The sequence below is a fragment of the Chiloscyllium plagiosum genome, unplaced genomic scaffold (genome assembly GCF_037043375.1).
Source record: "Chiloscyllium plagiosum isolate Xiang-an unplaced genomic scaffold, Cpla_swu_hap1 HiC_scaffold_37, whole genome shotgun sequence".
In the NCBI taxonomy this organism is placed as follows: domain Eukaryota; kingdom Metazoa; phylum Chordata; class Chondrichthyes; order Orectolobiformes; family Hemiscylliidae; genus Chiloscyllium; species Chiloscyllium plagiosum.
The window spans coordinates 81,797,801-81,869,889 of NW_028270175.1; the positions used below are offsets into that span (position 1 = coordinate 81,797,801).

A 72,089-nucleotide genomic window follows, 5' to 3' on the forward strand; every position below is an offset into this window, starting at 1 on the left:
GATTTGAAGGACCCAATCACAAGAATGAAAACTCAAAATAAATGTATTGTCAGATGTTTAGCACTCTCACATTTGCAATCCAACTCACATAACCAGCCCATCCATCACATATTCAGAATGGAGCACAGTGTAGATCTGGCTCGTGTACAGCTGTATGCAACCCAGCAATGTCCAGAGTAAAACTCTGTGCAACCCACACTAATGCTTGATCTATAATCCTGGGCTAAATGTCCAGCGTGGGGAGCTGTGCAGTCCGCACTTGTTCATTCATATACAAACCCAGGCTGTTGCATTGTTTGGTAACACTGTGTTAGATCACTGCCCAGTGTGGAGAAACATGTAACCAATGCTGAAAGTGACTGGATGTGCAGTTCCTATATCTCCATAAGGTACAGCTCCATATCTCCACTGTACCTTGACAAGGGGTGCTTCGAATGTTAAAATCAATGCGAGGAAGAGATGTAAATGGAAACAATTTAAATACCAATAGTTCTGACTAAGGTTTGACGCATATTACTCTAGTATTTAACGGTGAAATAACTGAGATAATATCCAATGAGTTTTTGTGAACGGTGCAAAGAAGTAAGAGGGGGATGCTGATGTTATAATGGTTGCACCATAAGCCTCCAAAGCGTCAAAGGGAATTAGAGGAACAAATATGCAGGGAGACTGGCGAGACTTGCAGGAGCAATAGGGTTGTCATAATAGGTGATTTTAATTTTCCTAACAAAGATTGGGACATCCAGATGGTGAAGAACTTAGATGGAACGTAATTTGTTGAGTGTGTTCAGGAAAGTTTCCACAAGCAATATATAGAGGGTCCTACTCGGGAAGGGACAAACTCGACCAACCTTTGGGAAAGAGGGTAGGATAGGTGACGGAGGTAAAGTGGGGGAGCATTTTGGAAAAAGTGACTACAGCTGTATTAATTTTAAAATAGTTATGGTAGAGACAAAATTGGTCCACAGATTCAAGTTCTAAATCGGGTCAAGGCGTATTTTGTTTGTATTAGACAGGGGATTACAGGGGTTGATTGGAGTAGTTTGTTTCCAGGTAAAAGGATCACGGGCAACTGGGAGGGCTTCAAAAGTGAGATAGCTCGAGTTCAAGGTTTATATGTTCCTGTGAGGGTGAACGGAAAGTGAGGCTGGAAGAGACAACCCTGGATGACAAGAGATATTGAGGCTCTGACCAGCAAATAAAAGGTGGCGCGGCTCAAGTACAACCAGTTGGGACCAAGGGAATACCTAGAGGTAAACAGGGGACACAGGAGGTAACTGAAGAAGGAAATCAGCAAGACAAAAAGGGGGTATGAGATATTATTGGTTGAGCGGATTAGTGTGAATCCAAATTCAGTATAGGAAAGAAAAAGAACAACCAGAGAGAGAATAGGACGCCTTAAAATTTAAAATGGACACACATGTATAAAACCGCAAGAGATGGGTGAAGTCCTCAATTTCCCCTCTGTGTTTGCCATGAAGAAAGACATGAATACCTCTGACCTTTACGAGGTTAGTTGTCATATCTTGGTATAGTCTATATCACAGTTGAGGTGTTTCTGGACATATTAGAATGCATAAAGTCAGATAAATCTCTTGGTCCTGACCAGATATATCGAAGAGCACTGCAAGAGGCGAGAGATGACAGTTCAAGGGCCAAGGACCCGGAAGACTGGGCAATCAAGAAGGGCTGCAAAGAAAAGCCTGGGAAATATAGACCAGTAAGTTTCACATCTGTTTTCGGTAAACCGCTTGAGAAGGTTCTGAGATATAAGATGTGCATGCATTTGGAAAGTCAGAGTTTGACTTGGAGCAGTCAGCATAGCTTTGTGCGTGGCAGATCATGTATTACAAATTTTGTTAGAGTTTTTGAGGAAGTGACTAGGAAATTAGAAAAGGTCAGGGTGGTGGACATAGTCTATATGGATTTCAGTAAGGCCTTTGATAAGGTTCCACATGGTAGGCCGCTCTAGAAGGTTAGATTGAATGAACTCCAATGTAAACTGGCAAATTGGCGACACAATTGGCTTAACATTATGAAGCAAATGGCTATGGCGGAGGTATGCTTGTCGGACTGGGGTCCTGTGACTAGTGGAGTGCCTCAGGGGTCGGTCCTGTGCCCATTGCTGTTTGTTATCTATATCAATGATTTGGGCCAGAGTGCATAACGCAAGATTAGTAAGTTTGCAGATGACACTAAATTAGGAAGCATCATTTACAGTGAGGAACATTATCAGAAATTGTAGCAGTATCTTGACCAGCTGAGGAAGTGGGCTGAGAAATAGCAAATGGAGGTTTATGTAGATAAGTGTGACGTCTTGCATTTTGGAAAGTCCAATCCAGGTAGGAGTTTAATGATGAATGAGAGGGTCTTAAGGTGTGTCGTGGAACAAAAGGACGTTGGAGATCAGGTGCACGGTTACCTGAAATTTGAGTCACAGATACACAGGACAGCGAAGAAGGCTGTTGGCACACTGGCCTTCATCAGCGCATTGAGTATAGAAGTTGGGACGTTATGTCGCAGTTGTACAGGATGTTGGTAAGGCTGCAGTTGGAGTATTATGTTTAATTTTGTTCACCCTGCTCTAGAAAGGATATTATTGAACGAGAAAGAGTGTAGAAGAAATTTACAAAGATGTTTCCTGGGCTAAAGGCTCTAAGTTATAAGTTGGACTGTCGAAGTTGGACAGGTTAGAACTTATTTCTTTACAGCGTAGGAAACTGAGAGGGTTCTTATCGAAGTGTAACTCTTATAAAATCATGAGCGGCGTGCATGGGCTGAATACTTCAATTTTTTTCCCAAGGTTGGGGAATCGAGGATTGCAGGACATCCATTAATGTTTTGAAAGATATATATATATATATATATATATATATATATATATATATATGTATATATATATATATATATATATATATACATATATATACAAAGGAACCTGAGGGGCAACTTTATTACACAGAGTGTGGTACGCATATGGACTGAGCTGCCAGTGGAAGTGATTGAGGTGGGTACAAGAACAACATTGAAAAGGCATTTGGACAAATACACAGATAGGAAAGGATTAGAGGGATATAGAGCAAGGGCAGGGAAATGGGGTGAGTGTGGATGAACATTTTAGTTGGCATGGACCAGATGGGCCAAATGGCCAGTCATACTGGCAGTCTCGTGCAGTATGACTGTGAACGAGTTTGTTTTGGAGTGGAGGCAGAGTGGGGGAGACTGAGTAAAAATGTCATGGAAGGATATGTTGACAGGCTTCAGAATGCTGGAATGAAGACTTTTCGTTAGTATCATGCTCGGGGTAAACTGTGCAGGGCAGCTCCAAACTGAGAAATCTCAACCGTGTGCCCATTGGCCTTTTAAAGATGGCCCAATGTCAGGTATCACGGAATATCCAGAGGCATCCGGGCGATAGTGAGTACCTTCAGTCATAATGAGTGCGAGAATCGGGCTGGCATTGCATGAGAGGGATATCATGGAGTGGGTCAGTATTATGAAGAAGTATGAGTGAAAGTGATGTTGCTGTGAGTTTAGTCGATGGAGAGTTTTGGTTGAGCATTTGTTCTGCAACTTTCTAACTGGAAGTGAGGACAGCAGAGTCTACTCCTCACTGGGCCGAATCTAACAAATAAACTGTCTCAGTGACATTTTCATTAAGTGTGACAGAGGGGTTGTCTGCATGAGGCCGACCTAGTTTCGTGGAGCTATCTTACCAAACTCATCTCATTAACTACCCACCCCATCCCATGGTGTCCCTCTCAAACAATGCCAGCCCGATTCTCCCACCCATCATGACTGGAGGTACTCACCATCACCCGGATGCCCTGGATATTCCGTGACCCCTGACACTGGGGCCATCTTTAAAAGGCCAATGGGCACATGGTTGAGATTTCTCAATTTAGAGCTGCCCTGCACAGTTTATCCCGAGCATGGTAGCTAAGGGGAAATTACACCACGGTTTGTCGACAGGGGCACGGAGGTGCTGGTGGATGGGCTAGTACAGAGGGGGACCATTCTCTTCCTAGAGGGATAACACCACCACACCCACAGAACCGGGTCTGAGCTCACCACCCACCTCAGTGCAGTATCTGCGGTCTGAAGAAATGTCCAACAAAACAGGACAAGCATCAATAAGCTTCCCCACTCTTTCAAGATAAGGGTCACCATATTCTCTCTGCTCCCTCACACTCACTGTATATCTGTTATGGCACCGGCTCCCGAACAAGGCTCGTGCTCTACCACTCTCATACAGCACCTTCCCTCTGTTTCTCTCTTGCATTTCTAATGCAGGCTTATCTGCCACTCTAAAAAGGGCTTTTATATAGCCATGACGGTATTGTCTAATGAATCAAATATGTAGAATTGTCGACATATGAATGTGTATCAGTTACTGCTCTCGAAGAACAAGAGCTATCGTTTTGTTATTCTGAGCCGTATTATTTATTTACTATTTTTTGTTTATTTTTGTTTTTCTTCTGTCCGTTTAGAGACTTTAACTGGTTTTGTATGTACATGCACATGGATGTAATTTTGTTCAGTTGTTTGAGTTGTTTTGTTATTGGTTTAATATAATAATAAAAATCTAATTTTCAATAAAAAAACTTTGTTGAAAAAATTAAAATGCTTACATTGATAGAATAGAATCCCAATGTGGTCCATAGATATACCGCTTAAGGTGGTTTACGCTGAAGGTAATCCAAAAAAGGTTGCCTTTTCTCATACAAATCTCTGCTTTTTGGTGCACCATACTGGTGAGAAAGTCCAAAGGGATATTCTCCATGACGAGCTTACGACAACTTAACAGACCCGGGGGGTTTTCAGACATCCAACACAACAGAATATTTTTCCTGGCACAGGAAATATGTGGGAGATACTAAACGAGTATTTTGCATCAGTATTTACTGTGGAAAAGGATATGGAAGATATAACATGTAGGGAAATAGATGGTGACACCTTGTAAAATGTCGAAATTACAGAGGAGGTAGTGCTGGATGTCTTAAAACTGGTAAAGTTGGATAAATCCCCAGCACATGATCAGGTATACCCGAGAACTCTGTGGGAAGTTAGAGAAGTGATTGCTGGGCCTCTTGCTGAGATATTTGTAATATGGATGGTCACAGGTGAAGTGCCGGAAGACTGGAGGTTGGCTAACGTGGTGCCACTGTTTAAGAAGGGTGGTAAGGACAAACCAGGGAACTATAGACCAGTGAGCCTGATGTTGGTGGTGGGCAAGTTGTTGGAGGGAATCCTGAGGGACAGGATCTGCATGTATTTAGAAAGGCAAGGACTGATTAGCGATAGTCAACATGGCTTTGTGCGTGGGAAATCTTGTCTCACAAACTTGATTGAGATTTTTGAGGGAGTAACAAAGAGGAATGATGAGGGCAGAGAGGTAGATGTGATCTATATGGACTTCAGTAAGGCGTTCGACAAGGTTCCCCATGGAAGACTGATTAGCAAGTTTAGATCTCTTGGAATACATGGAGAACTGGCCATTTGGATACAGAACTGGCTGAAAGGTAGAAGACAGAGGGTGGTGGTGGAGTGTTGCTTTTAAGACTGGAGGCCTGTGACCAGTGGAGTGCCACAAGGATCGGTGCTGGGTCCCCTACTTTTTGTCATTGACATAAATGATTTGGATGCGAGCAGTTAGTAAGTTTGCAGATGACACCAAAATTGGAGGTGTAGTGAACAGCGAAGAGGGTTACCTCAGATTACAACAGGATCTTAACCAGATGGGCCAATGGACTGAGTAGTGACAATGGAGTTTAATTCAGATAAATGCGAGGTGCTGCATTTTGGGAAACCAAATCTTAGCAGGACTTATACACTTAATGGTAAGGCCCTAGGGAGTGCTGCTGAACAAAGAGACATTGCAGTGCAGGTTCATAGCTCCTTGAAAGTGGAGTCGCAGGTAGATAGGTTAGTGAAGAAGGCGTTTGGTATGCTTTCCTTTATTAGTCAGAGTATTGAGTACAGGGGTTGAGAGGTCACGTTGCGGCTGTACAGTAAATTGGTTAGGCTACTGTTGGAATATTGCGTGCAGTTCTGGTCTCCTTCCTATCGGAAATATGTTGTGAAACCTGAAAGGGTTCAAAAAAGATTTACAAGGATGTTGCCAGGGTTGATGGATTTGAGCTAGAGAGAGAGGCTGAATAGGCTGGGGCTGTTTTACCTGAAGCATCGGAGGTTGTGGGGTGACATGATAGAGGTTTACAAAATTATGTCGGGCATTGATAAGGTAAATAGATAAAGTCTTTTCCCTGGGGTCGGGGAGTCCAGAACGAGGCGGCATAGGTTCAGAGTGAGAGGGGAAAGATATAAAAGAGACCCATGAGGCAACTATTTCACACAGAGTGTGGTACGCGTAAAGAATGAGCGCCTGGTGAAGTGGGGGAGGCTGGTATAAATGCAACATTTAAGTGGCATTTGGACGGTTATATGAATAGGAAGAGTTTGGAGGGTTATGGTTCGGGTGCTGGCAGGTGGGACTAGATTGGTTTGGGATAAGTGGTAGGCATGGATGGGTTGGACCGAAGGGTCTGTTTCCATGCTGTACATCTCTATGACTCTATGACTTATATTAATCTTTGTTTTTTGGTTTACCATACTGGTGAGAAAGTTCAAAGGGATATTCTCCATGTTGAGCTTACAAAGACCCAACAGACCCGGGGAGTTTTCAGACATCCAACACAACAGAATACTTTTCCTCGCCCAAAAAGTAAGGATATTTTTTTCCCATGTGCATCTGCATAAGATACTCTGGGTAGGGCCAGGAAAGAGGGTCCATCTCCAATTCGGTCTCCAAGACTCACTCTACCACACCTAACACAGTGCTCCAATATATACGAAACCTGCAGCAGGACCACATGCAATGAGTAAGAGTGCCTGCAATCATTATGCATTTAGGACATGCTGAAGATAATCCCACTTTGCATTTTGAGAGAAAATCTGGTGTCAGGTAGACCCTGTGAATAATTTTCAACTGCATGGAATGGGTCCTATTACAGATCAAAATCATTCGAGCATTTTCGCAAATATCCTCCCATGTCTCCGAAGAGATCTAAACCCCCCAACTCTCTCGCACAGACGTCACGAAGCTGCACAGTCTTGTATGAGGGTCACTCTCCTATAAATGTTAAAGGGTACTGACAGAGAGGGTATTCTCAACAATAAGCATCCGCTTCTCTCTATCGGTTATGTAAAAGTCTGTTGAAGGTTTTTTTTTAAATCAAATCTCTAATCTGCAAAGAGAAAAACAGAAGAAGTCTCTACTAGGTAGTCCATACTTACGAGTTATTTGATCAAATGATATAATTGTTTCTCCCTCAAGTAACACATGGTGGCTCAGTGGTTTGCACTGCTGACTCGCAGCACCAGGGTTACGGGTTTGCTTCCAGCCTTGGGTGACTGGCTGTGCGGAGTTAGTATATTCTCAACTGAGTCTGCGAAGGTTTCCTCCCACAGTCACAATGATGTGCAGGTTAGATGAATTGGCCATTGCTAAATGGCTCATGGTGTTCCAGGATCTGTAAGTTGGAGCATTAGTCAGGATAAATATAGAATGGTAGGGGAATGGGTCCGGGTGGGTTACTCTTCAGAGTATCGAAGTGGACTTGCTGGGCCCAAGGACCTGTTTCCACACTGTAGAGATTCTACTAATTCTAAATCACCCTAGCAAGGTACCCCATCTCGCTGCCCACAGTTTAAACCTGGACTCCATTATCCTCGGTTGACAACCCGGTATACCAATTATAGCGGTAATAAACATGGTTTTGGCTGTATTGCCCTTGATCTGATGCATTGTCCTTCAAGTTTTAACAGTATTGATAATCATTAGTTTATGACAATACTCCATCAACGTTGTCAATTTATCTAAGAACAACAGACTTATAAGGGTTCACTTTGTCTGAGATGGCTCAATGTCTTATTGATGCCGAGACCTCAGCGGCTCAGGCACGAATGTACGATGAAAAAAAAACTTAATTGATTGCTTTTAACCGGGGAGATCAACTCCCCACAATCTGTGGGGCAGTTGCAATTTTGTTAGCTTGATAAGGAATCGCTTATTGTGCCAAATAAAAGAGCTAAACCAGCCATTATGTTTCCGAAATATCTGTCTGGGAAACATCATAGAAAGCATTTGAACTGGATGTAGGAAATGAGGAAGGACATTCATTTTAATAACAGCTATCCGACCTAGCCAGGATATTGGAAATGCCTCCCATCTTTGTAGGTAGGTCTTGTTTAATTTTGTCAAACAAAATTTAGTGGGCAGCACGGTGGCACAGTGGCACAGTGGTTAGCACTGCTGCCTCACAGCGCCTGAGACCCGCATTCAATTCCCGCCTCAGGCGACTGACTGTGTGGAGTTTGCACGTTCTCCCCGTGTCTGCGTGGGTTTCCTCCGGGTGCTCCGGTTTCCTCCCACAGTCCAAACCTGTGCAGGTCAGGTGAATTGGCCATGCTAAATTGCCTGTAGTGTTAGGTAAGGGGTAAATGTAGGGGCATGGGTGGGTTTCGCTTCGGTGGGTCGGTGTGGACTTGTTGGGCCGAAGGGCCTGTTTCCACACTGTAATCTAATCTAATCTAGTCTAATTCAGTAAATGGACATAGTTCACGTTAAATAAATGATCGAAGACAGATGATAATGAATATCCTGAAATAGGGAAATCACCCCAGTGACCATTTAAAAGGAAATAAGGATTAGGCCTCAGTATCAGGTATTTCCCTATGACCTCCCATAGGCATGGCCTCCAACTATGTAAAATTGCATCACATGAACTACCGAAATTGCGGGATTTGCAAAAAACATAAGGCCCTCATCTGCATACAATGTATTCTTTCGTGATTTCTATCCCACTTCTGGGGCAGATATGTTGGCATCCCGACAGATGGCCTCGCCAATGGCTCAATCATCAACGTAACCAACAATGGCGAAAGGTGTCAACTTTGACGGCTGCCTGGAGAAATATTAATATTACTGATTGGCACACCATTAATTAGAACCGCAGCCAGAGGATCACGGTAAAGGACCCTCATCCACTTGATAAAAACTTTGCATAGACCAAACTGTTCTAATGTACAGAAGAGATTCGGCCACTCAACCCAATCAAATGCCTTATCTCATCTAAAGAGATAAATAATCCCTGGACAGATTGTTGTTGACACTCTTGGATCATATTGAGTAACCTCTTAATATTGTAGGAAGATATGTGGCCCTTTATAAAACATGTTTGGTCCTCTTTGGCAACGGAAGGCAGCAAAGTTTCCAGCCTTAATGCACGGATCTCAGACAGGAGTTTGGGACCAACATTTAGAAGTGAGATTGGCGTGCAAGAAGCACCATCCTCCAGGGTCTTCCTTTCTTCAGCATCAGAGACATATGAGCCTCTATTAAGGATGGAGGGAGGGGTTCATGACTGTATGACTAACGGAAGTGTTAAACATCAGCCCTGACAATAGGTTTATAAATATTTATAAAATTCACGCGGATATCCGTCAGGAAGGTGCGCCTTTACATTCTGAAGCTGCTTCACACCCTCCTGTGCTGACAATGATGAATTAAGACACAACACTTCTTCAGGGGTTGCTCCTGGAAGACCCGGGTTCTTGAAAAATGACTCCATCTTAATCCATCTATCCTCACGATGTTCAGGCTGACATAATTCAGAGAAAAATCTCGGACAGGAGGCATTAATCTTTTTGGAATCAAAGGTAAGGATCCCAGTACCTTCCCTAATTGAGGTAATGGCTTTAGAGGGGCGTTCGTTTTCCCTGCAAGATAGACGAAATACTTGCCTGTCTTATCACCATGTTCAAACAGCCTTTGTTTTGCAAAATTAAGTTCCTTCTTTGTTGTCTGTGTGAACGTGGAATTCACTGTAGACCGAAGCGTTGTGATCCTCTGCAGCTCAGCCACTGAGGGTCTATCACAGTATGCCCTCTCGTCTGCCGTCATCTGTGCCTCAAGCCAGCGTTCCTTCTCCCCCTTCTGCTGCATCCTAAGGAATAATTATTCCCTTGGCATAAGCCTTAGCAATTTCCCATAGAATGGATAGTTTACTGGTTGAATCTGACTTAATGGCTAAGGAAGATCTGAATTTATTACAGAAATACTCAATGAACTAACTAGCATTAAGAATAAAGGGATACATTCGTCAGTGTCTCGAATCTGTCACATTCCCCTTAATCTTAATCAATAAGTATACTGCTTCATGGTCAGAAATGGTAATATTCCCAATTGTGCAGGATGCCACCGAATCTAAGATTGTTGCTGGGATGGGGAAGAGAGCAACCCTCGTGTGGCATTTCTGCAGGTTAAAGGAGAAAATAAAATCTCTACTTGTGAGGTAGATCTGCCTTCAGACATCCACAAGCTCGAGTTCTGCACACAAATTCACTAATTGGTTTTATTATAACGAGGGTACTGGGGGACCTTTGGACATTCTGTCCACTGTGGGGTCCATAAGACAGTGGAAATCTCCTTCTACGATATGTGCCATGATGCAAGATAACTGAATTTGGAAAATGCATCGACCAGTGTTTTAAGAGTGTGCGCCGGGAGTGGGAGGCGTCGCAATTACCTTTCAAAATATTGGGTTATTTACCATAGTTCAATGCTTTGGAGATTATGATCCTCCCGTGAGTGTGAAATGCAATCTATTAATGTAAATGAAAGGTTCTTCATAACCAGTATGGCTTCTCCCCTACTCCCATTCTTAAGTGACGAGAAATAAACCCGATCAAACCAGCCCTGCTGTAACGTCAAATGTTCCTTGTCATCAAGTTGCATTTCCTGCTATAAGACAAGATCCACCCTCTCTTTTTTAAGACTAGAAACTAATTTTTTCCTCGTGACTGGTCAATGGCTCCCATTAATGTTCCGGGTACACCATTTAAGCATATCATTATCCAGAACACACTGTAGCAACATTTGAACTCGAGAGAAGAAGAACTTGAATTACTGATCATTAATAGAAAAAGTCTTGTAGAGCTTAAAAACTACACAAACTAAAACTGCTATAATGGACAAGCGCTCAAAACTTCCCAGAACTAAACATATAAAAATAAAAAAAACGAAACAAAATCGATAGGGGAATTTAAAATGTCCACAAAGTTTTCGCTTTTTCTGCAGAGTCAGACGAGTTCATGGATCATCTCGAGTTCCCTTACTCTTCTCTTCATAGGTATTAGACTTGGAAGTAGGTGAGCACTTTGGTGATAGCGCTCACAATTCTGTTATGATTACTTTATTGATAGAAAGGGATAGGTGAATACCACCTGGCAAGAGTTACAGCTGGGGGAAAAGCAATTACGACGCGATTAGGCAAGATTTAGGAAGCATAGGATGGAGAAGGAAACTGCAGGGGATAGGTACATTAGAAATGTGGAGCTTATTGAAGGAAAAGCTACTGTGTGTCCTAGATAAGTGTGTACCTGTCAGGCAGGGAGGAAGCTGTATAGCGCGGGAGCCGTGGTTTACGAAGGAAGTGGAATCTCTGGTCACGAGGAAGAAGAAGGCTTATGTTGGGATGAGACGTGAAGTCTCAGTTAGAGCGCTTGAAGTTTACAACGTAGCCAGGAAAGATCTAAAGAGAGAGCTCAGAAGAACCAGGAGGAGACATGAGAAATTATTAGCGGATAGGATCAGGGTAAACACTAAGGCTTTCTGTAGGTATTTAAGGAATAAAAGAATGACGAGAGTAAGATTAGGGCCAATCAACGGTGGTAGTGGAAAGTTGTGTGTGGAGTCAGAGGAAATAGGGGAAGAACTAAATGAATATTTTTCAACAGTATTCACTCTAGAAAACGACAATGTTGTCGAGGAGATTACTGAGATACAGGCTACTAGACTAGGTGTGATTGAGGTTCACAAGGAGGAGGTATTAGAATTCCTGCAGAGTGTTAAAATAGATAAGTTCCCTGGGCTGGATAGGATTTATCCTAGGATCCTCTTGCAAGCCAGGGAGGAGATTGCCTGTCCTTTGGCGTTGATCTATAAATCGTCATTGTCTACAGGAATAGTGCCAGAAGACTGGAGGATAGTAAATGTGGTTCTCCTGGTCAAGAAGGGGAGTAGATACAATCCTGGTAATTGTTGACCAGTAGGCCTTACTCCGGTTGTTGGTAAAGTGTTGGAAAAGGTTATAAGAGATAGGATTTATAATCATCTAGAAAATAATAATTTGATTAGTGATAGTCAACACGGTTTTGTGAAGGGTAGGTGATGCCTCACAAACCTTATTGAGTTCTTTGGGAAGGTGACCAAACGGGTAGATGAGAGTATACCGTTTGATGTGGTGTATATGGATTTCAGCAAGGTGTTTGATAAGGTTCCCTACAGTAGGCTATAGTGCAAAATGCGGAGGAATGGGATTGTGGGAGATATAGCAGTTTGGATCAGTAATTAACTTGCTGAAAGAAGACAGAGGGTGGTGGTTGATGGGAAATGTTCATCCTGGAGTCCAGTTACCAGTGGTGTACCGCAAGGGTCAATGTTGGGTCCACTGCTGTTCGTCATTTTTACAACCGACCTGGATAAGTGCATAGAAGGGTGTGATAGTAAATTTGCAGACAACGCTAAGGTCGGTGGAGTTGTGGATAGTGACAAAGGATGTTATAGGTTACAGAGAGACTTTGATAAGCTGCAGAGCTAGGCTGAGAGGTGTCAAATGGAATTTGAAGCGGACAAGTTTGAGAAGATTCACTTTGGTCGGAGTAAATGGAATGCAAAGCACTGGGCTAATGGTAAGATTCTTGGTAGTGTTGATGAGCAGGGAGATCTCGGTGTCCAGTACACAGATCCTTGAAAGTTGCCACCCAGGTTAACAGCGTTGTTAAGAATGCATACAGTATCTTAGCTTTTATTAAAAGAGGGATCGAGTTCTGGAACCGTGAGGTTGTGCTATAGCTGTACAAAACTGTACAGCGGCCGCACTTGGATTATTGTGTACAGTTCTGGTCACCGCATTATAAGAAGGATGTGGAAGCATTGGAAATGATGCAGAGGTGATGTACTCGGATGTTGCCTGGTATGGAGGGAAGGTCTTACGAGGAAAGGCTGAGGAATTTGAGGCTGTTTTCGTTAGAGAGAAGAAGGTTGAGAGGTGACTTAACAGAGACATATAAGATAATGAGAGTGTTAGATCGAGTGGACAGGAAGTCCCCTTTTCCAATAATGGTGACGGCGACCACGAGGGGGCATAAGCTTTAAATTGAGGGGTGATAGATATCGGACAGATGTCAGAGGTAGTTTCTTTACTCAGAGAGTAGTAAGAGTATGGAATGCTTTGCCTGTAATGGGAGTAGATTCGCCAACTTTAAGTACATTTAAGTCATCATTGGGCAGGCATATGGACGTAAATGGAATAGTATAGGTTAGATGGGCTTCAGATTGGTATGACAAGTCGGCGCATCATCAAGGGCCGAAGGGCCTGTACTGCGCTGTAATGTTCTATGTTCTGTATCATCAAACGATTTTTTTTATCTGAATCACCGCCGCTGAAAAGTCCCGAAAGGACTTAATCCTGGAACCCTTGAATTAAAGCCATTGGATCTTTCCCCTGGGTTCTGGAAGCTTCCATTAGTCTATGTTTATCCCATAACTATGTAACCGCACAAGGACAAGGAGAGAACGCTGGTCTGAGCCTGACCTGTGCACCGAAACCCGATGAACTGTCTCAGTCTTCACCCGTACCTCTTCAGTTTCGAAGTGAAGGAATCGCTGCAGCCAGATCTCAAAAAATACTCATTGGTCGGTCTGGGCCAGCAGACCGACCATGTGAACATTCTTCATCCTGCCCCTATTCTTGAGGTCGTCATCATGTTCACTTAAGGTACGGACTTGTTTTTCAAGAGCTTGGATCCTTTCCCGAGAGGAATCGATCACAATCTCTGCCACTGAAGTTTGGCGCTTGAAGTCGTCTGTTCTGTTTCCAAGGCTGTCAAGTTGCTGCTCATGTTTTTGGAGCCCGTCTGAGAGTGGTAGAGGTTCTAGGCACGGCTGAACTTTTCTTAAATCATGGCTTCAATCATTTCACGTAACTTGGTGAACTCAGTGACCAAGGCCTGGTGAGTAACTGGGTCCATGGAACGAGCAGAGGTGGTTGCAGCTACAGCCTCAGGCAGGCTCGATGCTTCTGACGGGTGCACCGCTTGTTGGGACTGATTCGATCCTTTTCCCGTATTTTGTCATTTCCACTTGATAAACCGGGATCAGTAAAGATTCTATTACTCTTTTAGGGTTCAATTTTAAGTAAATTGGTGGGATGGAGTGGCTTAGGGAACCACTTTTCCCGTGCTGTGATTCAGAGCCCAACAAAGCAGACCTTCTAGGTCACCATTATCTTGGATTTCCCCTTAACATTTTATCGATATTGTCATTTTATTTTTCATTATATTCCTGGATGATCTGGAGCAGTGTGATTTTATACCACTGTCAGCATTTCCCCAACACTGCAGAGTCCTGCATTTCCCGATAATCCTTGACTCCGTTGTTATTTATGAACCTTCTGTCTGTGCCTCAAAAATATTCAATACCTGCCTCCAATGCTATGCAGGGAAGAGAATTCCAAATATTCTCACCACTGAGCAAAGACAAATTAACCTCATCTGTGTGTGAGATTATTTTTGCCTCCTTATCTGAGAAAGGATACAATTAAATTGCAAGCAGTTCGGAGATGTTTCACTTCATGTATTCCAGGAATGAGGGACTTACATTATGAAGGTTTCAACAGGTTACTCTTGGAATCAGAGGTGATGTCATTGAAACATATAAAACGTAGAGGAGAGTGGATCAGATAGATGTCCACTGGGTGTTTGTATAGAGCAAACTTCTTGTCACTTTTATCGATACAGTGCAGAAGCAGGACATTCCGTCCATCATGTCCACATTGACCCTCAGAACAGTTTCCCCCCCGGACCTGCCCCCCTACTCTATCCATGTAACCCTGCATTTCCCATCACTAACCTATCTATCCTACACATCACTGGACACTACGGGCAATTTAGCATGGCTAATCCACTCTAAGCTGCATATCTTTGGACTGTGGGAGGATACCCACACAGACATGGGGAGAATGTTCAACATTCACATCGAGGGTTGCCCGAGGTTGGAATTGAACGCAGCTCCTTGGTGATGGGAGGTAGCAGCGCTAACCACAGATCCACCGTGCGCATCCGTTAGTTCTATCAGTTATTTGTGGCTGATTAAATAAATCTGTCTGACTTTTTCCTGTCAGTGAACCTGACCCAGTCTGAGACCTTTATCATCGGCCACATCACCAACCTGGTTACACTTAAAATTTGTTGTGAGCAGTGGAGGAGTAGGAATAGAAAAGGAAACAGTGACACCCTCCAACCTGAGGAATTAGGAGAAATTCACAAAGTGGGATTTCATTCAAGTGGGAATTCTCTTTCCCAAAAGTTTGGGATGGCCAGATATTTATATTATAACTTTGTCTAATTTTCGATAGACAGGTGAATCATGGATAATGGTGCTTGGAGAGAAAAGTGCAGCTGGTACCACAATGAGATGAGCCATGACCTCATTTACTGGTGGAGTAGTGTCAAAGGGCTGAATAGCCCTCTTGTGTTCTGATGTTCCATTCAGCCCTTCCGACCTGCTACGTGGTGGCAGATCGTGGCCACTCCGATGGTTTGGTGTAGTTTGGGAAATGTACTTGGAAAATCCAGGCTGGGTCAGGAAGTGAACCCCCACCCCCAAACCCTGTTGCAAGGCTTCTCCTCCCTGTTACCTCTGCTCCAGATGTGGATAATGTTGCAGCTCCAGATACGCTGGGAATAAAGCCCCCCCCCCCCCCCCCCATACCCCACCTAGGGTTAAATCAACAAATCCTCTGTTCTCCCTGAATGCAACATTTTACAACACGATTTCCAGGAAAATAACCCGTTACTTTCCAAAATAATGTGAAATTAATAAATAGGAACATGAGTAGGTCATTCCGCCCGTCAAGCTAGCTCTGTCATTTAATAAGAACATGGCTGATCTAATCCAGGGCTCAACTCCACTTTCTTGTCGATTCCTTGTCTCCCTCCACAACTCTCTTAGTCAGGGAATTCCAGACATTCACTACCTTCTGAGAGACGACATCGGTTTGCACCTCAGATTGAAATAGATGTTCCTTATTCGGTATCTATATCCTCGAGTTTGTCACTTTGGCCAAGAATGGAAACAACTTCTCAATGTCTACCTTCTCAAGCCCTTTCTGTGTCTTGTATTTTTCAGCAGCATCACTCATCATTCATTTAAACCCCAAAGAATAATCGCCATACCATTTTAGAGTTTCTCAATAACACAACCCTTTCATCCCAGGAACCCGTATAATGAACCAACTTAGTTACTTGCTGCATCAGCATGCTGACTTTATGTTTCATACATAGGAAGACTCCAATCCCTTTGTACTGCTCCTTTTCTGGAAGTCCTTTCCACTAAATAACAGCCTGCCTTTTGGTTCTCAGTGTCATCCACAAACCCGGATGTATAATGCACTGAGCTCCCTCCTTCAGACTATCAGTATAGATGTAAATAACTGATGCCATCGGACTAATAGCTGTGCCACTCCAGCAGATACACCTTTATTATGAAAATTCATTCATCCTGACTCTCCGATTGCTATGAGCTAACCAATCATCATCCCATATTAATACATTATCCATCATCCTACGTGCTTCTGTCTTGTGTAAGAACTTTTATTCTGTAATACATTGTGGAAAATCTCTGGAAAGCCTGGTGCCTACCAAATACCTTTATCAAGTCCGGTTGTTACTATCTCAGGCACCTCCATAAATACTTTGCATACTTTTACAGCGCAAAATATAATTTCCCTTCCTCAAAACCACACTGACTCTGCGTGAAGCTTTTCTAAATGTCCATGCTGGCCAGGTTTTCCAAATTAAGCTCGTCCTATCTGCTTTCATTTGGCACATAGGCCTCTAAATGTTTCCCATTCATATGTTAGTCCAAATGAGTTTTAAATATTGTAGATGTACTGGCATCTACCACTCGTCCGCTGGCAGCTCATTCTATATCCATACCACCCTCTGTTTAAGAACGTTGCCTCTTCGTTGCTTTTAAATCTTCCCTCTTTCACCTTAAACCTATGCCTTCTATGGCTGAACTCCCTCATGCCGTTGGAAATATCTTGGCTATTCATTCTATCCATATCGCTCATGATTTTAGGAACTTCTACAATGTCACCACCCAACCTCACACACTCCATCTGAAAGTAACTTCAAGAACAAGCGTTTCAAGATAAGCAGTGAAAATTTAAACAATATTAAACATGACAGGTAAACAACAGTCAGCCCAAACATCATATGGAGATTTGTTTTCCTCTATATTACAATACGATGGCAGCATGAAACGCTTACTAGTACCAATAAGAAGTCAAACACCTGAATTCCTTTGTCTAAACGATGATCTCGACAGTGAAAACGTACCTATGGCCAGATCTATATAATGCCACATAGACAACATTAACCCTCCTGGCCTCCCTATGACCTTGTTTGGTTGTGACTTCTTTATCTTGCATTCAATAGAGAGAACCCCTTCCCCCATTCACAGTTTAATTTAAACCCATTTTACATCTTCCACTCGTTCACTGCTGCGAAAAGCCCGTTTATCTTTGCCACACCCTCTTTTCCCTGTCACCTATCCCCCATTTCTGTCAAGGAATTAAAAATCCAAGTTTCTAATCCTTATCAGTTCTGAAGAAGCGTCACACTGGGCTTGAAATGCCAACACTGTTTCTCTGTCTCTGCAAATGCTGACAGACCTGCTGAGTTTCTCCAGAAGTGAATGGGCACAGAACAAATTTTCACTAAAACAAATAACTATGGATACTGGAAAAAAATGCAAAAATTGCTGGAGGAACTGGGAGCTTTGTCGAGGATCACTGGACCTGGAAGTTTAACTCTGCATTCACTCCAGAAGATGCTGCGACATTTTCAGTAATTTCTTCAGCAATTTCTGTTTTTGGACAATTTCCAAAGAAGGATTTCAAAGATGCTCAAACATCCTGTCCAACCTGGAGCGCTGTACACTGGGAACTGAACAATAATGCATGGTGCACAAGTTCCTTGACTCTGAAACTGCATAAGACTGACATCGCTGACACTACAGAGCTTTTAATCATGATCTGGGAGAAAAACAGAGGGAAACACATTCACTTCAAATATAGAAGTTGACATTGTGGAAAAGAAACGATTTAGAGTATTATCTTAAATGGCTTGAGTTTAAGTAACAAATTGGAGGCATGACACCAGGGAGATGCCCTCAGCAGAATCAGAATAGGAAAATGGAAGTGTTACCGCATCAGAAATCAGGTTAGGTCACTGAATACAGGGCTGATGCCATGGTCGGAATCATGTGCACCTAAACCTGTTGACAACCCATTAAAGCTACCACACATGACTAGTTGCATTCCAAACAGCAGAATTAACTTCTGATGGAGAGGGGAATATGATCCCAAGGCGAACAGATCGGATCTCAGCTCTGTCGTCCTGCTAAATCCAAGCATAAATGTCGATGGATTATTAAACAATTTACTCATTCTAAATATCAGAACAATTCTGTACGTCAGTGAAAATGTCAAGGATGTGGTGCTTGCATTATCCTCAGCTAGGGGTGTTGACTGGATGATCCACCTCACACTCATCATGATGCCCACAGACTCACAGATGCCAGTCTTCAAGCAATTCGAATTGCTGTATTTGACATGAAGAAACAGCTGAACACAGTAGATACGACAAAGGCAGTGGGCCCTGACCCCATTCCTGCAATAGGAATGAAGACTTGTGCTGCACAACAGGCTGTGTCACCGGGGAAGCTGTTTCATTCCAGCTCCAACTCTCACATCTCTTTGTTAATGTGGAAAATTACTCAGCTTTGTCCAGTCCCCGAAGAGGAGAATAATTACAATCTGACCAATTACCACCTCGAAGTCCCATCACGACAGTAAAATTAGTGGGAATTCTTTTTGACAGAGCTGTCAAGTAGCACCAAAGTAATCAGGTCAGTGTGGTTAAACTCTTTAATGGTCTCTGAATCGGCCAAGTAATACACTCAATTGTATCAAACTGGTCTGAGGTCTGAATTGATAAAACCGGACAGAACACCGGGCACCAGCCTCGTTATCAGAAAAGGGAATGGGAAACACAGTCCTGTTGACCATGCAGAGGCCTCCTTCCTAACATCTAAGAGCATGTGATAACATTTACAGAACCTTCCCACAGACTGCACACAAAGATCGTGAAAGGAGGCGGTCATTCAATATATTGAGCTTTCCCCATGCTAGTTCATGGCCGAATATCTCCTCAATGCAGTTTTCCTCATACAATGTTCATATCCCAAAATATGTTGAAACATTGTGAAATATAAAACGAGAACCGATGTAGTGCTTTCGGCCCATCAAGATTGCTCCTCTATTCAATATATAGACAGTTTACTGATAACGCTTTTTTTATTAAGTATGATTTGACTGCAATGCGATTCGTGAACCTTTTTCTATAAAGTGAATTATCATCCCTGCTTCCAATCTGTCTCACTGTTAGAGTTTGATATATGTCAATGAGATTTCCACTCATTTTCCTAATCCCCATGAAATACAGGCCCAGTCACCCCAAACTCTATTCCGAAAACAAGCCTGTCATCCCAGAGATCATTGTGGTCATCTTTCACTGCTCTCCCTCAATGTCAGGTTTGTCCTTTACTAGGCAAGGAGACCAAAACTGCACACAATACTGCACAATGTTCGAGATGGCGTCTCACCAAGGCCCTGGACAACTGCAGTAAGACACCCTTTCTCCTGTATTCAAATCCGCCTGAAATGAATGTGAATATACCATTTATCGACCTACCTGCTTTCTGCTCCTGCAATATTGCTTTCAGTGACTGGTGTACAGGGAGATCCAAATTATTTTCAATGTTACAGCTCCCTACTTGCTGGGTCCATATACACTGGTCAGCGTGCCAATGCCATTCCCAGTAATAACTTCTGGCTTCAGAACTCACTACCTTACATGGACTCGGAGGGGTGCACAGAAATAAAACGAAAATGCAGCTTAAGTTCATTTAGAGAGCAACATTTTTCAATCACTCCCTTTTCAAATGATAGGCTGCCATTCTATTGTTCCCATCAAAGTGCACATCTCATCTCTCCCATTGCTCTCCATCTATCACGTATTTGCCCAGTGTCTCCACTTGTCTCAATCACCTTGGAGCATTTTTGCATCCTCCTCATCCACTCACAAGCTGACATTGTTTAGTACTGTCAGCAGACTTGGGAATACTGTTTTTGAGCCCCTCAACCAAAGATATGATGTGTATTGGGAATAGCTGGATGCCAAATCTCGATCCTTGGTTTATCCTCTAACCCTTACATTTAAACAAAGGGCATGGTTTTAATCTTATTCACTGTTTCCTGCCAGCTCTCCCATTCTAAAACCATGACCGTATTTTAGCCCCAGTCCCACAGGATTCGAATTTGCACAAAAGGCTTGGGGCTTTATCAAAAATCTTTCTGAGATTGCAATCGTATGCATTGATACCATCTCCATAATTTTGCTAAAAGCCACTTTCTCAAATATGATTCCCAAATCTTAAATCTCTGTTGACTTTGTCTATGCCCACTAATTTCAGTCCAACATTTTTCTTTAAAAGTGTTTTGGTTGCTATTTTAGTTGCTATTCCGTTTTTCTCAACAGACTAAAGTTCCCAAATATTTCTAGGAAGCTTTCTTATTTTTTTCTTCTGTGAAGGCATAACTGAAGTATTTGCTCCATAGTTCTGCTATTTCCCTGTCCTAATTATTTGGTATCAGACGGTAAGAAAGCTGCATCTTTTTCTCTTAATTTTGCCATTGACATATTTTCAGAAGATATCACAAGTTCACTCTTATATACTTTGATAAGATATTCTTCAGAAACCCATCAATTCCTATCTTAAGCAAAAAATGATTGACCTCTAACATCTATACAATAACAGAAGCACAGTTTCTGTACCATCAGAAATACAGCACGGTCTACATTCGGCCCACTTTCCGACACAAGACCCGTAGCTGTGAATCTTATGGTATTTCAAGTGCACAAACATGCATCTTCTAATGATTTTGAGGTTACCATGACAGCCCCCCTCTCAAGAAGTGCATTCCAGACCCCAACGCACACTGGGTGAAAAACAGTCCTGAAATCCTCACTAAACCTCAAACGCTTCACTTTACAAATATAGCCCTTTGGTAAAAGGAACAGCTGCTGTCTATTCACCCTGCCCGTGTCCCTCGTAATCTTATCCTTCTGATTCACAGCTCCAAAGTAAACAACTCGAGTTTATCCAGCCTCACTCCATAGCTGATATACTCCATCCCAGGGAACAATGCTGGTGAATCTCCTTTGCACCCCCGCCAGTACAATCGCATCCTTCCTGTAATGTGGCTCCCATAACTACACATAGTATTCCATCTTGGCCTAAGCAAAGCTCCGCATAGCTCTTATAATCAATGTTTCAATGTATAAAGGCTGTGTTTACGCTCCCCTATGCTTTCCCAAATTGTGCAATAACCTGTCCAGTCACATTCAGGGATGTGTGGAGAAGCACATTCTGAGCTTCCTCGTGTGCCGTCATTCATTGAGTCCTCCCCTGTCTGATTTCTTCTTGCAAACTTCATCACCTCATATTTATCAGAGTTACATCCCATCTGCCATTGATCCACCCATCTGAATATTCCATCTGTACCTTCCTGAAACATAAGGCCTTCCTCCTCACTGTCAACCATCCGGCCAATCTTCGTATCAATCACAAACTTACTTATGACACTCCCCAGCCCTCGTCCATATTCACAGCTGCATCATTTAGGATAAGGTTTAAAATCACAAAACATCAGCTTATCGTCCAACAGGTTTATTCAGAGGCACGACCTTTTGAAGCGCTGCTTCTTCATCAAGTGGTTGTGCGCTTTGATGAAGCGCTTCGAAAGCTAGTGCCGCCAAATAAACCTTTTGGACTATAACCTGGTGTTATGCAATTTTTAGCTTTGTCCACCCCAGTCCAACACCAACACTTCCGTATCAGAAATAATCAGAGACACAGTTCTGATCCCTGTGCTACACCATTGGATACTAGCCTCTAATCATACAAATAGCCTTTTATCACCACCCTCTATCTCCTACCACTAACGTTGATTTGGATGCGTTTTGGCCATTCACTAATGAGTCCTACCTGTTCCCTGCTTATTCTGTTCCGCTGAAAACACTTGCAGAATATCTAGAGATTCTCCCTAATCTTGCCTGCCAGTAGGTTTCCATGCCCCTGTGTTAATTAGTCCCCACTAAATGAAGAATTTTCTCCTTACTGCAGTTTTAACTTGCCTGTCCCAGATCCTGCCATAATTTGCCTTGGATGTGGGAAAGACAGCGAGGGAAGCGTTCTGTTCATTTCCAACTTGTCATATGTTTTGTGAATTTTTAAAATTTCACTGTGACCCACCTCTCATTCTTTGAAACTCTAGAAAACACAGGCCGAGTTTCCTCATCAGACAATCTCACCATCTGAGGGATTAATCTGAAGAATGTCCATTGCACTTCCTCTGTGGTCAGTATATTCTTTCTGAGATTCGGTCACCAAAACTGTACACAATACTCCAGGTACAGTCCCACCAACACGCTGTGAAACTGCTTCACCATGTCTTTACGTCAATGTTCTGACTGTCTTAAATGAAGGCGAACCAAACTTTACGAACTCACTGAGATCTAATAGAAACCCTTCCGAAATCCAATGTATGCCACTTCTACTGATTCCCCATTACCTGTGCTGTAAAGAACAACTTCGAACAATTCCAAAGTTTATCAAGTATGATTTATCTATCAGAAATGCATGCTGATCCTCTCCATTGTTGCTGTTAATTTTTAAATATCAAAAATCTCATCCCGTGTAATAGATTCTAACAGTTTCCCTACAGATGTCAAGTTAATTGGTCTGCAGTTCTCCACACTATGTCTTCTTCCCTTTGTAGCTGTTTTGATCCCTTCCATTCATCTACAGGGCTTGGTTCACGTTCATCCACAATAGTTTCCAGTCTCTGCAGAATGTACGGGAAAATAAAACGGTCATCGACAGTGCAAGTAATGCTACAATTGGTGATTTATTTCAGGCATTTTGATAGTAAGTATATCTGTTTCGTCAGACTTAGCAATACTCAATCCAGCTACATGTTCAAGTATTACCTTGTTACTGATATGAATTGGTTTTATATCTTTAGCTGCAGAAGGCCGATATGATCATTTGGTATTTCAGGGTGATTTCCTGGATATTGTTCCATGAAGACAGATGCAAAGTAACTGGTTATTTTCTTGACCTTTTCCCTGGTCTCCACAATAACCTCTCCTCTCCCGATTACAAATTTCCACATTTGACCTTACTTTTATTTTGGTTCCTTTAAAACATAAATCGTAGATTGATGCAGTCTTTGTGTTCCTGTTTGTTAGCATGCTTGTTCTCTTTTTGATTTCCTTGACAGTTTCATGGCCTTTCTTTCCTGGATCTTTAATTTCTGAGAATTCTCAGGTTTCCACAATATCTGGAATGCTTCTGAAGTCACTTCCCATTATTAATATATTTTCTAATTTGTTATGTTAACCATCATTGAGTCACTTTCTCACTCTTTGGTGTTTGTACCTGAAATAAATAGACGCATTTTTCAGGCTTTGCAGTATTTCTAAAAACTCCTGGTCCTGACCATATATAGTCAGGAGGATAGGAGGATAGAGAAGTAAGTGCGGGAGCCCTGCTTAACTTTTTTCCATCATCGCTGACCAACATGCTAAGCCCATATTAAAGAAAGGCTACAAAGATAAACCTGGGCACTAACGACTAGCAAACCTAAAATCTAGTGGGTTGATTACCTGAGATGATTCGGAGATATTGGATATACCTGCCTTTGAAAAGATTGGATGTGATTCGGAGTAAGATTAGAATGGTGCTGGAAAAGCAGAGCAGGTCATGCAGCATCTGAGGAGCAGGAAAATCGATATTTCGGGCGAAAGCCCTTCATCAAAATCAGCATGGAATTTTGTGCATGGGAGATCATGACTCACAATTTTATTCGAGTTATTTGATGAAGTGACCAGCAACGTTGAGGAGGTCCGGGTGCTATACGTAGTCGAGATGGATTCCAGTAAGGCCTTCAATAAGGTTCCACATTGTACGCTGCTCTGGAAGGTTAGATCGCATGGAATTGACGGGGAGCTGGCAAAATTGATACAAAATTGCCTTGATGGTAGGAAGCAGAGTTTAATGCTAGAAGAATTGTGGTCAGAGTGGAGGCTTGTGACTCGTGGATTGCCTCAGGTGTTGGTGATGGGACCACTACATATTTCATGTATCTATGATTTAGATGTAAATGTACAGGCATGATCTGTAAGTTTGAAGACGATATTAAAATTGGCGGCATCATGGATAGTGCGGAAGTGATTCTGAAATTTCAGAAATTACAGCAGTATTTTGATCAGTTGCTGAAATGGGCTGAGAAATGGCGAATAGATCTTAATACAGATCAGTGTAAGTTTTTCATTTTCGAAAGTCAAATCAAGGTTGGAGTTTCATGGTGAATGGTTGGGTCCTAAGGAGTGTGGTGGAACAGAGGGATCTTGGAATTCAGGTGCATGGTTCTCTGAAATCTGATTCAGAGGTAGACAGGACTGTGAAGAAAGCATTTGGTACACTGGCCTTAATCAGTGTATTTCACTGATCATCGAAATTAGCGAGTAATGTTGCTATTATACAAGATGCTGGTGAGGCTATGCTGGTAGCGATATTCAACTTTGTTCACTTTGCGATAGGAAGGATTTATTAAGCTGGAAAGAGTGCAGAAGAAATTCACAAGATTGTTGCAAACGACTCAATGGTCTGAGTTATAGGGAGAGGTTGGGCAAGCGAGGAGTTTTTACTTTTGCATGTATGAGACTGAGTGGGAAAGCTGGTAGAAGTGTATAAAATCATGGGAAGGATGGACAGAATGAATGCACTCAGTCTTTTTTCCGCAGGTTTGGGCAATCACAGGCAAGAGGACATCAGTCTAAGGTCAGAGAGGAAAGTACCAGGGGCTGGTACTCATATGCAATGAGGTACCAGTAGAAGAGTTTGAGGTGGGTACATTCACAACTTTTAAAAGGCATTTGGACAAGTAAATGCTCAAGAAAGGATTAGAAAGATACCGGCAATAGCAGGGAAATGGGGTTAGCGTGGATGGACATTTTGGTCAGAATGGACCAGTTTGGGCCGAAGGGCCTGTCTCCGTGCTGTTGGACTCTATGACTCTAAAAAACATTGCTTGTCTCCCACTGAATGTTATATTGCACTTTCCCAATTCAGGGAAGAAAACTTAACCCTCTAGCCTCCAGTCGTCCATGATGTATGACCAGTATGTTGAAGCATGGTATGCAGATACCGTCTAAAATGCACCTTATTAATGTCACTATTCCTTAAATGCTGCTTCAGACTAAGGTTAATAATTCGTCCTTCTGATCACACAACATCAATTCCGAAATAACCTGCTCTCTAGTTTGCTTCTCAACATATTCTTCAACCTACCTCATATGCACTTACAGAATTTATTTTTCACAGCCTGAGCAATCACTTAGTTAATGCAGTTTAGATGCAACTTGAGGCCATCGAATAAGACTGAAGTATCCACAGTACTTGCCTATCTAATTTCCAACATATGATGCTCAGATTTTCTGGCAACATTTTGGTTTTGATATATAACACACCAATTTGCTTCTCATTGCTATCTGCAAGCTCTACCTAAGCTGATTCTGTGGAAGCTGAGGGACAGGTCTGTGTCGTTATTAGTGATAGACTTGGACAAGACATTCGGGGAGACTCACGTCGACGCTGAGATGATCGGAAGAAATGTACCACACTACAGGACAAGCAACAATATCCTCCTCGCTCTGTCAGGATAAGAGTTACCAGATACTCTCTGCTCCCTCACACTGTGCACCTGTTATGGCACCTACCCCCGAACAAGGTTCACTCTCTGTCTCCAAATAAGGCTCAAGCACTCTCACTATTGGAATCAGTAACTTTCTTCCTCAATTCTCTGACACCTACGCAATACCCCCAACACGAACAATACGAGATGGATTCTGAACTGTCGACTGACTCATTCCAGACACTTCATAACTCTCCGCACCTACAACAACACTAACAGCTGGGTCACCGATTCCCACTCTCCCTCCCCCCCCCCTTTCTCCCATTCCGGGAGAAACAGACTGGAATAGGACAGAACGGGCCAAGCCGGGTAGTGGAGTGCCCGATATCAGTTCCCTCATCCCCTCCCTCTGAAAGAGACAAAGAGGACCAGGATGCCTCCTGTCGAGATTCTGAAACATCCATGTCCCACCGACCGATTAAGGAGCAATGTTCAGTGAAAGACAATTCTCACTTTAATCCCACTGGCAGTTCCAACAGCAGTCCTTTCACTTCCAATAAAAAGCACAGATACCTCACTGCACAGAAACGCAGACGTAAAAATTCACTGATGTATTGCTAAACATCCCAGTGTACGAACACACACAATATTTGCAACGTGATAGGCATAGACACACGCATAAACACACAGAGACATATATATCACATACAAATAGACAGAAACGCAGATGGAAAGAAACACTGAAACACAGACAGACAGATGTAGCCACGCAAACACACAGATAGCAAGCACATGGACACACACATACACACACATACACACACACACACACACACGTATATATACACACAAACAGACACACACGCATGCACACATACAGACGCACACACATACAGACACACAAAGACACAAACACTAGTATCATTAAGCCCCAATCGATATGTTTTTGATTTGTAAGTGGATCAAGGATTCTAGGGAGAAGGCAGAAAAATGAGGTACGTATAAGTAATTATTGAACAGAATCTCAGACTCGATAGGCTGAATGGCCTCAATCTGCTACTTTATTTAATGCTCCTGCGGTATTATGCTATCAGACATTCTCTTCCTGAGACATCAGCAGAAGCTGGGTGTGATGCATATTTGGTTGGAAAGGGTCAGTGGGAATGTGGGACAGGTTTGGTTTATCTTTATTCCTAATTATTCTGTTCTTATGTCTGAAAAGAGGTGGTGATTTGTTGTTCGGTAAACACAGTTTTAAAATAACAGTCCTACAATGAAATAAGGACGTCCCTTTCACTTTAGTGTTGTGCCACTTGTCCTCATCCTCAGGGATCAGTAAAGACTCGGTTATTGAAGATTTACAAGGCTCAGCTCGACTGATCTTTGCTGGACAAAAGGTTCAGTGTTTATTGGGAACAGGCAGGAAATAGATGGTCAGACAGAATCGAATCGGCCATGAGCCTTCTGAATGGTGCAGCCGAATGAACAACTTCTGCCCCTACCCCATGTGTTGTTCCCTCAATCGACCTTCGTGGCTGTTACAGATATTCTGCTGTCCCTACCCCATGTGCTGTTCCCTCATTCCAGCCCTCGATGCTGTTACAGGGTTCTGGACCACCCCATTCAGTCAGACAGGATCGTTACAACGAGACAGGCGGAGACCATTGTGCCCCTCGAAGGAATTACACAGGAATATAGAATGAAGTATTTCAGCTCGTTCAGTACACAACACAGACCACGATGAGGCCATTCAACCATCTTGAATGGCTACACAGGAACAGGAAAGTTGTCGCTAATAGAAAATAGAGAATAAAGACAAATGTTTATTTGCAGGCTGCAAAGGTGTAAATGATGGAGTGCCTCCGAGATCACTGTGGGGTCATCAATGACCAATAATCTGTATCAAAGATCTGGAGGAAGGGGAGGGATTGGCTTGGAGCTCAATTAGCTCATACACCAAAATGATCATTCAATGAGGTAGTGAGTCTGCATTGTGATATAGACAAGGAAGTTTAGTGAGCAAATCTTCAGCAGAAATAACATAAGGTAAGTTGTCTATTTTGGCATGAAGGATGAAACAATGGTGAACAAGTTAAATGGAGAGAGTTTGCAGAATTCTGTGATTCAGGCGGTTTCCATGTTCTTAGGAAATGAATCATATGAAGTCAGTCTGCAAATGCAGCAAGTGATTTGGAAGGTAAGTGGAATGATGCTGTTTTTGGCAAAAGGTATCAGGTTTAATTGCAGGAATGTTTCACTGTATCTGTATAGGACATTGCTGAGACCACATTTGATGTACTGTGGGCAGTTTTGATCCCCTAAACTAAAATGAAAGAATGTAATTCTTTTCGAAGATTTTCGAAGAGGTTTCCCTTTGCTCATTCCTGGAATGCTGGTCTTTTGTTATGGGGAATCATCAGTTTCGATTTTAGCTGAAAAATGGTATTGAAGCATCCATGACTACTGAACCATCCATGACTTTCTGAAAAAAAGTATCAACTGGATGCATATTATGTCTTGTCAGGGAGACTAAAGCTAGAGAATAAACTTTAAGAAAAATATGTCTTGATATTAACATACTATGAAGACACCTACCAATATTTACAACTTACACAGACACATGTAAGTATGTCATCAAATTAAAGAGTTGGGATTTTTTGCCATTGAAACGAATGAGTCACTTGCATATAATCTATAATCAGGTTTTCCACAGAATGTTCCAGGAGAGTACACATGGTCAGTTGTCAGTTGGTGTTCAGTTGACATTATTGTATGTTTCAACACAGAGAGGGAGAAAAATGTCCCCTGCCTGAGAAGCAGATCTCTCTCTCTTTCGTTGTTCAGTTCGATAGCGAAGTGTGAGACCATAAAATCCCTGAGTTATCTTTACCACTTGTGAAGAATTCCTAGGGAGGATTCATTGGAATCTCTCCACTGCCTGAATCTAAGGAATTCAGCCAAATCCAACTGTTCCAGAAAAAAAAATCCCACTACCAGTAGCTTGTGCGAGCAGAATAACTTCACAGGCAGCATAAAGTTTGGGGCACACTATTATAGTAACATTTGTTATGAGTTCAGCTTTCTGTGTCTCACAGTTTTCTGGAAAATGAGACCTATATCATTAGCCGCATCACAAAACAGGTTGCATTTAAGATTGGCGTAACCAATGGAGGAGTGGGGCTGGAAAGGAACATAGTGAACCTCTAAAATTTGTTGGAACACAAATGAGAAATTCTCAAAGGGCTGTCCATGTGGAAATTCCCTTTCCCAGAAGTTTGTAATGCCTGGATAATTGCATTTATTCAAAGTTGTATTTGGTGACATTTGACAGGCAAGTGAATGTAGGAAAATGGTATACAGACAGAAAAGTGCTGCTGAGGCCACAATCACATCACCCATGGACTTTGTGAGTGGTGGAGAGGCGACAAATTGTCTAATAGCTAACTTCTGCTGCTCAGTCCTATGTTCCTATGTTCCATTCAGCTCCTCACAGGAGGCCATCTGCTCCAAATACCTGGTCCACAGTAACACAGGATATCATTCAATCCCTCAAGACTGTCGCTTACGGTTTGTTGTGGGTTAGAAAATATTATTTGGTAAACCAGGCTGGTTTCGAAAGACACCTCTGGCCACTCTGCAACTTGTGCTTCATTTGTTGGTCATGTTGGAGACCCAGATTCACTGTTAGTACATCCCCCATACCTCACCCAGAGATGACTCACAAAAGTTTACTCTCTCTGACTGCAACATTCAAGAACAGAACGTTCAGGAAAATTACAATCATTAACTTTGCAATTACAGAATATGAGAACTTAAGGAGCAAGAGTAGGTAACTCAGACGATTAAGCCATTGTATACCATCATGGTTGATCTACTGTTGGCATTAAGCCGTCTTTAATGTCCAATTCTTCACACCCCTTAGCTGTCTGACAGATCAAAAATTCATGTACCACCTCTTTGAATATTTTCAGTGATGTAACTCCCCTCACTTTCTAACACAGATAATTTCTGGCATGAGAGGAAAACACTCCCAACACATACGCCAGCAACTATTGATATGAACAAGAGGTGAACACAGGGGCTCAGCAAAGAGGGAATGGCCTTGATAACAATGCAGTATTTGACTGAGGATGGCATCATGACCACCTACTTATTTGAGCATAATGGGAATCAAGATAACCTCCCCACTGGTTGGGATCTTTCAGAGCACAAAGGAAGATATTTCTGTTTGGTGATCGACAATTCTCTCTGTCCTGGGACAACTCTGCAAGAGATCCTCAGGGTAGCTGCCTCAAAACAAACATCTTCAGCTGCTTCATCACTGTCTTTCCTCATCATAAGATCAGAAATGGGGATGGTCACTGAAGATCACCCAATGTTCAGAACAATGTGTCACACCTCAGCTCCTGAACCAGCCTGTGTCCAAGTGCAGTCAGTCTCGGACAGCATTCAGGCCTGTGCTGTTAAATTGTCGATAACCTTTATGTAACAGCAAGGCCAGACACTCTACATTTCCACAGTTAAATGAAGAGCTTATTCAGCATCTCAGGCACATTAGAAACGGATATGTGGAAGCCATTCAGCCCATCGAAACTACTGAACAAAGAGAGGAACAACCCAATCAATTATCCTGCCTGTTCCACAGGAAGAGAAGGGTCTGATTACCACATCAAGCTGTTAAACAGGAACAGGCAGAGCCAAGTCAGACCCATGAACCTGTTCCATGGGACCTGAAGGAGACCATTCAGCACCTCGAGTCACGTATACGGGAAAAGGAGGATGTCATTGATGCTCCAGCCTGATGAATCAATGGAGCACGGAATGCACCCAGAGATGGATGCATGATGTTCCTCGTGGCTCCATTACCTGTGGGACACATGACACTTTAACGTGGTTTACTGGCAGTGAGGAAGGCAGCCAGATGTTTTGTGTCAAGTTTCAGAGAGGCATCATCCATCTCTGAGAAAACAGACCCATGTTCTACATGGACGTCAGAAGCTGGTGGGAATAGTTAACTGTTTTAGAATGTTGTCGGGATTGTGGATAACATGACTTTCAGTGCAGGATCACATACTAAATGCTCTGTATTAATGTGGGGAGAGTTTATTCAAAGACTGACCCTCTGTCTCTCTCAATCAACAGGTGGATTGGGTGGGGGGGGGGGGGTAGGATGATCGTAATGTCCTCGTAGGCTCTTAACCTATTGAGAATCATGTAAAGCGAGCAAGAAAAAACAACCATGGAATTTATCATCGTATCAGTGCCTGTATAGAACACCATGAATGACTGTCCATCGCCCTTAAGGTTCAATGCAATCACCTCTTATTCTCTCACTGAGCTTCACTCACTGCTCATGGTGCCATCATCCCAGGGATTAGTCTGGTGAAACTTGAGAGAAAGTCTATCCACAGTACCCCAAATACTGCCTCAACAACACTCAGGGATGATCACAATAATTCTTTTCTCTCACTTAGACATCGCCGTTTCTTTCCTGTGCCACAAAAAAGCCATTCATTCTCTATGCACGACGACTGACATGGAATTTACAAGTTCCTTACATCCGTACGTCAGCATCAATAAAGCCAGCACAAGAGATGCGTATGGAGATGTGCACCACTCTCGGGGAGAACTTCAATGAGATTGAATACACCTAAAATAGGGGATGATGACCCACCTAAATAGAAATGAGCTGTAGGAATACGGGAAACATACAGAGGAAGGGAGCTATCTTTACATCTGTTCTTCTCTCACAGGATATATGCAGCCCTGGTCAGGGCAGCATGTTATGCCAATCTTGAACTGAGTGTTTGGTTCAGCTGTTCCACAGGACAGTAAAGAGTAAAGCACATTCCTGTGGGGTTGTAGTGTTACAACATAGAATAAATTCTCCTGCTTAATTTAAAACGGACAACAGAGAAAAGATTTATCCACTGCAGTAATCTGCGTTAATTCTAGAATCCAAAACTATTTAAAGTAAAAATTAACAACTTTATTTCTTAAAGTATAACAGGGAATAACAGAGAACGACTATTTACAAATTCTTCCTCTAACCTACATTTTACCTGTCCCCACCCCCACCCCGCCCCCACTATATTAGTCCGATTAGACTCCGAATTAAGATTTACAAAACAAAACTTCTTATCTCAAAACCAAGAAGCTTTCGGTTCTTCTCCATATTCCTGTTTTCTTTTCTTCTTTGGGATTCTGCTTTACCAGTTACTAATCAATAAGGGTACTGAGAGGAGATGTACTTTTCAGGCAGTCTTTGCATGCTGTTAACTTCGCTGTTGTCCTCTCAACTGTTCAATATCCTGAGGTCTTGTACCCCCAAACCATTGGACTGTGTAATTGGCTTTTAAGATTCTCAATATAGTAAATTCATACTTGATTGGAGGTGGGTATTTTGGGGTATAATTTAAACTGTTTGGCTGAATTTGTTTTTGTCTTGAGAAAATGAGCTAATCGAGTTGTTCGACCAAATGTTACATTAAATATATTTTTCAGAACGCTTGGTGCTGTCAGGTAGTTATTGCTGTTTTTATAATTCTCTTAAAGGTGCAGAACACCCACATGTTCATCACAGAAGTCACACTGAAACCTGACTAGGGAAGAATGACACATTGTCGTCCCTAAAGGACTTGGGGCAAGCAGATGGGCTTTTGTAGTAAATGACAATAGTTGCTTTTAAATTTCACCAATTTCCCTCATGAGATATCAACAGAATGTTATTCTGTGGCTTCAGAGTATGAGTCAACGGCTTGAACACCATAAACTGTCGTCCCGTTTGTGCAGAGAACAAGTTAAACATCCTCAAGAACAATTATTTCGTGACGGACATGTGGTTAGAAGGATTAAACAAAGGCACAAATCATGGTTTATTCAGAAGTTGCACTGAGACTGAGAACGAGACTGGGATGTCATGACGATGGTATTGGACAGGATTGGTGAGTGGGGAGGAGATGGAGATGTAAATATATGAAGGACAAAATGGATTACGGAGTTTGAGAACATTCTGGTTTCTTCTCGCATATCAATGAGTAATTTATAAATAGTAGTTTGATACTTATCATTTATAAGGAAAGGAGTTTTTGTTTGGAATTGAAGACATTGTCTTGCACTTTCCAAATTTTATATATCATGAGCAGAAATTCAGTTCAACCCAGTTTAGTAGACAAATATAATGACTTACCAGGAAAACCAACCAGAGAGAGGATGGGATAGTAACCAACTTGAATAATCCAAAGGATATCCTGGATCCGTGATGCTAATGATATCCAAGACAGAGAAAGACAGTAAAGACCCAAGGATAAACTCCTTTCTGTTATTGCAATGTTCCAGTCTAATATTCTCAGATTCTGATACATTATTGTACCATTTCAGTTTACTGATCTTAGATTCTGATCAATTGTTGGAATCTTCAATCCAAGGTCCTCACATTCTGAAACATTACTGTAAAATTCCAGTCTAATGTTCTCAGATTCTGATCTCTCCTCCCCCTCTCTCTCGAGCAGCTGATGTCTGTTAGTGCTGTCAGTGATGCTCCTATTCACACTATGGGATAATACATTGAACAGAGTCCATTTATCATTCAACAATGGAAACTCTCCATTGTGATAATTAGGATCCACGAGATTGACATTAATCACAATCACTGAACAAATAGCTCCAGTTAACCCCTTTCAATTCAATATTGTTTTATTAAAATTCAAAAGAATGTTTAAAATTTACACATTTGGCGTGAAATATATGCAGTGACTGAGGGAAGGTAAATTGGAGATGGCAGATTGAATGCGTGTCATCATTCAATCTGCTCTGGATATGGGAGTAATGACAAAGGATTGTCAGAACATAAACAAGTTCCTCCGTTTATAAATGCAAAAATACAATCTGTACCTACTGATCAGTGATTATAATGACAGTAAAATATGGATAGAACTTTTCTAGTCCAAATTCTGACAAGAAAGTGTGCTTACTATAACATGAGTGATAACAGACAAATGGCATGGATATGTTAACAGAAAATATGACGGAACACACAATCCAGATGGTTAATCGAGGGTCAGAGAGGGCAGGTGAGGTCATGCTGTTAATGTTATTGACGTCAATCAACTGTGATTAAGTACCAATCATTGGATTTCAATTGCAGTGTGATTATGATATTGGGGCTGCTGAGACTGGAGGGACGGAACATGATATTTCGCAGTCATCAGTATCGAAATATTACTCTTTATAAATCATTTAAATATCAAATTCCAGGATACAATTCCAATCAAGAATGAGGAGATACAATATTAACCATATGTCCAGAAGACATTGGAGCAGATATTTGGCCATTCAGCCCATGAGCCTGCTCCGCCATTCAATGATGGCTGTTACGTTTCTCAACCCAATTCTCCCGCTTTCTACCTATAACACTTGATCCCCTTTACAGTCAAGAACATATCTGTTCACTCTTAAATATAATCAATGACTTGAACTCCACAGCCCTCTGTGGCAGTGAATTCCATAGATTCACGCTCTTTGGCTGAAGATGTTTCTCCTTATCTTTGTTTGAAAAGGTCTTCACTTTACTCTGTCCCTCGGTTACTGGTCTCTCCTGCCATTGGATATATCTTCCAAAAATCCACTCTGTCCCAGATCATTTAGTATCCTGTAAGTTTCAATTTACCTCAAGAGGGTTGGAATTAAAAAGCACCGTTGTGCTACTGAGACTTTATAAAGCTCTGGTTAGGCCCCATTTGGTGTACTGTGTCCAGTTTTGGTCCCCACACCTCAGGCAGGACATGCTGGCACTGGAGCGTGTCCAGCGGAGATTCATACGGACAATCCCTGGAATGGTAGGTCTAACATATTAGGAACGGCTGAGGATCCTGGAATTGCATTCATTGGAGTTTAGGAGATTAAGGGGAGATCTAATAGAAATTTACAAGATAATACATGGCTTGAAGAGGGTGGACGCTAGGAAATTGTTTCCGTTAGGCGAGGAGACTAGGACCCGTGGACACAGCCTTAGAATTAGAGGGGGTAAATTCAGAACAGAAATGCGGAGACATTTCTTCAGCCAGAGAGTGGTGGGTCTGTGAAATTCATTGCCGCAGAGTGCAGTGGAGTCCGGGACGCTAAATGTCTTCAAGGCAGAGATTGGTAAATTCTTGATGTCACAAGGAATTAAGGGCTATGGAGAGAATGCGGGTAAGTGGATTTGAAATGCCCATCAGCCATGATTGAATGGTGGTGTGGACTCGATGGGCCGAATGGCCTTACTTCCACTCCTATGTCTTATGGTCTTATGGCCTTACCTCCAAACATCTTTATGAACTCTATCAAATACAGACCCAGAGCCCTCAAATATTCTTCATACCTCAAGCTTTTCATTCCAGGCACCATTCTCTTGAATCTCGTCTGAGAACGCTCCAGGACCAGTACATCCTTCGTGAGATATGGGACCCAAAGCTGTGCACAATAATCGAAATGTGGCATAACCAAAGCCTTGTAGAGCCTTAGAAGTACATCCCTGCTTTTATATTTAAGCCTTCTTGAAATAAATGCCATCATTGTATTTGCCTTCCTAACTACTGACAACCTGCAAGTTTACCTTTCAAGACTCCTGGACTAGAACTCCCTTGTCTTTTTGCACTTCAGGTTTCTGAATTTGCTTGCTATTTAGACAATAGTCCATGCCTCTATTCATCCTGGAAACATGTTTTCCCACACATTCGCACATTGTACTCCATCTGCCACTTCTTTGCTCACTCTCCAAACCTGTGAAACTCCTTCAGCAGGTGGAAATGAGGACCGCAGTGCTGGAGATCAGCGTCAAAAAGTGGGTTCATAGAAAAGCACAGCCTGTCAGGCAGCATCCGAGGAGCACGAGATTCGATGTTTCAGGCATAAAGCCTTCATCAGGAATGTGGAGTGGGCGGAAGGGGGCAGAGAGATAAATGGGATTGGCTGGGGCTAGGAGGAAGGTAGCTTGGACGACCACAGCTAGATGAAGGTGGGTGGTGATAGTGATAGGTCAGAGTGGAAGGTGGAGTGGATAGATGGGAAGGAAGATGGACAGGTAGGACAGTTCAAGGGGGCGGTTCTGAGTTGGTGGGTTTGATCTGGGATAAGGTGGAGGGAGGGAGATGAGCAAACTGGTGAAATTGTCCTTGATACCGTGTATTTGGACCGTCCCAAGGCGTTTTCCTTCAGACTTCAGTTGGCTAGAATTTGGCAGTGGCGGAGGCCAAACATTTGCAGGGTCTTGGCGGAGTGGGAGGGAGAGTTGAAGTATTCAGCCACAGAGCAGTGGGGTTGTTAGGTTTGTATGTCAGAGAGTGTTCCCTGAACCGTTCTGCAAATTGACGTCCTGTCTCGCCAATGTAGTGGAGACCAGGAGCAATGGACAGACAAATGAGGTGTTTGGATGCACAGAATGTTCACTGCCTGATGTGGAAGGATTCTTTGGCGCATTGGGTGAAGGTGAGGAGAGAGATGTTGGCATAGTTTTCATACTTCTTGCAATGGCAAGGGACGGTGCTGGAGTGGAAGGTGGCTTGGTGGTGCCGCGTGGACCTAACAAGGGAGTTTGTGAAGGAATGGTCTCAGCAGTTTGATGATAGCGGTGGGGAGGGAAGTATATCTCTGGAGGTGGGGTCTGACTGTTGGTGGCAGAAATGACGGAGGATGATGCGTTGTATCCTGAGGTTGGTGGGATGGAAGGCGAGCACCAGAGAGGTTCTAACTTGTTGTAGTTGGAAGGGTGGCATTCAAGGGTGGACTTGTGGGAAGTTGAGGAGATGCACTAGAGCACTTACCACTTACGCTTGCACTAACTCTTCAGCCGAACCACCTATTTAATACTACCTGTCCCTCTATCTATCTTTGCACTGTTTGAAAGCTTAGCCAGAATGCCCTCAGTTCCTTCATATAGATAACGAATGCACAAAGTGAAAAGTTGTGGTCCCAACACTCAGTCTTGTGGAACACCACTTGTCCCTGGCTGCTATCCTGAGAAGAACCCTTTTATCCCCACTCTCTGCTTTCTGTCAGACAGTAAACTTATACCTTGCCTCTAACACTATGGTCCCATATCTTTCTCAATAGCCTCATGCATGCCAACTTGTCAAAGGATTATTGAGGTGCAGATGGATAACATCTATTGGTTCTCCTTGATCTAATCTGCTCATTACTCCTTCAAAGTATTCTAGCCGGTTTGTCAGGCATGACCTCCCCGTGACGAAACCATGCTGACTCTGTCTTATTTTACCAAAGACCTCCAAGTATTCAGAAATCGCATTCGTCACGATGGGTTCCATGATGTTACCCACAACCAAGGTTTCCTGAAGAAGGGCTTATGCCCGAAACGTCGATTCTCCTGCTCCTGAGATGCTGCCTGACCTGCTGTGCTTTCCAGCAACACATTTTCAGCTCCGATCTCCAGCATCTGCAGTCCTCACTTTCTCCACAACCAAGGTTAGGCTAACAAGTCTGCAATTTTTCATCTTCTGCCTAACTCCCTTATTAAACAGGGTATCATATTAGCCAATTATACAGCCACTTGGCTATTTCCTGATTTTAGTCATTCCTAAAAGATTACCACTTACGCTTGCACTAACTCTTCAGCTATCTCCCTTACAAGACTGGGGTGTAGTCCATCTGGTCCAGGTGAGTTATCCACATTTAGGCCATTTCATTTCCTAACATGTTATTCTTGGTGATGGCCACCGTATTTAGGACTGCCCTCTCACTCTCTTCAATTCTTGGGAAATTACTCGTGCCTTCCACAGTGATGACTGATGAAAAGTTCCTCAGCCATTTCTTTGTTTCCCACTACTGTCTCCCCAGCATCATTTTCCAGTGGTCCGTATTCACTTTTACCTCTCTTTTGCACTTTATATATCTAAAGAACCTCTTTCAGTTTCCTTTATATTACTGGTTAGCTTACCTCCATATGTTATCTTCTCCCTCGTTATTTATTTTTTCTTGCCTTCTGTTGGCCCCAATTCTCCAGTTTCCCACTGCCCTTCACTCTCCTTGCTCTTTTGCTTATATGCAATCCCTGACTTCCCTTGTCAGCCCTGGTTGCCTCATCCTCCCTAAGCCATACCTCTATTATTAAGCATGAATCTTTGCAGGGTCTCATGAATTTATCTTGGAATCTCCTGCCATTGCTGTTTCGCTGTCTTTCCTGCTAGACCTCTGTTCTGGTCAATTCTATTCAGCATCAACCTTAAGCCTCTCCAGTTGCCTTTATTCAGCTGAAATACTGTTAACTCTGATTCTATCTTCTCTCTCAAATTGCAGAATAAATTCAACTATGTTCTGATCACTGCTTATGAAGTTTTCCTTCACCTTTACCTCCTTTATCTAACCTACGTCATTAAATTCCGTGTCATCCTTTCCCGAGTGGGCTCCACTACATGACGTTCCAAAAGGCCATCCAGTAGACATTTCTCCAATTCCTTTTCTTGCGATCTATTACCAACCTGGTTTCCCATTCTGCTTGCATATTCAAATCCCCCATGATCATTGTAACTTTGCCTTTCCTACAGATCTTTTCTATCTCCTGGTGTATCTTGTCCCCCAGCTCCTGACTCCTCTTTGGAGGCCTGTTCAAGTCTCCAACTGTGGTTGTCTTACCTTTATGGTTCCTCAATTCTACCCACGTAGATTCTACGCCATCTGACCTGACTTCCTTTCTTACTATTGATTTAATTTCATTTCTTATTAATAATGTAAACCCACTCCCTCTGCCACCTTTTCGATTGGATATATGTCCTTGAATATCCTGATCCCCTTGTAGCCATTTCTCTGTGATGCCCTTCACGTCATACCTCCCAATTTCATTCCATGCCACAAGCTCATTTACCCTATTCCTTATACTGCATCCTTTCAGACATACACTCTTCAATATTGTATTAACGGCCCCTCTTCTCATTATCATTTGTTTGTCCAGTGTGATTGAAGTTTGATTGCTTACACTTTCCATACACTCTGTCCTACTTGCGTCTGTGCTGGAGATTTTAATAACCTCTCTGAGCTCTTTACTCTTACCTCCTCTTTTCTAAATAAACCCTATAACGGAACCCCCAACCCGCACACGCACATACTCCTAATCAGTTCAGAGCTCTGTCTACAGCCTTAGTTCGGATTCACTCGGACTCTGGTCCCAGCACGGTTCAGGTGAAGACTGTCCCATCGAAACAGGTCCTTTCTTCCTCAGTAATAAAATGTGTTTATTCAACACAAAAAACAGGGACAAGAAACAAGCTTTTCTGTACAGACCAAAACATGAAAACTACAAAGAGACAAGTCTGTTAAAATGCACTTACAATGTGGAGCTATATGAATTGAAAGGTGAATTACAAAACCACCGTCGAGGTGTTCAAGCTTTATCGGTCATTATTTGACCCACAGCTGAGATGCTGATTTCCCCCCCCCCCCCCCCCCCCCAGTCAGTGATCCCCCTCGCTGATATTGTATCGCCCTGTCGCTCACACAGTGTCTGGAGGGACTTCAAGATCCTGTTGGCCCAGAAAATTTAAATTAATTCACCTTCTCACTGGAACCAATCTATTGTTATTTTGGACCTTGTTCAGCCGTCAACGACCCTGCTCTGTGAAATTATTGGTGATAAATGATCTGGGATGACAGCATAGTGCTCAAAAGTACGGCACCAGACAAAGGGCTTGCAGTCTGTGGAAGTTTCTAAATAAAATTTCTGTCTATTTTTCCTCATGCTGGCTTCTGATTTAACTTCACACTCGTCTGCCACCCCTTGCTCTCACTCACTCTGTCGCTCCTTTTCTCTCCATTTCTTTTATCTCTCTTCAATTCCTTTTTCTATGTTAATTTCTGTCTCTCTCTCTCTCTCTCTCTCTCTCTCTCTCTCTCTCTCTCTCTCTCACACACACACACACACACACACACACACACACACACACACACACACACACACACACACACACATACACACACACACACACACACACACACACACACACACACACACACACACACACACACACACACACACACACACACACACACACACACAGTTCTCTCTGATTTGAAATTATGATGTTGGAGAGCTCGTCGTTGTACAATGGGCTGAATTGCCTTGTTCAGTGCTCTATTAATTCTGAAGCTCTCTGACCCACAATAAAGCCTTCAGGTGCCTGGAGAGACAAGCTGGTCCTACGAAGGACACAGTGCAGAATCATCCTTTATCTCTTCTGTTGCCTGATGCAGCGGCCTTGAAATATCTATTCAAACAAAATAATTTGAAATTCGAGCAGTCGGGAGAACGTTCACCAGATGATTTTGCTGTCAGGATTTAACAAGCAGTTCCCACGTACAAAATTGGATTTGCCTGATAGCAGCTCTCCCAATTGACACGTCCTCGCTCTGCCTGATACTGACATAATTTGCCTTCCGCCAATTCAGTAGCTTCACAAAAGGTCCTGACTTATCCATTTTCGTAGCTATTTTACATCTGAAGGAGCTGTGATCACTCTTTGTAAAATTATGTCCCACTGAGAGGTCAGTCACCTGGCCAGGCTCATTAGCCAATACGAGGTCCAGTATGGCTCTTCCTCTCGTTGGACTGTCCACATACTGAGACAGTTAACAAATTGTGCCCCGTCTAAGCCTCTTGCTTCAATGGACTCCTAGTCATTATTGGGGATGTTAAAGTCATTCACTACGACCACTCTGTTTTTAATACACCTCTCCTTAATCGACGTACAAATCTGTTCCTCAATCCCTCCGTGGCTGTTGGAGGGGTTGTAGTAACGCAATGCTTGCATCCATCTTAGTTTTGAGCTTTACCCATATTGCTGCAGTGGATGATCCCTCCTGTATGTCCTATTCAAGTGCAGATGTAGCATTCTCCCTGATCAGTAAAACAACTCGTCCACCTCTTTTGCCTTCCTCTCTGTCTCGCCAAAATCAATTAAACCCTGGAAAGTTGAACGGTCAGTCCTTTCCCTCTCTCAACCAAGTCTCTGTAAAGCCGCAACATCAAAGTCCCATGTACGGATTCGGGCTCACAGTTCATCGGCCTTACCCATAATAATTCTTGCATTGAAATAAATACACTTCAGCCAAACTCCATCAGACCCTGACCTGATATTTGGTTTGAGTTTCCCTTCTGTAAATTCTCCACGTCTATTCTCTAGTAACAAGAGATTACAAAAGACTGTCAGTAAAGCAGAAAATATTGTAAACAGACAATTTCGGTTTCCTCCCTTGTTCCTTCAATCTGTACATTGCATCACACTCTGTCCAATTCCAACAAACTGCTGGATAATTATTTTGCTTCAAACAACCGCCTCCAGCCTCTCACTGCACATTCTTCAACTCTCTCTGGACCCATTAGATTGACTGTTTTCTGATCCCTCTCTCAACCAAATCTCTGTAATATTTATATCATAGTTATATATACTCATTCAAGCTCCAAGCTCATCTGTCTTGCCTGTCACACTGCTCACATTAAAATAAGCACACTTCAGACTGACAGTCCCATTGTGTTCACTCCCATCTGCCAGTTGGTTGTTGGTCTTAGCTGTACTGGGATTAGACTCCAACTGTTCTTCAGTCACTGTACTTGTGGACGTACTGCTCTGGCTCCACCCCACCCCTTCCCCCCACCGCCACACTAGTTTAAACCCTCCTGAGTGACAATAGCAAACCTGCCTGCCAGGAGATTGTTGCCAGTTCACGTCAATCCCGTCCTTCTTCTGTATTTCATACTGACCGAGGAATCACAATGACTCACATATCGGAGATTGCCGCCAGTTCAGATGCATCCCATCCTTGTTGTGTATATCCTACCGACCCGGGAATCCCAAGGATACAGATATTGGAAGTGCTGCCTACCTTACTATGTTTGGCCATGTTTTTAACTGTACTGCCTCCCTATTCCTCACCTCACTGTCACGTGACATGATCTAGTCTCTCCAACATTCAAATATCCTTTCAGCACAACTCCGGCAAGATCTTTACTTTGAAATGGATAGACTTGACAATAAAATCTTAAGTGTGATCTAATTAACCAGGAAAGTGGAGCCCAGCGATCCAGTCGTAATGACCATAGGATCTGATATCTATCACCTCCACCAAACCTGTGTGACAAGGTATACATACGGGGCATCTGTTTGTAGACAGAGGAGAATAAAGGGAAGTTAGTCCAAAAGACTAGAAAATGTCCGAATAGATGGGTACCATTCAGCCTTTTTATTCTGCTTTGCTGTTCAATTGCATTTTAGCTGTTCTGTTCCTTTTAATGGCACGGTCTTTACTCCGCATCCCTAGTGGGTCAGAAAGTGCCCAGTGTCTTTTTGCACTTCCTGCGTAGGGAGCATCCAGTGCCAGGCGATGGGGTGTGGGGAATCCCGGCGTGGCTCGATGAAAGGCTGCATGCAGTGACGGATGGACTCAGGGATTGAGAGAGACGGAGTCAGAAATCAGGGACATGCACTCACATAAGTAGCTGGACAAGATCCCTAAGCACTCGGGGAGCCCGAGCACCAGTGGCGCTTTAACAATAAACCCGTCATATTTGCAGCAATTCCCAATCAAACACAAGGAAATATACCGTAGATGGCAGAAACCTGAAACAAACACAGTAACATACGGTGGAGAGAGAAAGTAGTTAATTCTCCCAATGCGGGGAGTTTATAAAATCTCCGCAAAGACAGGGTCCAGAGATTGGAATTGAACCGAGTCCCTTGCACTGTGAGGCAGCAGTGCTGTGTCACCGCACTATCCAGTGATGGACAGTAGGATTAGTATAGTTACATTATTTTATTTTCGACAGTCAGTTAACTGGAATGCTCTCACTCAGCCTGTTTAAGATTGGGAAGCCTTTATGCAGCAGCAGAGGACAATTTAAGAAGCAATAAATTGATGAACACGAAACATGTAAGCTAGCTCGCTTTAGAAAAGTAGATTGCAGGAGTTTTGTTAAGATATATAAAAGGGGAGAGTGAACATTGGACAACCAGAAATTGAGACAGGCTGCAGAGACATGGAGAACAAAGTATTGGAGACTGAACTGAATCGGTACTTTCCATCAATCCTCACAATGGTAGACACTAGGAACATTCCAGAACTTCAAGCAAGTCAAGGGTGAGGGATGGGTGTAGTGATCGGCGCTGAGGAGGAGGTACTGGGGAAGCTACAATGTTTGAAAATGGATAAATCACACAGGCTGGAAGGATAACAACCAAAGTTCTGAAAAAATTAGCGGAGGAGATTGTGAAACCATTGGTCATGACTGTTCAGAAATAACTATCATCAGACAGAGTCCCAGAGAACTGGAAAATGGATAATGTAAAATCTCTTTTTAAGAAAGAAGAAAGTTAACATACAGGAAATCAAAGGGCACTTTAGCCTGGCATCGGTCGTTATTAGGTATTTAGAGTGCATTGCTAGCAAGAGGTTGCAGAGTACTTGGAGATGCATGGTAAAATACGGCTGAGTCAGCATGGCTTGATCTAAGGAGTGTAATTGTCTCCTGAATCACGGCATCCAGGGAACTCTCCCCCTCCCTGATGCCTCGCAATTCAGCCAGTGGTTAGAAAGCGTAGGGTTTGGCTATGCGTGAGGCAGACAGAGGGATCTGGGAGGTACATTTACCCCTTACCTTAACACTACGGGCAATTTCACCTGACCTGCACATCTTTGGATTGCGGGAGGAAACCGGAGCACCCGGAGAAAACCCACGCAGACACGGGGAGAACGTGAGGCGGGAATTGAACCCGGGTCTCTGGCGCTGTGAGGCAGCAGTGCTAACCACTGTGCCACCGTGCTGCCCACAGTTGCAGGAGCCTCAGCCACTGTCCGTGTCTAACAGCTCCAAGAGTCTTGTTCCCTGTGTGGATGGGATGGGGACTGCAGGCAGGATGAGCTGATTGGCCAAAGCACCAAGTTGAGGGCAGCTTTCATAGGGGGGCAGGAGAAGATAAATGTTATCGTAATTGGGGACAGTATAGTTGGCGGCATAGACACTATTCTCTGTGACCGGGATTGAGAGCCCGGAAAGATGCGTTACCTACTGGTGTTTGGGTAAGGGATATCTCATCTGGGCTGCAGAGGAACTTGGAGGGGGAGGGTAAAGATCCAATAGTCATGGTCTGTGTCGATACCAACGACAGAGATAAAACTAGGGCACAGGTTCTGATAAGGGATATGAAGAGCTCGGAGCTAAATTAGACAACAGATTCAAAAAGGAAATAATCCCTGGATTACGGCCTGAGCCATGAGCTAATTAGCACAGGGTCAGCAGGAAAATGCGTGGCTCAAAGTTTGGTGTGGGAGAAATGGGTTTGTATCATGGAACATTGACACCATGACTGGGGAAGGAGGGCACTGTTCCGATCGGACGGTCTTCATCTGAACCTTCTTGGAATCAGAGTCCTAACAAATCGCATACCTAGGGCTGTAGACTGGACTTTAAGCTCAATGGAGTTATAGGGAAAATTAGAAAACCCGAATTAAAGAAGGTGGTAAGAGCGCAGAACCCAAGATAAAGGCGTTTGGTATGCTTTCCTTTATTGGTCAGATTATTGAGTTCAGGAGTTGGGAGGTCATGTTGCGACCGTAGAGGGCATTGGTTAGGCCACTGTTGGAATATTGCGTGCAATTCTGGTCTCCTTCCTATCGGAAAGATGTCGTGAGACTTGAAAGGGTTCAGAAAAGGGTTGGAGGATTTAAACAATAGGGAGAGGCTGAACAGGTTGGGGCTGTTTCCCTGGAGTGTCGGAGGCTGAGAGGTGACCTTATAGAGGTTTACAAAATTATGAGGAAGATGGATAGGACAAATAGACAAAGTCGTTTTCCTGGGGTCGGGGAGTCCAGAACGAGAGGGCATACTTTTAGGGTGAGAGGGGAAAGATGTAAAAGAGACCTCAGGGGCAACTGTTTTACACACAGATGGTGGTACATGTATGGAATGAGCTGCCAGTGGATGTGGGGGAGGCTGGTACAAATGCAACATTTAAGAGGCATTTGGATGGTTATATGAATAGGAACGGTTTGGAGCGACATGGGCCGGGTGCTGGCAGGTGGGACTATATTGGGTTGGGATATGTGGTCGGCATAGACAGGTTAGACCGAAGGGTCTGTTTCCATGCTGTACATCTCTATGACTCTATGACTCTAACTTATTCAAATCTCCAACACAGACGCAGAGAGTATGGAAAGTGTTAGCAATCAAAATTCATACACACAGGAGAAAAAATGACAATGAGAAGAGGGATGGTTAATACAGGGCTGAATTGTTATATCGGAATGCATGCAGTAAAAGGATTAAGGTAAATTAGCTTGTGACTCATACAAAAATTGGAAGGTCGCCATCACGGAGACTTCGCTGCAAGGCGATCAGGATTGGGAGCTGAATATTCAAGGATATGCATCCTATCAAATAGATAGGCAGGTGGACAGAGGGGATAGGGTTGTCTTATTAGTAAGAAATAAAATTATATCAATAATAAGAAATGAAGTACGGTCAAATGGTGTAGAATCTGCGTCGGTAGAACGGAGAAATCAAAAAGGTTAAAAAAAGTAGTTGGAGTTCTGTTCAGGCTTCCAAACAGTAGTCAGGAGCTGGGGTGCAAGATGTACCAGGAGGTAGAAAGGTGTGTAGGAAAGACAAAGTTACAGTGATCAGTGATCATATTGGATTTCATTACGGAGGTGGGCTGTGAATTCAGCTTGATGGTGGTTTGCAAGAAAAGGAATTTGTGGAATGTCTATGAGATGGCTTTTTGGAGCAGCTGGTGTAGGCAGACTAGACGAAGGATCTTAAGGTGAAGGAACTCATGGGAGGCAGTGATCATAATATGGTTGAGATTACTCTGCAATTTCAGATGGAGAAGTTAGAATTAGAGGTAATGGTATTAAAGCTGAATAAAGGAATTACAGAGGCATGAGAGAGGAGCTGGATAGAATTGACTGGGAGAAGAGCCCAGCAGGAAAGACGGTGGAGCAGCAATGGTAGGGGATTTGGGAGTAATTCAGGACGCAGCAGAGATTTACCCCAAGTAAAAAGAGGCATGATACATGGAGAATGAGGTGACCATGACTGATGAGGGAAGTCAGGTATAGCATAAAAGCAAAAGAGAAAGGATATAATGTGGCAAAGTGCAATGGGAAACCAGAGGGTTGGGAAAATTACGTAGACAAAACAGAGGACAAACAAAGTAAAACAAGGAGGGGGATTATTAAATATGGGGGTAAGCTAGCCACTAATATAAAGGAAGCCTGTAAGAGTTTCTTTCGATATATAAAGTACAAAAGAGAGGCAAAAGTGGGCATTGGATTGCTGGAAAATGTCACTGGAGAGACAGTGCTGGGAATCAAGAAAATGGCCGAGGAACTAAATAAATGCTTTGCATCAGTTTCATGGTGGAAGACACGAATAATATCTCAACGATTCAGGAGAGTTAGGGGCTCGAGCTGAGTATGGTAGCCATCACCATGGAGAACATGCTAGGAAAAAGCTGAACGGCCTAAAGTTGGTTAAATGGCCTGAACCAGAGGGATTAAATCCCTGTGTTATAAGGGAGATAGCTGAAGAGTTAGTGGGGGCGATGGTGGTGATTTTTCAGGAATCGATCGAGAAAGGAACGGTCCCAGAGTATTGGAAACTCACAAACGTGACATCTATTTTTACCCAGGGATTAAGGGGAAAAAAGACTTTGAAACCGCAATGAATATCTTAAACTCTGTCGTGGGTAAGACCCTGGAATCCATTGTGAAGGATGAGATTTCTGAGTACTTGGAATTGTTTGGTAAACTAGGGCAAAGTCAGTATGGTTCCATCAAGGTAAGGTCATGCCAGACAAATTTGTTGGAAATCTTTGAAGAATAAATGAGCAGGCTCGATCAAATATAGCCAATGGATGTTATCCACTTGGACGCCAAAAAGTCCTTTGACAAGGTGTCACACCGGAGATTATTGATTATGATAAGGGTCCGTGGTGTTAGAGCTGAAAATGTGTTGCTGGAAAAGCGGAGCAGGTCAGGCAGCATCCAAGGAACAGGAGAATCGACGTTTCGGGCATAAGCCCTTCTTCAGGATTTCTTCAGGATGTGCTGCTTTTCCAGCAACGCATTTTCAGCTCTGATCTCCAGCATCTGCAGTCCTCACCTTCTCCTCCGTGGTCTTAGAGGCAAGGTAGAGGCATGAACAGAAGCTTGTCTGTCTGACAGAAAACAGAGAGTGGGGATAAAATGGTCCTTCACAGGATAGCAGCCAGAGGTGTTCCACAAGACTCGCTTTGGAATCGTAACATTTTACTTGTTACATTAACAATCTAGTTGATGGAACTGAGGGCAGTCTGGCTAAGTTTGCAGACGATACAAAGATAGGCAGATGGACTGGTCCTACAGAGGAGGCAGAGAGGCTGAAGAAGGAATTGGCCAGGTAAAGGGGTTGGCAAATGCATTCTAACGTCGCAAAGTGTGAGCTCATGCTCTTCAGCACGAAGAATAGAGGCATGGCCTATTTTCTAAATGGGGAGAAAATTCAGAAATCTGAAGTGCAAAGGCACTTGGGAGTTCTAGTGCAGGGTTCTCTTAAGGTAAGCTTGCAGGTTGAGGCAATCGTTAGGAAGGCAATTGCATTTGTTATTGATGGCATTTACTACGAGAAAAATTCAATGTAAGAACAGGCTGTATACGGCTTTGGTCAGACTACATTTGGAGTGTTGCGCGCACTGTTGACCCCATATCTCAGGAAGGATGTACTGTCCCTGGAGCGTGTTCAGAAGATTTTCACGGGAATGGTCATAGGAGTGAAAAGTTTATTGCATGAAGAATGTTTGAGTCTTTGTGTCTATACTTGATGAAGTTTAGAAGGAAGAGAGGAAAGGTCATTGAAACATACAGAATACTGAATGACCTGAAGAGAGTGGATGTTCATAAGATGTTTCCATTGGTAGGAGAGACTAGGACCCAAGGACACAACCTTAGCTTAAAGCGAACACCTTTTGGAACGTTTATAAGGAGACTTTGAAATTTGTTGCCAGAGAAGGCTATGGGGCCAGGTCATTGAGAATATTTGAGATGGAGATAAATAGTTTTTGATTATCCAGGGGATGAAGGGTTATGGGGAGAAGGTCGGAGAATGGGTTTGAGAAACTTATCAGCGATGATTAAATGGTGGAGTAGATTCGATGGGCAAACTGGCCTAATTTCTGCTCCTATGTCTTATGGTTTAAACCTCAAGAAGACACCTTGCATCTCTGAGAAGATGGATTCCTGTTCTTCATGAAGGTCAGTAGCTGGTGGGAATAGTTAACTGTTTTAGAATGAAGGTATTGTGGCTGCTGTCTGGATGGTGGATAACATGATATTCAGTGCAGGATCACACACCAACTGCACTGTATTAATGTGGGAAAGTTTATTCAAAACCCAGACTTCTCTATCTCTCTCAATCGCCGTGGGGAGTGGAGGTTGGGGTGGGTAGGCATAACGTCCTCCAGGCACTTAAACTACCCAGAATCATGCATCCTGAGTGAAACAACAGTCATGTTGTTTCACCTTCTCATTGTCTGTTTATCACCTTCTCATTGTCTGTTTAGAACATAAGGAGTGATTGTCCAACCCCCTCAAGGTTCAATGCAATCACCTCTTACTATCTCATAGCACTACAGATCAATCTTTACTCATTCCTCAAGGTGCCAGCGTCCCAGGGATTAATTCGGTGGATCTTCTGCTTATTCTCTCTGTGGTAAGGAGATCACTCCTTATAAAGGAGATAAAATCTGTCCACAATACCTCAAACACTGCTTAAACAACGCTCTCAGAGTTGATCACAATAATTCCATTCCCTTACTTAGCTGGCTCCATTTCCTTCATGTGACACAGGAAACCATTCGTTTACAATGCACTACCACTGATGTGGAATTTAAAACATCCTTGCATCTGTAGGTTAGCATCAATAAAGCCAGCACCAGAGCTGCCTATCGAGGTGGACATCACTCTCGGAGAGAGACTCAATCACAAAGAATACATCAAAAACAGTGAATGGCTACCTACCTGCATGGAAATCAGCTGCAGGAGTATGGGATACAGGCAGAAGAAGGGAGTTATCTTTCCTTTTGACCTGCCCTTACGGGATGTATGCAGACCTGGTCAGGCCAGAATGTTATGCCAATCTTGAACTGAGTGACTAGTTCAGCTTTTCCACAGGACTGAAAAGAGTAAAACACAGTGCTGTGGGTTTGCAGTCACACAGAGACCTGACCAGGGAAGGATGCCCCATTTCGTTCTCTAATGGGCATGAGGCAAGCCTATGTCAAAAGAATTTTATTCTGTGGCTCTAGATTATGAACCAATGATGTCACCACCATACACTGTCTTCCCATCTTTCAGATTCTGTGCAGAGAACAAGTTAAACATCTCAAGTGCAATTATTTTGCAATAGACTCGTGGTAAGAAGGGACTTGAAACAGCTGTATCCGGAATTAACAAAGGCACAAATGTTACTTTATTTCGGAGTTGCACTGAGGCTGAGGAGGAGACTTGATGTCACAATGGTTGTACTGGAAAGCGTTAGTGATTCGGGAAGATATGGAGATATGAACTGTGCAGGAGGAAATGACTCAAAGAGGTTGAGAACGGCCTATTTCATCCTCGCATATTGATGAGCAACTTGTATTGAGTAATTTGCTAGTTATAATTTCTAAGGAATGGAGTCTTTGACTGGAAATGAAAACGTTCACTTGCACCTTCCCAAAATTTACATCTCATGATCATCAATTCAGTTCAGACCGTTTCACTAGACATCTCGAGTGACTTACCAGTAACACCAACTATGGCAAGGATAGGATATTAACCAGCTTGAATAACCAGCAGTACAACTTCAATCCGGGATGCTAATGATATCCAAGGCTGGGAAAGCCAATAAAGACCCACGGATCAACTCCTGTCCATTGTTAGAATATTCCAGTCTAATGCTATCAGTTTCTGATCTCTCCTCACCCTCTCTCTGAAGCTGCCGATCCCTGTTACTGGTGTGAGTGATGCTCCTGCTCATATGATGGGATAAAATACTGAAAGCATTCCCTTATTCCTAGAAAGGAGAAACTCTATGGGGACACATAGGATCCATGGACACTGACATAATCACAATCGCTGAATAAACAGCCCAGTTAATCCCTTTCAATTCAATACTATTTAATTTAAATTCAAAATAACTTTGAACATTCATGCATTCTGGGTGTGATATGTGAGTGTGACTGAAGGAAGGAATGTTGAAGATGGAAGATTGATTGTGTGTAATCATTCAGTCTGCCTTGGATATGGAAACAATGCCACAGGTTTAACATAACATTAACATGCCTCCGTGCTCAAACAAATCCTGTAACTATTGACCAGTCATTGCAATAATAGTAAAACATTGAGAGAACGTCTTTCATCCATGATCTGATGGCAAAATGTGCCTGAGACAATGTGGTTTTATAACAAACAAACGGCATGGATATGTTGCATATGACAAATACAGTTCAGGTTTAAAAATCACATAACACCAGGTTATAGTCCAACAGGTTTAATTGGAAGCACACTAGCTTTCGGAGCAACATTCCTTCATCAGGTGATAGTGGAGGACTCGATCGTAACACAGAATTTGTAGCAACATTTAGTGTGATGTAACTGAAATTATACATTGAAAAATTGATTGTCTGTTAAGCCGGTCATCTGTTAGAATACAGTGATAGTTTCACTCCTTTCATTGTAAATCACAAAACCTTTTTTAAAAGTTGCATTCTCGGGTTAGCTGTTAACAATGGTGATAGCTAGACAGTATGTTGAAGATGTTAGCTCCCTGTGTTCTCTGTCTGTGACCTGATGTTTAGACTGATTCTAATCTAAAAAGTGATGTAACACAGTTTTACATAAATTCATGCAGTTTTTGAGCTAAGTACAATGCACCTCTGCAAGTACAAATTCACCCCACAATATATATGTGTACATGTGGGTCTTTGTTTGTCTGTGTGTGTCTGTCTCTCTGGGATGGGTGTTGTGAGTGTGAGAAAGTGTGTGTGTGTGTGTAGTGAATGCAGAGTGTCTCAATTCTGTGAGGGGGTGCATGTGTGAGTGTGGGAGGGCGTTTATGGGTGTGACTTGTGACTTGCTGTGGCACGTCGGAACTGGCGGTCGATGAGTTCCGCATCATATCCCGTTCTTGTGAGGGCATCCTTGAGGGCGCGTAGGGAATTCTGAAGGACTCTGAACGTGACAGACGCCTGGAAGTACTCAAGGATGCCCTCACAAGAACGGAGTACGGTACTCAACTCATCGACCGCCAGTTCTGACGTGCCACAGCAAGGAACAGTAATGACCTCCTCAGGAAACAGACACGTGCTGCAACTGACAGGTTACCCTTCATTGTTGAATACTTCCCAGGAGCTGAAAAATTACGCCATGTTCTTCGTGACCTGCAACACATTATCAATGAGGATGAGCACCTCACCAAGGACTTCCCCACACCTCCACTACTTGCCTTTAAACAACCGCCAAACCTCAAACAGTTCATTGTTCGTCGCAAACTGCCCGGCTCTCAGGACAACTCCATACATCCCTGTCACGGTGAACGACGCAAGACGTGTCGGATTGTGGACATTGGTACCACTATTACGCGTGGGAATACCTCCCACCTTGTACATGGCAGGTATTCATGTGACTCAGCCATCGTTTTCTATCCTTTCCGTTGCAGGCAAGGATGCCCGGAGACATGGTACATTGGGGAAACCGAGCAAAGGCTACGATAACGGATGAATGGGCAGCGCACAACAATCAACAGACAGGAGGGTTCCCTCCCAGTTGGGGAACACTTCAGTGGTCCAGGACATTCAGCCTCGGACCTTCGGGTGACCATCCTCCAAGGTAGACTTCGGGACAGGCAGCAGAGAAAAGTGGCAGAGCAGAAGCTGATAACTAAGTTCGGTACCCATAGTGTGGGCCTCAACCGGGACTTTGGGTTCATGTCACATTACAGGTGATCACCATTGCACTACACGCACGCACACTTATATTCCTACACACACACACATACACACAGACACAGGTACACACAGACGCGCACAGAGACACCCACAAACACCCTTATAAAAACACACACTCCCACACTCACACATGCACCCTTTCATAGACTTGAGACACTCTGCACTCACTACACACACACACTTTCTCACACTCACAACCCGCACCCCAGACAGACAGACAGACACTCGCACAGACATAGACCCACATGCACACATATATTTTGTGGGGTGAATTTGTACTAGCAGAGGTACATTGTACTTAGCTCAAAAACTGCATGAATTTATGTAAAACTCTGTTACATCACTTTTTAGACTAGAATCAGTCTACACATCAGGTCATAAACGAAGAACACAGGGGCTAACATCTTCAACATACTGTCTAGCTATCACCATTGTTAACAGCAAACCCGAGAAAGCTTTTGTGATTTACACAGGAATGAATTGAAACTATCACTGTATTCTAACAGATGACAGGCTTAACAGACAATCATTTTTTCAACGTATAATTTCAGTTACATCACACTGTAAATTTTTGCTACAAATTCTGTGTTACGATCGAGCCCTCCACTGTCACCCTGATGAAGGAGTGTTGCTCCGAAAGCTAGTGTGCTTCCAATTAAACCAACTATAACTTGACGTTGTGTGATTTTTAACTTTGTACACCCCAGTCCATCACCGGCATCTCCAAATCATGACAATTCAGATTGTCATTCCAGAATCAGAGAGGACAGGTGTGGGTCATGATGTTGATGTTATCGATGCTAAGGAACTGTTGTGAAGTATCATTAACTGGACTTCATTTACATTGTGGTTATGCCATTGGGGAAAATAGCGAAGTTGAGAGGACTCGGGGACATGACTGTTCAGTCTGGGTGGAGGGACAGTGATGTTCCCCGATCACTAGCGTTGGAACGTTCCTCTTTATAACTCATAAGAAGAACAGATTAAAGTGTATATCTACAATGAGGAATTAGCAGAGGCAATATTAACGAAATGCATTTATGTAATACAAAATACAGCGAAATAAATGATTTTCTGTACAAACCAAAATATGCAAACTACAAAGAGATAAGGTTGTTAAAACGCACTTCTGGTATGGAGCTATATAAATTGAAATGTGGATTACAAAATTATGGAAGTGGTGTGTGATATTTATCAATCATTATTTGATCCACAGCTGATATCCTGATTTCCCCTCTGTCAGTGTAATAGAAAAGAAACAAACTTAACAATTTCTGTGAAACCTGAAAGAGAATGCTATGCTAATTCTAAAACTTTTCTGAACGTTGCAAACACTTTGCTGAATTCTGCATTCGAAGAGACAGCTTGTCTTTGCTGAACTTTGTATACATTCAAGCTGGCCTGGCGAGCAGTCGAATTCAGCAGAAAAAAGCTAAGGAAAACATAAAGACAGTTCTGTGCACGGCAAGGGAGTGAGAAAATAAGAACTCGAATGTTTCCAAGCCCTTGTCCTTGAGCGTGTGATAAGAAGAGCATAAAAGGAATACGTTAATTATGTCCAGTGCCCTTACACAAGGTGTGTTTGCCAAGTGTAATGGTTCCCTGCAGTGGTTACAAATAAAGCTTTTCCTTTGCTCTTACTAGCATCTGAGTCCAGTCAGTTAAATTTCCACGACAGTCAGCGATCCACCTGACAGATTCTCTGGACCAGTCTCTCATACAGTGGGAGTTATCATTTCCTGCTGTTCTTGGCATAGTGTATTTTTAAAAATCCACCTTCTCCATGGTACTAATCTATTTACCGAATGGATTTTGTTAGCTGTCAGTAACCTAGCTCTGTGACATTATTGGAAATGATTGATCTGGGATGACAGTCAGTATCAGCACACTGCTCACAGTGTATGACACCAAGACAAAGGGTTTGCAGTCCAGTGGAATTTCTAAATGAAACTTCTGAATTCTGTCTGTCCATATCTATCCACCTTCATGCTGTCTTCTGAACAATTTAACCTCACCCTCATCTAACGCCTCTTCATCCCTCTCTCAGTTAGTCGCTCCCCTTTCTATTCTCTCTTAGTTTATCTCTCTTCACTTTCTTTCTCTCTGTTTATTTCTCTCTCACACAATCTATCTCCACATATTCTCTCTATCTCCAATTGTGCAGTTGGAGACCATGTGATCCCACGATGGGCTGACTGACCTCCATTTGTGCTATAATAATTCTGCGGTTCTCTGACCCATAATAAATACTTTCGGTCCCTGGACGAACTCGCCGGCCTGGTGACAGGTACAGTGTACAATTAACGATTATCTCTTACTGTTCTTCTCCGATCTGCAGCTGCCTTGAAATTTCTGTTCAAACAAAACAGACTGAATGAAATTCGAGCAGTCGGGATGACCTTCATCACAGTGCATTTCAATCAGGATTTGCTGAAGGATGAGGTTCCACAATAACATAACAATGAAAGAATAACAGGGCAACACAATGAATAGCAGTTGTGTCCAACATATGGTTCCAAGTAAGCTTCACGATATTACCGCGAGATTATCAATCCAGAAAATCAGCTCCTGTTCTGTGGACCGAGGTACGAATCCCGCCACTGCAGATGGTGAAAATTCAATTCAATAATTTAAAAATATCCCAGGAATTAAGAATCTACCGATGAGAATAAAATCGTTGCCGATTGTCAGAAAAATCCATCTGGGTCACTGATGTCCTTCAATGAAGGAATTTTCCATTCCTCATCTGGACTGGCCGACCGTTGACTCCAGACTCAAAGCAATGTGATTGACTCTCAGTCGCCCTCTGAAATGGTTTAGCGAGCAAGGCAGATGTGCTACAAAATCTCAAAGAAATGAAAACGGATGTATTGACCTGGATACCGGAAAAGTGAACTTTAGAAACATCATTGTCGAATCTGCAAAGTCCTCCTTACTAACAATGACTGTTCGTGCCAAAATTGGGACAATTGTTTTACAGACAAGTCAAGCAACAGCTTGCCATAGGCATACTCACGGAATTTTACCTTACAGATAAAACCCAGACAGCACCATCACCATCCCTGGATATGTCCTGTCCCAAAGGCAGGACCGATCCGGCACAGGAGGCAGCTCAGTGCGATAGAGTCGGGCGATAGATGCTCTGGGAGTCCCTGTAACCTGTAACTTCATATACCGAGCATATCCCCCACTCAACCATTGCCATCAAGCAAGAAGATTAACCTTGGTTCAATAGATAGTGCAGAAGGGCATGCCAGGAGCAGAACCAGGCATACAGAAACATAAAATGTTAATTTGCTGAAGCTTCCAAATAGAACTACTTTAATGCCAAATAGCATAAAAAGCTAGGCACAGGCAGAGCTAAGCGAACACAGAACCAACACATCAGATGTAAGCTCTGCAGTCCTGCCAATCTGATCGTGGATGGTGGTGGACGATTTAACAACTCACCAGAGTAGGAGGCTCCACAAATATCCACATCATCAATGAAGTAAGAGCCCAGCACATCAGTACAAACAATAAGGCTGAAGCTTTCATAGAATTCTTCAGTCAGACGTTTTGAATGGATGATCCATTTCGGCCTCCTCCCGTGGTCCCCATCATGACAGACAGCAGACTTCAGCAACTTTGATTGGCTGATATCAAGACACGATTGAAGGCACTGGATTCTGCAAAGGCTATGGGCCCTGATAACTTGTTGACAATAGTCCTGAAGACTTGTGCTCCAGAACCTCCCGCTCCCCTAGCCCAAGCTGTTGCAGTACGATTACAAACCGACAATGGGTAAAAACTGCTCAAATGTGTTCTGTACATAAAAAGCAGAACAAAGTCAACCCGGCCAAATACCACGTCATCAGTCTACTCCCCATTGTCAGTAAAGTGATGGAAGGGGACATCAACAGTGCTATCAAGCAGCAACTGCTCAGCAATAACCTGCTCAGTGGCACGCAGTTTGGGTTCCATCAGGTACATTCAGCTGCTGACCTCATTACAGCCTTGGTTCAAACATAGAAAAAGGAGCTGAAATCCAGCCCTTGACATCAAGGCTACGCTCTTTCAAATGTGGCATCATGGAACTCGAGCAAAAGTGTATTGCGGGCAAACACACCATTATTGTTGTCATACCTTACAGATAGGAAGATTGTCATTGTTGTTGGAGGTCAGTCATCTCAGTTCCAGAACATTTCTGCAGTAGTCCCTCGGGATAATGTGGATGTTGATTTGCTCGCTGAGCTGGAAGGTTCATTATCAGACATTTCATCACCATACTAGGTAACATCTTCTGTGACTCTCCGGAAGAATCCTAGATCCAAGCATCTTCAGCTGCTTCATCAATGACCGTCCCATCATAAGGTCAGAAGTGGGAATATTCGACAATGACTGCACAATGTTCAGCACCATTCGCAAATGCTCAGATATGGAAGTAGTCCGTGCCCAAATGCAACAAGATCCGGACCCTCACCAGGCTTGGGCTGATAAGAAGCAAGTAACATTCGCACCACACAGATGCCAGACAATGACCATCACCAAAAGAAACAATATAACAACTTGGTATTCAGCAGCATTATCATCACTAAGTTCCCCACTATCAATATCCTGGGGGTTATCATTGACCAGAAACAAAACTGGACTCGCCACATAAATATAAGAACAGATCAGGGGCTCGGAATACTGTGCGAGTAACTTACCTCCTAACTTCTCAAAGCCTGTCGATCATCTGAAAGGCACAAGTAAGAAATGAGATGGAGTTCTCCCACTGCCTGAATGAGTGCAGCCCCAACAACATTAAAGAAACTTGACACCATCCAGGACAAAATAGTCCATTTGATTGGCATCACATCCACAAGCATTCACTTCCTCCACCACTGTCGCTCAGTCGCTGAAGTGTATACTATCTACTAGACACCATGCAGAAATTCCCCAAAGATCCTCAGATAGCATCTTCCAATCCCCCGAACGATGAGGAAGGCAGAGAGGAGACAGGTGCAAGAGACCCCGGGAGAAGTACCTGTCAGGAACAAGTTGAAGCTTTTGGAAATAGTGGAGACCGATGACACTGCCAGTTTGCAAGGCGGCAAGGTCTGTCAATCAAAACTTGGCGCAGAGGCAGAGCGGAAGAGTCGGACATCGCACAGAGCCGTGGTAATAGGGGATTCCATCGTGAGAGGAACTGACCGGGGTTTTTGTGGCAGCAGACGGGATTTAAGGATCGTGTGTTGCCTTCCTGGGGCCAGGGTGAAAGACAATGCGGACAGAGTGCAGGAAATCCTCTTGGACGAGGGTGAAGAGCCAGAGGTGGGGGTACATGTCGGTACAAATGATGTCGGGAAGAAGAGGAGGAATGTACTACAGCAGGATTTCGGAAACTGGGAAGAAGGCTGAAAAGCAGGACATCCAAGGTGGTTATCTCTGGTTTGCTTCCAGTTCCTCGGGCTGTTGTGGCCAGAAACAGAGAAATAATGGCCTTGAACGTGTGGTGAGGGAACTGGTGCAGGAAGCAAGGATTTAAGTTCTTGGATCATTGGGGTATATTTTGTGGTGAGCATAAATTCTGCAAGAGAGACGTTTGCACCTTAACAGGTTAAGGACCAGCATTCTGGCAGGCAGGTTTTCTACTGCAACACCGCTACATTTAAACTAAGTAGAGGGGGGTGGGGGGGGGGGGGGGGAAGGGGACAAACTGGATGTTTAAAAAGGAAAGTGAAGGGAAAGTTAGAACAAGAGAAATCAAGAAAGACAACTGTATCAATGAGGCAGAAAACTCGGAAAGGTTTCATGCTGTAAGTTTGAGTGAAATAGGAGTTGATGGGAAGGGTGAGAGCAGTATCAAATTAAAAATACTATACATGAATGCACGAAGCATTAGACATAAGATGGATGAGCTTGAGGCTCTTTTGGAAATTGGCAGATGCGTTATTGTGGGGATAACTGAGACGTGGCTTCAAGTGGACAGGACCTGGGAAATGAATATTCAAGGCTACACGTACTATCGTAAGGACAGACTGACGGGCAGAGGGGGTGGGGTGGCCTTGTTGGTCAGGGAGGATATTCAGTCGCTTGCGCGGGGGGACCTAGAATCGGGGGATGTAGAGTCAGTGTGGATAGAGCTGCGAAATACTAAGGGTAAAAAGACCCTCTTGGGAGTCATCTACAGGCCCCCAAACAGTCGTCTGGATGTCGGATATATGTTGAATCAGGAGCTGAAATTGGCCTGTCCCAAAGATGTCACTACAGTTGTTATGGGGGATTTTAACATGCAGGTAGACTGGGAGAATCAGGATGGTATTCGACCTCAAGAAAGAGACTTTGTGGAGTGCCTCAGAGATGGATTTTTAGAGCAGCTGGTGCTGGAACCGACCAGGGAGAAGGCAATTCTGGATCTGGTATTGTGTAACGAACCAGAATTGGTCAGAGACCTCGAAGTGAAGGAGCCATTGGGAAGTAGTGACCATAATATATTAAGCTTCAATCTGCAATTTGAGAGGGAGAGGGTACAATCGGAAGTGACAGTACTTCTGTTGAATAAAGGGAACTTTGGAGCTATGAAGGAGTAGCTGGCCAAAGTTCAATGGTGCAATACCTTAGTAGGGATGACAGTGGAGGAACAATGGCGGATATTTCTGTGTATAATGCAGAAGTTGCAGGATCAGTTCATTCCTAAAATGAAGAAATATCCCAGGAGGAGGCATAGGCGGCCGTGGCTGACGAGGGAAGTTAAGGAACATATAAAGTTAAAAGAGAAAAAGTATAACGTAGCAAAGATAAGTGGGAAAACTGAGGACTGGGAAGTTTTTAGGAGCAATAGAGGACTACTAAGAAGGAAATGCGCAGAGGAAAAAATGAGGTACGAAGGTAAACTGGACAATAATATAAAGGAGGATAGTAAAAGCTTTTTTATGCATGTGCAAGGAAAAAAAATGGTTAGGACTAAAATTGGGCCCTTGAAGACAGAAACAGGGGAATATATTACGGGGAATAAAGAACTGGCAGAAGAATTAAATGGGTACTTCAGATCTGTGTTCACTGGGGAAGACACAAGCAATCTCCCTGAGGTAACAGTGGCTGCAGGAACTGAACTTAAGGGAATTTATATTTGCCAGGATTTGGTGTTGAAGAGACTGTTAGGTCTAAAGGTTGATAAGTCTCCAGGGTCTGATGGTCTAAATCCCAGGGTACTGAAGGAGGTGGCTCAAGGAAATCGTGGATGCATTGGTGATTATTTTCCAGAATCCGATAGATTCGTGGTCGGTTCCTGAGGATTGGAGCGTGGCTAATGTTATAACAATTTTTAAGAAATGTGGGAGAGAGAAAGCAGGACATTGTAGACCAGATAGTCTGACCTCAGTGGTGGGAACGATGCTGGAGTCTATTATAAAGGATGAAATTACGGCACATCTGGATAGTAGCAACAGGATAGGACAGAGTCAGCATGGATTTATGAAGGGGAAATCATGCTTGACTAACCTTCTTGAATTTTTTGAGGATGTAACTCTGAAGATGGACGAGGTAGATCCAGTAGATGCAGTGGACCTGGACTTTCAGAAAGCTTTTGATAAAGTCCCACATAGGAGGTTAGTGAGCAAAATTAGGGCGCATGGTATTGGGGGCAAAGTATTAGATTGGATGGAAAATTGGTTGTCTGACAGGAAACAAAGGATAGTGATAAACGGCTCCATTTCAGAATGGCAGGCAGTGACCAGTGGGGTACTGCAGGGATCCGTGCTCGGACCGCAACGTTTTACAATATATGTAAATGATATAGAAGATGGTATCAGCAATAATATTCGCAAATTTGCTGATAATTCAAAACTGGGTGGCAGGGTGAAATGTGATGAGGATGTTAGGAGATTACAGGGTGACCTGAACAAGTTAAAAGAGTGGGCAGATGCATGGCAGATGCAGTTTAATGTGAATAAATGTATGGTTATCCACTTTGGTGGCAAGAACAGGAAGGCAGATTACAACCTCAATGGAATCAATTTAGGTAAAGGGGCAGTACAGAGAGATCTGGGTGTTCTTGTGCACCAGTCAATGAAGGCAAGCATGCAGGTACAGCAGGTAGTGAAGAAGGCTAATAGCATGCTTGCCTTCATTACAAGAGGAATTGAGTATAGAAGCAAAGAGGTGCTTCTGCAGCTGTACAGGGCCCTAGTGAGACCACACCTGGAGTACTGTGTGCAGTTTGGTCTCCAAATTTGAGGAAAGACATTCTGGCTCTTGAGGGAGTGCAGCGTAGTTTCACGAGGTCAATTCCTGGAATGGTGGGGTTACCTTACACTGAAAGACCGAAGCAACTGGACTTGTATACCCTTGAGTTTCGAAGACTGAGAGGGGATCTGATTGAGACATATGAGATTATGAAAGGATTGGACACTCTGACAGCAGGAAACATGTGTCCGCTGATGGGTGATTGCTGAACCAGAGGACACAGTTTAAAAATACGGGATAGACCATTTAGGACAGAGATGAGGAGAAACCTCTTCACCCAGAGAGTGGTGGCTGTGTGGAATGCTCTGCCTCAGAGGGCTGTGGAGGCCCAGTCTCTGGATTCATTTAAGAAAGAGTTGGATAGAGCTCTCAAAGATAGTGGAATCAAGGTTTTTGGAGATAAGGCAGGAAGAGGATACTGTTTAGGAATGATCAGCCATGATTATATTGAATGGCGGTGCAGGCTCGAAGGTTAGAATGGACTACTCCTGCAACTATTGTCTATTGTCGATTGAACACTTGCATCTAGAATGAGAAGGGCAGCAGACTTATGGGAATACCACCACCTTCAAATTCCCTTCCAAACCAGTCAGCATCCTTATGTGGAAATATATCGCTGTCCCTTCACTGTTGCTGGGTAAAATACCCTGGAATTCTCTCCTTAAGAGCATTGCGGGTCAACACACAGCAGGTGGAGTCCGATCGTTCAAGAAGGAAGATCAGCACCACTTTCTCAAGGGGGGAACGAGGGACGGACAAGAAATGGTGGCACCATCCAGCGATGTCCACATCCAAAAAAAAAGACTTTTTAAAAGAAGTTCCACGTTAAGCATCTCGATGGGACAGGTTGTCTCATTTGAACATGAACAGGAAAGCAGTGTTTCTTGTACAGAACATTATAGACGTTTCTGTTATTAGAAGGGTGTTCAGTATTCAATGACTTATTATTGCTGTGTGCTGTGATAAATTGCATTTGTTTGCTTAAATTCAACAACACTGGTGGAACAGGATCGATCCTTCGAAAATACCAGACTGAAAATGACAATCATCGGTAAGACAATGTACTCCCGCTAGATGAGAATCACAGACAGCGCTTTATATTCAACGTTTAATGGACTACTAGCTGACACTGAATCCTCCAATCGTCCATATCACATGGGTTAACATTGACCAGAACGTGAAGTAAAATCAACATACAAATACAAGGGTTATATATGTAGGTCAGAGACTTACAATTCTGCACTAAATAATAGACTCTATGACCTAAAGGGCATGAGATATTGCAATAGATTTAGGCCATTCAGCCTATTCCTTCACTCTGAAACTGCCATTTTGTCATTGTCTCTATGAGAAGTGGACATATCTTCTACACACTGACTGTATCAATCTTTGCAGTAATCAATCAGTTTCTATCAGATGCCTAACCTCCCATTCTTCTAAATTCCATCGAGTACACACACTGCCGCTCATATGACAAGCCACCATGCACTGGATGGATCACCTCCAAAACAAGCAGATCTTTCCGCAGAGATATTGCCCAAAAAACTACGAAATATTCCAAATGCGTCTGACCATAGCCCATTATATTCTCAGTAGTGTGTCTCCTCTTTTGTATTCTCGATCCCTTAAAAAGAATGCCAACATTGTATTTGCTTTCTAAACTGCCAACTGAACCTGCACAGTAACCATAAGAGGGGACGAGTGCTTCAAAATCCTTTTGTGCTTCAGATTCAATGGATCCTATTAGAACATAGTGTCTGCCTCTATTCCACTTACCAAAGTGCATAAGCTCACACGATCCCCTATTGTGTTCCATCAGCCACGTGTTTGTGCACAGTCCGAAACTGTCCAAACTTTTCTGCCTCACTTCATGGATATCATCTATCCATCCAACTATCACTGTATCACCTCCAAACTTAGCAAACTGCCCTCGGGTGCTTTGTTCAGGTGGTTCATGTAAACGGCACTTCCTGACTCCCTGAGGACTGTCCACCTCAAGGCACAACACTCAAGGTGCTTGACTCCAGTCAGGTGAAAGCAGTGACTTGACCGGAATTATATCGGTAAAATCTTCACTCCCTGCCCCACTGACACCCAGTAGGAGCACACCCTGCCCCAGTTTTGTTGTGAATTTACCCTGTTATGGTGACACAGAACTTGATGGTGCACAATCCCAATCTCATGATGTCACTCTGTCTCAGCCCTAACTGTGTGTTGCTCACAATGATGAAGAGAGGTGGGGGAGGGAACGCCTATGATGAATGACTGGGTGACTTTCAGCGTGAAACCTGCCCCGACAGCCTCGGATGTACCTGTGTCCGCTGTCACCCCTCCAGGCATGATCAGTCTTTCTGGGAGTAAACTCAAGGAAAGCGACAGGCCTGAACAGTGTTCCCAGCTGAGCACACAGATCCTGTGAGGACCAACTAACTGGCAGAGGTATTCACAAACATCTTCAGTCTCTCCCTCCTGAAGCCGAAGTCCCAACCTGCTTCAAGAAGACCACCATCATCCTTGTAAGTGAGAATGCACATGCAACATTCCTTAATGGCTACCGTCGAGTGGCTCTGACCTCAATAATCATGAAGTGTTTTGAGACGCTGGTTATGGCCCACACCACCTTCAGTCTCCCAGCCTGACCTGCTGTCCTACAATGTGCCGACAGATGTTACGGGTCCACAACAGATTCCATATACCGAGCCCTGCACTCATCCCTGGGACATCTGGACAAGGACACCTGCACCAGACTCCTGGTCATTGACTACAGCTCCACCTTTTCCATCATTATCTCCTCCAGATTTATCTCAATACTCCGTGACCTTGATCACGGCTCCACCCTCTGCAACTGGCTACCCTGGTTTCTGACATACAGACTACAATCTGACCTATCACCTGATAAAGGAGCATCGCTCCGAAAGCTAGTGTGCTTCCAATTAAAACTGTTGGACTATAACATGATGTTGTGTGAATTTTAACAATCTGTGAAGATAGGTATCTAAACATTCTCCACAATAAAACACAACACTGGAACTCTTGGAGGATGTGTTCTCAGCCGGCAATCGTACTCCCCGTGCGCCCAAGCAGTATCCTCAGTCCCCGGCTGTACTCGCTGTATACACACGACTGTGCCCTCAGCCCCATACTGTATTCCTTGTACACCCATGACTGTGCCCTCAGCCCCCTATTGTACTCCCTGTGCACCCACGGCTGTATCCTCAGCACTGTACAGTACTCCCTGCATACCCACGGCTCTGTCCTCAGCCCCCACTGTACTCCCTGTTTACACACAGCTATGCCCTCAGGCCCCTAGTCACTCCCTGTACACACACGGTTGTTTACTCAGAACCTACTGTACTCCCTGTACACACACGGCAATGGCCACAGCCCCCTACCGTACTTGCTGTATATCCATGGCTGTGCCCTCAGCCCCCTACTGTACTCCCTGCACACCCACGGCTGTGCCCTCAGCCTCATACAGTACACCCTATACTCCCTTGGCTGTGTCCTCAGCCCCCTACTGTACTCCCTGTACATCCACAGCTGCATCCTCAGTTCACCACTGTACTCCCAGTATACACACAGTCGTGCCCTCAGCCCCCTACTGTACTCTCTGTACACCAACAGCGGTTTACTCGGAACCTACTGTACTCCCTGTACACACACGACTGTGCCCTCAGCCCCCTACTGTACTCCCTGTATAGTCAGGGCTGTGCCCTCAGCCACCTACTGTACTCCCTGTTCAACCACGGCTGTATCCTCAGCTCTGTACTGTACTCCCTGTTCACATACGGCTGTGCCCTCAGCCCCACTGTTCTCCCTCTATACCCACAGCTGTGTCCTTAGCCCCCTACTGTACTCCCTGTACATCCACGGCTGTGTCCTAGCCCCCTATTGTACTCTCTGTACACCCACGTCTGTGACCTCAGTCCCCTACTGGATCCTCTGTACTCCCACAGCTGTGCCCTCAACCCCTACTGCACTTTCCGTATACCCACAGCTGAGCCCTCAACTCCCTACTATAGTCCCCATACACCAACGGCTGTACCCTCGGCATTGTACTGTACATCCATACACCCACGGCTGTGTCCTCAACCACCACTGTACTCCATGTATACCCACAGCTGTGTCCTCAGCCCCCTACTGTGTCAATGTACATCCACATCTGTGCCCTCAGCCCCCTATTGTACTACCTGTACACCCACGGCTGTGCCCTCAGCCCCCTACAGTACACCCTGTACTCCCATGGCTGTGTCCTCAGCCCCCTACTGTACACCCTGTACACACACGGCTGTGTTGTCAAATTCTAAACATCGCCAGGTACAAGTTCGCTGATGACATCACCAAATCAGGAGGGATGTCAAACAACGATGAGTCAGAATACAGAAAGGAGATCGAGGAATTTGGTGGCATGGTGTAATGATAATAACCTCTCTCTCAAATTCGGCAAGAGTAAGGAAATTATCATTGACATCAGAAAGAAAGGAGAGCGACACGCCATCACCTACATCAATGGTTGAGGAAGTGCAGAGCATCAACTCCCTCGGAGTGACAATAACTGACAACGTATCCTCGACTTCTCACATAGGTGTGACAGTCAAGAAGATTCAACAACGCCTCTCCTTCCTCAGGTGGCTCGGGTAATTCAACATGTACTATTTCTACAGATGCACAGCTGTAAGCACACTGTCCGGGTGCGTAACGGCCTAGTACAGCACGCTTTGCCCAGGTCCATCAGAAACTACGGAAGATTGTGTTAACAGCCCAGACTATGACGGACTCCAATCTCCCAAGCATTGACTCTATTTACACGGTGCTTTGCCGGAGAAAGGCTGCCAACATCTATCCCATGTTAATGAAGGAAGGGAGAGAGGAAATAGCGGGGGCCTTAACAGATATCTTTGTAGCATCCGTGAACACAACTGAAGTCCTGAAGGACTGAAAAGTTGCTAATCACATTATTTAAGAAGTGTAGCATGAATAATCCAGTTAATTATAGACCAGTGAGCCTGTCATTAGGGTTAGGGAAGTTGCGAGAGAAGATCCTGAGTGATAGGATCTATTGTCATTTGATGGAAATGGCCTTATCAGTGAGAGCCAACATGGTTTTGTGCAGGGAAGGTCATGTCTTACCAGCTTAATAGAACCCTTTGAGGATTTGACAAAGTTGATTGATGAGGGAGCGGCTGTAGATGTCATGTACTTGGACTTCAGGAAGGTGTTTGATAAGTTTTCCCATGGTCGGCTTATGGAGAAAGTGAAATCCTATGGTGTCCAGGGTATGTTGGCTACAAGGATAAATAACAGGCTGGGCAACAGGGGACACAGCATAGTAGGGGAAGGGAGTTTCTAAAAATGGAGAACTGTGACCAGGGTGATCCAGTTAAGATGTTTCTGGAAGGATACATGAATGGGCTGGGAGCAAAGGCATACAGACCCTTAGAAATTAGGCGACGGTATTAGATAGAGGATATGGATCGGCGCAGGCTTGGATCTCCGAATGGCCTGCTCCTGTACTGGAATGTTCTTAGTTCTAACATTACCAAATACCCATCACATGCCTGTAAAGATCTCCCACAGCCTCTTCCATCAGGCTAAAAGATACAGAAGCAAAAACACAGATCAGCTGGTTCAGTAATGGCTTCTTCCTGGCTGTTATTAGACTGATGAATGGACTCTCTAATCTCAGATAATGCTGATCTTGTTCATGTTGATCTCGCCTTGGGCACGCCCTGTGCAGCGTAAACTATATACCTCTCAGACATGTTTTTCAGCCATCGTTCTGTACATCTTTGCTTACTTTGATCTGCCTGGACCTCTTGGTACAGGTCAAAGTAAATCCTTACCGCCCTCATTCCAGCTCCCTCCAGTGTTCACTCCCAGGTCTCTCCGGGCCTCACCGCAGCTCCTCCAATTCCCCACCCCCAGTTCTTCGTGACCCCATCCGGAGCTCCCCGTGTCCATTGTCTCTCACTGTTTCTCTCATACTGTCTGTTTCCCCGTGTTTTCCTTTTCCATGTCTTCTGTTTCTTTCCCTGAACTTATTATCTTCCCTGCTCCCTATCCACATGACGGTTTGTTTCCTTGTTTTTTTCCGTTCTCTCTTTGACTGATTGTCCATCTGTTTCCCTCGCTGTGTTTTCTCTCTCCTTCCCTTCGTGTCTGTCTCTTTCTCCAGCGTTGTGACATTGATGGCTTCTCTATTCGTGTGACGCAGGTGATGGCTCATTGGTTCAATGTTGGCAATACACTTAACTCAACTAGGTTTTGGTATCGTGGACATAATTTAAATTTATCGGTTAAATTTAAAACCTTGTCAAAACAGCAACTAGAATGCGGGTATCCATTTAACAGTCAATTGATACATCTAACTATTTAGGAACCGCCCGTCTCCCAGTGCTCTGTGTACTGGCAACTCAAAGCATTCTATTCACGTGCATTATGGACTCATATGGTAAGTGCTCTGCCCAGGACCATAAGAAACTACAGATGGTTGTGTGCACAGCCCAGACTATCACGGAAGACCAGCTCCCTTCAATTTGTACTTGTCATTGTCGCAGAAAGGCTGGCAATATCAAAGATCTCTCCTAAACCGGTAATGATCTCCTACAACCTCTTCCAACAGGAAGGAGACACAGAGGCTTGAAAGCATGGACCAGCATGCTCAGGAACACTTCCTTCCCTACCATTATAAACTGACAAATTGATATCTCTCACTTTTCATATGATATTAATCTTGCTAAGGTCGATCTTACTTTGCCCACTTTCTGTGAAGCTGTAACCTTGTATGCCTCACTCTAAGTATCTTATGATCTCTGTTTTGTTGTTTACTATCATGTGCCTGCACTCCTCGCAAAACAAACCTTTCCATTGTGTCTTTGACTACATTAAATCAAATCAAATCACATCAAACACGTGGACTGCAGTGGCTCACGGTCTTCTCAAGGACAACTGGGAAAGTGAACTAATGCTGACTTAGTCAGAGATACCCATATCCGATTAATGAATGTAAGAAGATGACCACACTCTGGGAAGACAGACAGAGGTATCAAATCGATTGAAACATGATCTTAGATAATTACAGGTTTTCCTCGCTATCTGTAAGTATAGTGTTCCTAAGATATGGTGTAAAGAGCAGTAGCACTAATTTGTACGGGAAAAATTTCACCTTTCTTCGTAAAAGTGAAAATCCTCTTCGGATTTATTTTGGTTAGCGAAACAATGTCCTAATGTAGGTCATTCGGAAAGGGAAACATTGACAAGCGAACTTTTGAAAAGCGGGCGATAGCTTTCTCGAAGTGAGCATGATATTCATGAAGATGGGATAAGTGAAAAATAAATGAGGTGAATCTTACACTTTATTTCCAGCCCAGCTGATCATCATTCGCTTTGTTTGCTCTTTTTTCTTGTATATCTTTACTTCTGTCTTGATTCATTCTCCCCTTCAAAGCAGACTTCCTTGTCAACGGTATCAATCACATCCTTTTCCAGCTGCTTTCAGTTCAGGAAAGTTCCCCAGCACTTTCTGTTTGTTTCTTTGCATTTCTTTCCATAATTTCAGATTTCCAGCATCTTCCTTTATTTGATTTCACCTTCAATTTTGTTATTTCGTGGGATGTTGGCATCTCTGCCAAGGGCAGCATTTGGTGACTATCACTAATAACCCTGATTCTGAGGCCATTCCACAAGCCAATATAAAGTCAAGCACGTTGTCATTGGTTTGAAGTCTCACTTAACCCAGACCGGGTAATAACATTAGATTTCTTTATCGAAGGTGATCAGTGAAACAGGAAGGTTTTCAGACAAAATGTTGGTTTTGTGGTTGTTTTTCGTGAAATTCACTTTTATTCCAATTCTTATCATTTTTAGTTAAGTTCTATCATCAGCTGTGGTAGGACTTGAAACAAATCACTTGAACCAATATCTTTCGTTTAATAAGCTTTGCTTCTAAACTGCATCCAACCTCATTCCTACATTCACAGAGTGTCCTAATAATGGAGTAAGATCCGGACAAGAATAATTTTTGATTGAAATATTTGTAATTGGAGAAGTGATCAGCAGAGAGCTTGAAACATTAAGTCTGAATTTTACCAACGTGCAGCCAATGGTTTGTTCAGCAACAGCACTGCCACAGAGATGAAGATTGGGGATATTAGGAGCTGCTAGTGGACAGGTTTAGTGACAGAGAGAACACGAGACATAAATCAGTTCAGGGCAAAAAGAGATCTCGAGCTCGTGAACAGTTTTGTTCGCAGATGTTTCTGAGGTAGTGATCTGCAATTCATGGATAATGAATGGAGACTGCAATTGAAACTGAAGACAGCAGTTTCTTTCTCTGACAAATATAGATAACAGAATTTGCAGCGAAATTCAAATTTGTTTATGGGATTAATGAATGGACAGAGCTGGCGAACACCAACAATAGCGACAATAGGTTAGTAGCACACCCTCCACCCCGCCCAGAATAATCATAAGCACTGCTGATATCCGATATGGTAGAAATTCCGAATAGGCGAAATCTTCAAAAGACTCAAGGAAAATTTCCCCTGCATTGTTGTAATGTTTCAGTCCGCTATTCTCAGATTCAGATCTGTCCTCTCTCTGTCTACACAGCTGTTGATCTCTGTTACTGTTGGAGCTGATGCATCTGCTTCTACAGTGGGATAGCACACTGAATGAAGCCCCTCACCAATAGAAGAGGAAACCCTCCAGTGACACAGTTACATTGCATGGAGACTGACATTAATCACAGTCACTGAGCTAACAATCCCAGCTTTCAAACAGCACACTCAGTTCACAATATAACTGGACTGGAGTACAAGTTTGCATTGCTGGCTATTGGTCAAATCTCCCAACACCAATTGTTCTGGTGAAGTCAGTTGTGAGGGAGAATGATGGATGTTATATTTTCATAGGCTAGATGATTCTGGTCTGTTGTCCGTTTACTATGCTGTAACCCCAAATCCATCCACTCCCTAAAAGAATCACAATCAGGATGTCATTACTGTGCTGATCTCTCTTCCACGGGAACAAACGCTCGCGAACAGACTATCATTGGGGACAGTTGCCCTGAACATAGATAGGAAGTGTGGACTTCTCTGAACCTTCCTCTCGCTGCTCTAATAAGGCAACTTTGGAACTTGCATAGAGAATATGCTTCAGTAATTAATTTATACAAATTGAAAAACTTCTAAATGCAGTTTTATTTGCTGTAAAACAGTATTTATTTACACATTTTGGCCTCAGTGCGAAACCAAAAGTGATAATTACAATGAACGTAATCATTAAGACTTATGAATTAATGAGTCAGGTTCGAATGAACGTGACATTGGCTGCGAAATAAGGCGGAATGGGGGTAGTGGCTGCAGACACTGCATGGGGAGTTCAATGATATTCCCCAGTCATCGTCACTCTTTCTGACAGACAGAATTAAATCTAGTGCACAACAGGGAAACAGCCAACATTTGGGAGATGTAATGCTGAATGACAATGTGATCTGAACAGGATAATTTTAAATGTGATGAAATGAGCAATATTTTATATACACACCATTTAATCTGTGAAGTGGTTACCCAGTCTACCTTTAGTTTCCCCAATGTATGGCAGACCACAATGTGAGCAGCGAATGTAGTAGATCGGATTGTGGGAAATGTTTGTAGGATGCTGCTCACCTAGGAGGTATGTTTGGCTCCTTGGAAATTGAGGAGGAAAGAGGTAAATGGGAAATGTAGCACCTCCGGCAGGGGAAAGTGAAATGGACCTGTGGTGTGGGGTGGGGGAGGTTGGGGGGGGAGGTTTGGGAGTGAATAACGAGCGGACCAGGTTGTCCTGGAGGAAATGGTCCTTCAGAAGGCGGAAAAGGGAGAGGAGTCTACATGAGTCTAGTGTGGCATCTCGCTGGAGATGGGAGAAATGCGGACTGATGGTGTTCTGCATGTAAATGCCGGTGGGATGGTAGTTAATGACAAGGGGAACTCTAACGCTGTTGCCGGAGGGAAGAAAGACACTGAGGGTAGAGGTGCAAGAGATGGATCGGAACTGTTTGAGGGCCCTGTCGATAAGAGTGCTGGGGAATTCTCGGGTGAGGAAGAAAGTGGACATTTCAAAGGTCACATTTTTGTAGTTGACATCATCAGAAGCAATGCGGTGGAGAACAGAGGAACTGAGAGAATGAAATGGAGTATTTGCAGGAAACAGGGTGTGAGGATGAATACTTCAGGTAGCTGTGGGAGTTCGTGGGTTCGTACTGGATATCAGTGACCGTTCTATCCCTAGAAATAGAAGCAGAGATGTCGAGGAAAGGAAGGGAGGAGTCAGAGGTAGATCAGGCGAAAGTAAGGGAGGGGTGCAAATTGGAAACGATAAACTTGTCAATTTTGGACAAGAGATAGGAGCAGCAGCGATGATATAATCTACATCGCGGAGAAAGAGTTGTGGATGGAGGCTGGAATAGAAGTGGAACAAGGAATGGTCTACGTACCCCATGAAGGAACAGATATAACTTGAGCCCACGAAGATATCCATGCACCCCCCTCTGTATGGCAGGAGCAGGATGAAGCAATGGGTCTGCACAGGCAGTTCTGTTTGTGGATTTTCAAGAGGAGATAAAAACGATCTCTGCTATCAGCTTCGGGACTGTTCGGTGGGGGTGAGTGTATGTGTGTTTGGCGGGGGAGGGGGCGGTGGATGGCGAGTGGGTGGGAATCTCCAGATGAAATGTGGTCAGACTTAGTTCATAAAATAACCTAATGTGCCTTGGTAGGGTTATGGACAAGCAGGTGATATGTGGAGGTATCTGAAAACTGGCACTCAGCCTCAGAAATGTGGAGGTGAGTCCACCAGACTACAGCAGCACTACCCTTATCGGCACAGGCTGAGTATCGAATGATACAGCGTACAATCTGTTCAGAGGGTTTTAGGTTGGATAGGGTGAGGGGGATACAGAGAATTTAAGACAACCAAACTCAAATGGAGCGTTCGCAAGGAACAGATTGAGTTAAGTAAACGCCAGAGGAATGGGTCCAGGTGGAGGAAGAGTGTTGGAGCTGGGCGAAAGGTCTATGTGATGGGGAGTGTACACTTGCACAAAGAAATAGACACCGAGGAGAAGACGGTGGAAGAGAAGTTCAACATTATGTCACGCCTGAAATTCATTCAAGTGGGGGCACAGAGGGATAAAGCTGAGACCTTTGCTGAGTACAGAACATTCATCATTAGAGCGTGGAAGGTTAGGTGGAATGGTGAATACACGACAGGAGGTGGGCTTGGGGGAGGGGATGGACTCAGATTGCAGGGCATGGGTGGGGTGGCAGGTTCCAGAGGCTCATAGGCATCTCTAAGTTATTCCATCTTGTGGGCCTCTTATATCTGGGGAGCATAGCGAATGAGCTGGAGAATGAAGTAGAATTGGGGAATGGTGCAACCTTGAGCCAATGTGATGTGATGCTGTTGAACAGAGAAAATGTTGATCTCAGTGGCAACGACAGCGCACGACCAGTCCTCAGAAAGTAAGCGATTGAAAATAATCGGAACCATTATCTTATTGTAATGCTCTGATTTCATTGGGGTGACACTCAACCAGCAAGGTCTTACTTTTCTGAGATTTTAGACCAAACTGTGAAAACAGAATGCATATTGATGTTATTAATATGATAAATCCATCCATGGTTTTGGAAGGCACTAGCAAGGACAGAGTTTATTTGTCATTCCCAATAACTCTAGGGAAGGTGTCATTATTCATCGAGGAAATTACCAGCACAAAATTTCCTCCGATTCCCATATTTGTATATTTGTACAATATTTGTATAATATGGTCACTGTCCTCGCAACGTTTAAGGAGAAACAGATGCATGGTCTTCTGATTCTGAGGAGAGGTGCTTCCTATTTGGGATGAGGCTGTTTGGTGAAGCACTATGACAGAGAGACAGAA

The 72,089-nt window shown here is 43.5% G+C and overlaps 1 pseudogene; it reads left to right on the plus strand.

Annotated features, from left to right (window-relative positions):
- The first annotated feature begins 24,429 nt into the window (after positions 1-24,429).
- LOC148139851 (uncharacterized) lies at positions 24,430-51,952 on the plus strand (annotated as a pseudogene).
- The last annotated feature ends 20,137 nt before the right edge of the window (positions 51,953-72,089 follow it).